Here is a 62555-nt window from a genome sequence, read left to right on the forward strand (position 1 = left end):
ACTCTGCCCTGATCTGAACCAACAGATTAACCAAAAGTTTCTGAAGCACATTTTTTCAACATTATTTATTTAAGACTAAAACCCAGCTCCTGTGAACTCGGAGGGAATTTGCCAGTGAATGTCAACACCTCTGCTGTTTTATTCTTTGGCTTCCTGAGCAGGAACTGCCAATCATACCATATTACACAGTCATTTTATTAGGCATCCAATCATGCTTTCATGAAGTAGAGACAAGTTACCATTTGCCTTTGCTGGCTACAGAATTGGGTGCCTTCAGCAAACCACCACATTCTCTACGTGTTTCTTTTCTTGGAAGACACAATTCTAAACTTCAAACCATTCTGCCTTATGAAGAGAAAAACCCCAAAACATTATACTATCGTGTATGTATAGTATCAAACTCCTATCTGCAAGCCTATTTCCTTACATTTTTCCCCTCTTTCAGGACCTAAGTGTTTTCCTATTGCTTTCTGAATAGCAAAGCCTGTAAAATAGACATTGGAAGATTCAAAGTTACACAGTTTTGCAGAACAAAAACAAAGAGTCAAGGAAACATAAGATAATATATAGGTATAAATCTCATTGGTCATCAGAAAATCAACTTGAGCTTTATAAAAATGTGTAATTATGAATTCAGATTCTTTGTCTAGAGGTGTTTATTTCTGACTGAGGTGTCTTTTTGTGTGATTATTCTTAAAAAGCAGTAAGTCTACATATAACAAAACATATGCCTAACAATATTAGGCAATCTTCTTAAAATATTGGCATGTTAGCATAGGAACTCTTGGCAGAACTGAAAGCAGCAGACAGATATGGCTTAAACTGTCTTCCTCTCTTTGTTTCCTTTTTTCCAGTTCCAGCTACAGCCAAGGCAAAAAGCCACCTCCAAGCTTCTTTTCACATTCAATAGCCCATGGGGAGGGAAAGCAGAAATATGGCAGTACACATGCACTACTTAAGGAACACAAAATGAGAGTAACACAAGAGTCCTCCATCCAGGGAGCTGATTTAAAGCTGATTTTGCCCTGTCAGCATCAGTCGTGGCAGCTCCACCACGTGCACCGTGTGCCATTTGACTGCACATTCCCCCTATTTACACTGTTGACTTGAACAAAGTTGGCTTTCTAAGCACTCTTCAGCTGACCAAACAAAGTCCTGAAATTAATAATAAAAGACATTTTAGAGTAGTACAGTCTAATACAGTCCTTATTCATAGCAGTCCTACAAGGAACATTTACACAAAGCATCCAGGTCATACAAATACTAAGGACCAAAAGAAGCAGGAGCTAAATAACATGATCTGACCACTTCTGACATATTAAACTGCAAATACAACACACAAGCCTTAAAGCTCATTAAACAAAAGAGATTACTTGCAGATTGCAAAAAAAAGCAACATCTGTTACTGGGGTCTATACAAAAAAAATATTACTTTGTTTAACTACAATCAAAACCATTCTGCAGCTCTTAAAATCCACAGTTCAATTTAAATGTATTGTTTGGGGGTTTTTTTTGAAACTCGATATTTTGTAAGGTTTTCTTTATCGCTTAAAAATTCTTTTTTCCAAAATATTTCCCAATAAATCTTAAAATTCTTTTCAACAGGTCTAAGCAACACTGCTTACAAAAGCCTTTTAGTTATATTGTGGTAGTGCTTTGGATTGTGAATCAGTGTTTAGATACTCTACACTGTACTTTGAAAATGTTATCATAATAAAATAAATATTCACAGTAAAGATAAGGGACTTGGGGAGGCATGGATAGCAATAATTATATTGATTATATATTAAAGGATCTATTACTCACTTTATGAATATACAGAAAGTTTAAAATATTTCAAATCTAAAGTCTTTCTTATAAACAAACCACTTTAAATATAAACTCCATAAATTCCATCAAATATACTTTCCTTTATTAAAGTTAATTCTGAGAGCTGAGATTCCTGTGATGACTAAAGTATATCAGATTTTTTCTCTATCATGGAAAAATCATAAACTATTGGCTGGAAAGGGTCTTCAAGGTCTCTAGTCTAATCTCTTACCCAAAGGAGGGTTATTTTTGCAATCAAATCAGACTGCCTATGGCCCTTTTGAAAATCTCCAGACAAATTTTAAAAAATCTTCAAGAATGGAGACTATTAACTTCCCACCACCCACTGGTGGTGTTGCTTATACCACCCAGGACACCATTCAGCATCGCTGCTGTGAGGTCACGCTGCTGACCAGGTTCAACCTGCTGTTCACCAAAGCTGGTCTTGTGACAGTGTCCAGCTTGTACCAGTGCATGGGGGTTTTCTGCCTCAAGTGCAGGCCTTTACACTTGTCGAACTTGTTTCTGCTTCTTCCATGGTTGCAAGGTTCCATGGGTTTGTATATCTCCAGCACATTTAAGTATATTCTAACCCTCCTCTGAGCCATTAGAATAGTAAACAGCAGAACATAGCAGAATAGCCTAGTTCTGTTGAAAGGGAATCACTACAATGATCATCCAGTCCAGCTGCCTGACTGAGGCCAAACAGAAGTGAAAGCATGTTATTAAGGGCATTGTTCAAATGTGTCCTAAACGCTGTGACAAGCTCAGGGCATTGACGACCCCTCCAGGAAGCCGATTCCAGTGTTCGATTGCCCTCTCACTAAAAAATTGCTTCCTAATGTCCAGTTTGACCCGCCCTGGCACAGCCTTGTAGCATTCCCACACATTCCATCACTGGGCCCCAGGGAGAAGAGAGGGACATCTCTCACTCCCCATGCTTGGGAAGCTGTAGAGAATAATGAGGTCACCCCTCAGCCTCCTTTTCTCCAAACTAGAGAAGCCCACAGTCCTTTGTGTCTTCTCACAGAACACATTTCCCAGAACTCTCATCAGCTTTGTTGCCCTCCTTGGGGCACACTCGAGAACTGTCACACCCTTCTTTATGATTTTTGAATCACAGGGCCTAGAACTGCACTCAGCACTCCAGAAGAGGCTGCACCAATGCTGAATACAGTGATAATCATCCCTTTTGCACTGGCAATGCAGTGTTTGATGCTCCTGGGATGCTGTTTGCCTGCCAGGCTGGCAGGGCTCACTGCTGACTCACTGCTGACCAGCACTCCACACCCCTCTCGGCAGGGCTGCTCATCTGCCACTCCTTTTCCAATCTGTACCTGTGTCCAGTCTTGTCTTGTCCCAGGTACAGAACCCACCATTTGTTCTTAAATTTCATGCCCTTGATGATTGCCTAATGCTCTATTTAGATCCCTCTGCAAGGCTTCTCATCACTCAAGAGAGTCAAAAGCACCTCCCAGTTTGTATCATCGACATAATAATGGTGCATTCATCTGCTGCATCCAGATCACCAATAAAAAGATTGAACAGAACTGGTAGAACCTGGAAGGCTTAGCAGGAGACTGTGCTAGTAAAGACTGAAATAAGTAAAGCATTAGGTACGTCAGCATCTATCATGCCCTTCATTAGTAGGTCACCTACCTAATTCACTACCAGATCAGTGATTTCCCTGGTCTTCCTTTTGCTGCTAACATATCTGCAGAAGCCTCTCTTGTTTCACTTCACATCCTCTCTGTGTTTCAATACCAGCCAAACTTCGGTATTGCTAATTTCATCCTTGCATCCCTATACAGTGTTTCTGTTCTTGGTAGTATATCCCATCCTCTGCTTTCCATACTCTCCTTTCTGGTGTTTGAGCTCAGTCAGATGGTCTCTGACCACATTGGCTTCCTGTGGTGCCTGCTGTATGTCTCGAATTTGGGGATGATATCAGTGGCCAATAAAGATTGAGTCAAAGCAGGTTGTGTCTACAGGGATAGACAAATTTCAAACAAATTGTTCCCATTTGGACTTTGGGGACATTCTAATATTTTGGATTAGAATTATTTTTTCCTGATGAAACCACTTTATGTCTCTCATATCTGAATTATACATTAAGGCTGAGACATGCTATCCCTCTCTGTCGGGGCTATAGACTATGAATAAATCCATATGTCACCATTTGTTACTGTAATGAAAGAGCTGACAGCAACACTGGATCTTGAACTTGAATGTCAGGCCTTTTCCTCTACACCATGGTTTTCTTTTGCCTTCACCAATCTTGTTACTGAATGAAGCACGCATACCCACTCTGTTCATCACAGACTCAAAAGTGGAAAATGAGACACAAATCCAGTGAGAATTCTAAAAAGCAGGAGCTTAATGTTGAACCTGAATTCAAAGATGCCTGACTGGAGGGATAGATGGAGAGTATATATGAAAAAGTAATCTAAGCACAGAATTCTGTGTCTCCTGAAGCCTAAAATCATAGGGATTTAGAAGAACTATTTAAAAAGAGCTGAAAAGCTTGAGAGAGGAAATGATTCCAGAATGAATAAGAATTTCAGTAGAGCAAGAGCTGAATCAAGGAAGAAGCCTGGCAGTGCTGTAGGGATTGGAAAGGGTCAGTGACACACAAGCAAAGTGTAAGGAGGATAGAAGGTTTAGAAATCAGGTCAGACTCAAGGACGGCTTCGACATTTCTGGTCTTCTCTACTGCAGAAGATAATTAAGCAAATTATTGCAATAGCTAGAGTGCTCTTACAAAGTTTAAAAAAACAAAACATATTTCATAACTGCCAAACCAGCATCCCTGCAGACTTTTGCTCCTTTTCAATAAAAGTTAATGAAAGAAGGGATGCACTAATGAAGTTCTGGTACTGACACCTGGCCTTAATGCACTTGCTTTTAAAAAACCTGTAACATATCTGGAAATACACATGTAGAGGATTTATTTGTTTGAGGAGATTTTGGAGAGTTAAAAAGGAAAAATAAAACCAAACAAACAAACCAAAGAATGAAAACTGTAAGAGATTGACATTGACAGCTCCTGTACAGATAATATACATGTAAAAAGACACAGAACAAAGGATTATAGCAAATGCAGAATGCTATGTAAACAAAACTCAACGTGCTCAACAGAAATGGCAATGGTAAGTACCATTTTTAAAATGCAAGTACCATTTTTGAAAAAGCAGTGATGTTTCTGGGTGAAAACAGTAAAAAACCTTAGACAAAGGAAAGGTATAGAGGAGAGAACAGCTCAGTTACCTGCTTTTCAGAGTTGTTTGGAAATTAACAATGGCAAAAGCAAGGTGGGCATGATTCAGCAGAATCCCTTTTCCACTTGCTAGAAGTTCAGTTCATCTTCCTTCAAAATGTCATGCAAGACTGTAAAAATGGAGACTTTGCAGCTGGCTTTCATGCAAAGCTGTTGTCCTAATGAGAAAATGTGAAAGGCTGAAGAACAACAAATTTCATAGACCTGTTAATCTAACAGAACCCAGTCCTAGAGAATAAATAAACAAGTCTTAGATCAAAGGCTTCATATATCACCTTCACTGGAAGAATAAGTAGAAATTTATTAGTCTCTTTTTTTTTCTTTTTCTTTTTTTTTTTTTTTTTTTAAAGCCAGCTCACACTAAGTATACAGTTTAATGTCAACTTAAATTACATCTACAGTTTTCTGACAGATTCATTTGCTTTTTGAGGTTTATGTCTAACACACTGACAGCTTCTAATCAATAGGAGACAATTCCCTTCGAGAGTTATTAAAATATACCTTGCATTTAAATGCAATAAAAAGCATGACTGAACATGCCTCTGTTCCTCATAACACATAAATACCACATCTGGGCCATAAAAAACATGCATTATACAAAGGTTGTATGAATGCCAGATACATATTATTACATGGAACTGTTTTATCCATCTAGCCTAATTTCCAGATGTTTTATTACTTGTAGACAAGAGTATTGTCAAAACTGTTGTTGGAAGTCCATTTATTTCAAGAGGGCAAGGGACAGGAATAGCAAGTTAAGCTACAGGAAATGTTTGTGATACAGTTAATGGCAAATCATGTGACTGAATCACCAGTGCTATCATGTTTAAAGAGATACACTTAAAAATTCAATTTCAGACTAAGATTTCACTTGACTGCATTTTAAATATGCACTTACTTATTCTTCCAGAAGTAAATGGCACATAATTGTAGGTAATATTTACAAAAAACAGAGCAAGCAACTAATGAAAATGAAATAGAAACCATTAGTACAGAAATTGCTGGTAACTGTAACCATATCTGAAAACATATCAAGCAGTTAGCTAAAAATTCTGAAGATATTGAAAACTAATATCCTTGAATTCCTCCAATTTGGAATTGGGCTGTGGGATTCTTCTCGGGTTTGGGGTTTTGGGGTTTGGTTGTTTTTTGGGGTTTTTTTTTTCCTGTTGGTTTGGTTTTTGTTTGCTTTTTTTTAATCTCTGAGGAACAGAAATATATTTTCAACTATATTTGAAATTAGAGTGGGAGTTCTCAAAGAACCATATGGCATCTGAAAAGCTTGTTTGGGTCCCTCATAAAAGCCAGGTTTCTAGTGCAATAATAAAAGTATGAGGTAGAGGAGGGGATGAAAAGGCATGTAGGTGAGCACATAAAATAAAGGAAAAGCAGCAGACACCATGTCATAAAAATGGTGTTTCACCAAGACGTCCAAAAAGACAAGACACAGAAGACTTTAAGCACAGCAAAGTAGAAATGAAGACTTGTAAGAATGCTACTAAAAAGAGGTACTAATATAGAGCTTGGACAGTCACCACTAGTTTTCCTTGTAATTAAAGTATATTTTATTAAATACAGGGTTTGGTTTAATGAAATACCAGAGAGAAGGTTATCATGTGAAAACACACATTTTTAGAATAATCAGTGTATCAGTGTGATATTTCTGATTTTACTCTTGAAAACAAACAAAAAAGCAACAATCTTAGAATGACTATAGCAAATATACTTCACAATCCTATTCAAAATGGCATCATAACATGATCTCATAACTTCTGGTTCTAAAAAGTAACACTAACCCCAGGGTCCTTTCCGTCCTGTAATATTTCTTATACTGGCACTGAAAAGCTCAATTCCTCTACGCAATTCATTGTGAGTCCTGTTTCAGATTACATACTACTTCTCATACCATGCTTTCGTTTTTAGTAAGTCCCAAGCAGCAGCACAGCCATTTAAAAACAAAACAACAAAAAACCCCAGACATTTCAGGTGAAATGAAGGGAGTCAGACCTAATAGGGTCTCAAAGAAACCTGGAGGCTACAGTCTAGGGCTGACTTCATAGTTAATGATTAATTTGTTTACCTCTCTTCAAATTTACTAAACACTAATATTTAAAACAGGATTACATTATATCCACTAAAACCATAAAAAGCCACAAGTTTTTTGAAATATGTAACAGCCAGGAGGGTATAATTAATTTCAGTGCTATGAACACCCTGACCCTGTAAATTGTATTTACCTGAAACCCAACAAAGACTACAAAAATGTCCCAAGGTTTTAGATAGGACTCAAAAGATGGGGAAACATTCACCATTCTGTCCATGAAAAATATGACGGTTGATCCACCATCACTGATAATTCCTCAGAAGTTGAGCAAAGATGATGATCAAAAATTTACCCTACTTGTCGAGTTAAGACCTGTCCTGCTGCATCCATCAGTTCTCTTCTCTAAAGACAGCTCCAATGACTGATTGGTTAGCATTTTGGCAGGCCCCTAAACCAATCAGAAAATTTGGGGCTTAGTGTACTGCCAACTACAAGACGAGGACATTTAGAGTTACAGATTGAGTAGCACAGCACAGCAGATTAACCTTAGTAAACACAAAGCTGGCTATTCACTTGCCTTGCTGGAATGTGCCTAGCTGGCTTTTCAGTGTGGTTTCAGACCAAAGCAGGAAGATTTCTTATGTCACACGTCTAAAGGTTTGTCTTTAATGATTGAGATAGCAGTGACAAGACTAAGCAGGTAATTAATAATTTCTCACTGTATGTATTAGCCTAATTGCCATTGCATTTCTCTTAGAAGCTCTTTGTTCTTTCATTGTAAAGAGAAAGCAATCTGGACCAAGAGCATACTTGATTCTGCTCGTACAATGGATTACTCAAGGAGGACAGAGTACACAGAAATATTCTATGTACAAACACCAGAAGAGAGAAACAATGCACTTGTGCAATGCTGGAAGGAAAATAACCTATACATTGCCTGCAGTGTTTCTGAGTTGGAAACATAGGTGAATCATTCCTTTTTGGATCCCACAAAGGCCTAGTTAAATCAATCTTGAGATTCTGTATGATTCCCGCTATTGAAAATAAAAACTACTCAGACTATCTGCACTGCTAAATATCCTGACCCCGCTCAGAATCAAATCTGTCACTTAGAATATGTCTATAATGTATCCAACAGAGTTAAATTAAAATTGACTGATTACAGCAGTATAAACACATTAAAAAAATTCAAAACAAGCAGCTTGTTACACACATTACAAGATTTACACATTTATGCTCAAATTATTTTTTTTCTCCAAAGCTAAGAACACAAAGATAATAAAATGTTCAATAATACTAAGTAAATACTACTAATAGTGTTTATGTTAGGAGGTCTCCAAACACTTTGCAAAGGAAACAATGCTCTCTGAATGTAACAGGCTAGCCAAAACCATGCTAACCCAGTCAGAACACTCACAAGCTAAATCAGAACGGATAAAAATTACATGGCAGATAGAACTGGCCTCATCCTCACCCTTTAGAGTAATGCATTCACCTGTGTTCTACTATTGGTTTTTATTGAAAGCATCTGCAAGCTCTCACTGTAACACTCTATTGTCCAGGAGAAAGACAAGTGTTGTTAAAAATAAAACAGTATCCTCAAAGTTTTCCTCTCTGGAGGTTTTTTAATAAACTGTTACCTATATTATTGTCTAAAACATAGGGTATTCCTTTCGCAGTTCTCATGAAATCCAGGGGAAAAAAAAGGATATACATCTATTTTTGATTTTCTGGTCTAAAAAATGCATCTGCCTTGTATGTACTCTGGGTCTTGTTTGCATACATGCTGTAATCCTAACACATGTTCTTGTTTCATTTTATAAGGACCAGTGAAAGAGTTTGTATGCACTGGCTTCTTTACTGCTCCATAAAGCATGACTCTTTTGTAATCAAAGTTCATGTTAAAAATTAAATGAGCCTAAGGAGGATAATTTATATCTCCATCCTCCATATTCCCCCATCCATGCCATCCTGTATCAAGGAGACATTACTTGACATGGAAAAAAAAAAAAAAAAGCGCTTGGATTACTTTTTTCTTAACAGATTGCATGCAGCGTGCTGCTTTTGGGGATCATAATGCTGTATGAAAATAATAAAAAAATCAGTAAAAGTTGCCAGCAGGGAACAATGCACCAGATCTCGTTTGGCAATATACCAGAACACATCACTGGTCAGCAACGTTATCAGGCCTTTTGGACCTAAAGATCCCAACTCACAGAATCATAGAATGGTTTGGGCTGGAAGGGGCCTCGAAGATCATCTCATTCCACCCAACCTGCCATAGGCAGGGACACCTACCACTAGACCGGGCTGCCCAGAGCTCCATCCAACCTGGCCTTGAACACTTCCAGGTATGGGGTATCCACAACTTGTCCAGGCAACCTGTTCCAGTGTCTCAGCATTTCCTTGTAGTGAAGGATTTATTTCTAATGTCCAATCTAAACCTAGTCTCTGTCCTATCACTATTCACTCTTGCCCTACCACTACATGCTCTTGTAAAAAGTCCCTCTCTGTCTCTTGTGTAGGCCCCCTTTATCTACTGGATGGTGCTCTACGGTCTCCCAGGAGCCTTCTCTTTTCCAAGCTGAACAACCCAAACTCTCTCAGTTTGTCTTCACAGGAGAGATGTTCCTCCCTTCTGATCATCTCCATGGCTCTCATTTGGACTAACTCAACAAGCCCATGCCTTTTTTTATGCTGGAGGCTCCAAGTGGGGTCTGAGCAGAGCAGAGCAGAGGGGCAGAATCCCCTCCCTGGCCCTGCTGCCCACACTGCTCTGGATGCAGCCCAGGACACGTTTGGCTCTCTGGGCTGTGAGTGCCCGTGGCTGGGTCATGTCCAGCTCTCACCCTGCAGCACCCCCAAGTCTTTTGACTCAAACCTATGATCAAGCCATTCTCTATCCCTCCCCCTGATTTGTGGTTGGGATTATGAGATGTAGGACCTTGCATTTGACCTTGTGGAACCTAATGAGATTTACATGTATCCAGCTCTCAAGACTAACAAGGTTCCCCTGGATGGCATTCCTGCCCTGCAAGACATCAAATACATCAACTGCACCACGCAGCTTGGTGTTGCTGGCAGCGTTGCTGAGATTGCACTCAATCCCACTGTCCATGTCACCAACAAATATTTTAAACAGGGACAGTCACAATACTAACCCCTGAGGAATTCCACACTTCACTGGTTTCCACTTGGACGTTGAACCATAGGCTGCAACCCTTTCAGTGATCCACCCATCCAATCCCCATCTCCCCAGTTTAGAGAAAAAGATGTCATGCAGGACAGAGTCCTTTACAACAGAAAGAGCAACACATGCATTCCACAAGCACCTCATCCTTTTACCTTTTACTGTCCCATTTCTTGCTAGGTGATCTTAGTGCCCTTGAGCCAGAGCTATGGGACTTTATCTCAAGAGAAAAACTGGAGCACTCAGGAACACATGCACACTTTTTTGTTCTTCTCTTTTGCTCTCCTACAAAACTTACTTTTCTTCCAGGACAGCATAACTGCAGTCAGAGCTTTCTTCCATGTCCAGATCAGCTTTAGTAAACCCTACCTACCCCAGCACACAACAGTGAAGCTGTAGGGTCCCTCTGTTCAGCTGCAGCCGAGAGAGGCATATCACAGCCATGTGGCATAGAGCAGATGAACCTGGCTTAGGGTATCCAAGGTGAACAGAAGACAGTATCATTAGGTTACTGTCCCTAGAAATTTTTATGTCATATAAATTTTCCACATTATATAGCGCACATTCTTAATTTAAATATCATGTGCGACATAGATCTACTGCAGCTGGCACTAAGCCAAAGCAACATGGCTGAAGGAGTACTAACAAAGGACTTCTGCACAAAATGATTAACAGGAGCACAGATGAGGTTGGCTTCAGCCTCACCTGGCCAAGCCCAAATGCCCTAGGGATGAAAAAGCTGCTCCAGAGAGCTTGCTTCAGTGCTGCACAGAAGAAATTACCAACCAGCCTGTTCTGATGTGCAGGGCACTGAAGTTAATGAGCTTTCTGTTAGTCCAATCCTTAAGTTTCACAAAGTCTCTCTGAAGTTGTACCTGCAGGTATGCCACCCTCTCTGACTAAATCGTACTATCCATAAATTGGATATTTCATCACAATAGATCAATGGGTCTCCACTTGAAAACACTCTGTATGTTATGTTAGTTTTCAGAGTAAAATTAGGAGAAAGACATGAAAAATCTTTCAAGGCCACAACAGTTTAATTCATCCTAAGTTTAACATTTTCAGTGACAGCAAAGAAGGAGGCAGAAACAAAACAAGATCTGCTCAGGTCCTGAGAAATAATAATTTTATTTCTTGCCTCTCTAAATGTAGTTGATTTAGCTGTTTTTTGCCACTGGAAAGTACTTCTAGTGTCCCTAAAGAGGACACAGACTTACCCCTGTACACTGGAGTTCCTATTATCCTCTAATCTGTGATCAGTAAATTTGAATATTAACTACTCAGAATACAAATAGTCATTAAGTAGGCATCTGATTTGCATGGATTTCTTCAGTGACAAAATGCAGTAATATCTATTTTGCCGTATAAGCACAGCATGGAGAAACTCAGCAAAAACCCTTTGCGCATGGAATCCGGGGATGGTTTGTAATCAGCTAACAAGATGTACGGATGAGAATAATTGTTGTTGCTGTCACGCCTGTAGTTACACTCTCGGAGTGAAGTCCCCAGGAAGGAGAGCCACTGATGCAGTGAGAGCACAGCACCACCTGCTGCTGAAGACGTGGCTTCAGAAGGGAGGAAAAGATTTTGTCATCTTTCCCCATAATAGTTAGATATAAATCAATCAATAAAATCTCTCTGTATAGACTTTGTCCTCTTTGATTATTAAAGAAAGCTCCAACTTGCAAGGGTTCTGCACCTCAGACATTGTGTGGACACTCCTAGTGTTTTGTTATAAAAGAAAAAAAAAAAAAATTAAAAAGGGAGTGTATAGTAGAGGGGGACATAGAGTAGGCAATTCAGGCAGTCAGCACTTTCCACGTACCTCAGTCAACAGGGAAAGGAAGAGGGTGATGTGGCCAGGAACTCAGGATAAAAAGGGGGCTGTGTTCCCCAACAATCTTTAGAGATTCCCAGGGGAATGCCCCATGGCCTATCCCTTTATATGAAATTACATAAAGTGAATAAAGTTCACTGGACTTCTCTGTTTCTTTTCTGGACATAAGCCTCTGCTGTTGTGAATTTTTCCACACATTTCTAATCCAGGACAGATCTACTATGTCCTACTTGACAAACAGTGTCTGCAGTGATGACCAAAGCACTTTGAGAAATCAGCAGTTAATGAACAGACACAAATCGTTACTCAAAACAGACTGTACAGAAGGCGTTACTCAGCCTTTTCCTCCCTCTGATATCTCATTGCAATTGCTGCAGACCAAAGAGCCAGTGCTGATGAAACCAAAGACCCCAGAGAAATCTATTTGTGAACAGCATATCTCTATCAGAATAGGAGGCTCCATGAATCTGAAGTCCCCAAGCCCAGTGGCACTACTGCTCCCGACCTGACTTTCACAGAATTCCCAGACAGCTGTGAAACAAAAAAAGCAAATCAACAAAAGACCATGAGGAGTTTTATAGCCACCCAGTACTCTAGAACATTTCTGCATCTGGCATATGTTAGCACTTTCTCCCAACATGTTTTTCACACCTTCTAGGGACTTAGGCACTGAAGCCACAGACCTGACCCTCTACTAGAATCATTCCAATTTCTTTCTATCCAAAACACGTAACAAATACTAAAAGTAGTCAGACAGTAGCACACAATGAGGCTGGCAGCCTAAACCACAATTCCCTTTACAAAAGAATGTGTGTGTATTATATATGCTGTGTCCACAGTTTTCTTTCTAGCTGGCTCACCTACTTACACTAATCATGCATCTGGCATGTGCATCCATTCACAAACTGTCCTTACTATTGTTTGAAACATTGTCAGCCTGTGAGTTTCCTTGAAGTTACATCATTTAAACATCCTGTTTTCATTAGTTCTTATCCCTAATTATGTATGTCAACATCAATACCAACATTCTCAGCGTGTAGCTCACAGACAGCTCATGTATTATGTTCCATTTGTAAATTCTCTTCAGCCAACAAACATACTTAGAGCTGGACAGTTCTAAACCCATCACTCAAGCACTCATTTGTCACACACAGGATTTCTAGGGTTTCCAGCCTTCTTGATGTAATCAGTGCCTGGATGCTCTTGATAGATAAAATACATCCATAAAACGATACCTACACAAAGTGGCCAGGATGAAAAAGAACATGTATTTGGAAAAATGTGGACATACAATAACCATACAGAAGACTGTGTGCAAGCTAGGTTAGGAATTTACAGCACAGCAAGTGACTCCCTGCTAGAAGTCCATTACATTTCCAAATTGCAGAATGTTCACAATCTTTCCCTGTACAAAATCATGGTCAGCAGCTATATGTAGGATGAAATTATCATCCTACTTTATTTAGTCACAACACCCCCCTTGTAGGCAAGACTCTCTTCTGAGGTACCCTATGCCCATAGCTACCCATAGGTACCCATAGGTATGCTAGTGAGTAATCAGCTGCGTGGAAAGATTCTGTCCCATCTGCAAAGGTGCTACTCATAAGGTTCCACTACTCAGTGGAACAGCAGAACTTATTACAACCATGGTAAAAAAGCATTACTTGTGATCTGTCAGTTTCAGGTAACTTAATAACTTAGCTTAGCTTGGCAATGCAGCAAATACAATATCACCTGGTTTTCAAATAATAGGGTAGTCATACTTTTCGCTAACAGCTACGAATTTCTTTCAAAATCTAATGGAAGAACTTTTAACATACTCCAAAAATGTCTTTGTGAGACACTGATGTGCCAGTTCCCAGCCTGGTCTCAACTCACACTCTGGTCTATGGGGTAGTAACATTCCCATATGTTCACCAGACTACAGAGGCCACAAAATATTACTCAGTGGTAGTAAGTCACTGTTTCCTCTATGCTGCTTTGTTATTTCTCAAATAAGAAGTCAACAGTAGAGACTATATGGAACATTTCTTGGCACACCAAGAAGCACTGCTGAGAGATCTCCTATCGCTTTGAAGTGACTGCTGTAGCCACAGAATAACTGCAAAAACTAAGAGCTACACAAATGGAAGACCTTCATCCTGTAAAAGTTACTAGTGTGCAGCCCAATTTCACCATTTTGGTTAGCAAGGTGAACTTTTGAGATTCCTAATGTCCAAAACTGTGTCTTTTTTTTTTTTTTCTTTCCCTTTGAATTCCTATTTAACACGGGAATCTGTGTGAAGGAATCTGTACAATTCTGTTGTAGGAGTCAAGCTCAGCTACATTTATCATGTTTATTTACTGCAGCAATTGTCGTCCCGTTTTCAGAAAGGATTAGTCTGCAACTAAATGACACATAACTTTTATCTTGGGGAATGGAGAAGCCATCTCCAGTAGAAACAGGGGATTCAATTTCCTGATCTGAATAACTCATGATTGCACTTTTCAATTTTTCCACAAAAATGCAAAATAGTACTTTACTATTCATTCAGTGGGTATGTATAACCTATAAAACCATCTAAGTCTTTACAAGCCTAGGTAAGAGTACATTCCCATTGTAACACAGTTCACAGTCTGGGCAAAATGTCAACAATAAAGAAAGATCAAAATCCATTCCTCTCAGAAGCACAACATCAAACTTACAGAACAGGCAAAGGATAAAGTATGGTAAATTCCCATGTTCAAGATTTTGAGTTGATACTGGAGCTCTTTTTTTTTTTTTTTTTTTTTAAGAGTATGAAGCACACTGATGTCTTCTTTGATTGTGCACAATGCTGGAAACAATTAGAGTCCTAGCTCTGCAGTTTCATCGTTCTGCTGTGTTCTGTGGAAATCCCACTGAAATCACTCTTCAATTTTATGTGTCCAGCTGATCCTCTACTGTGAGCTTAGAACCAGTCCTAAGATGGTACATAAAACTGGGTTACATCCTATCACTTCAAACCTAAGTGCCTAAAAATGCCACTGCAGACTTAGATTACACATGTTTGTGGTAACCAAAGACACCACAGCAAGGTTCCCTTAGAAAATAAGGATAGCATGTTTATGTCTGAACGCTCCACCCAGTAACTGTTAAATCTCAGAGACCAAAATGAAGCAAAACTGGCAGATATATAAATATCTAAGATACCAAGTTTCTACAATTTTGTCAAGTATATCAATGAGTAGAAGAAAGCTATATTCATGGACTTACACAAGGAGAGGCTACTTGATTTCTTTACTGATCATCAGAAAATCTACCCAGAGAAGATAAAAAAGCAAAATTAATTTAAATTATTATTTTGTGCACAGAATAAGTATTTGAAAGTGTGATAATAAGATATGATTAGGTGAATATTTATTAGATGACTAATGAATGGGTGCACTTCATTAGTATAAAACAGACTTGCTCTACAGAAGATACACTGAAAACTGAAAGAAAAAATTCTCAGTGTGTCTGAGTGTCGGGGCTTTCCCCAGCATTCAGGTAGTTTTAGAGTCTTTCTTGCCCTCTGCAAAGCTCTGAGCCAAATGGATGAAAGAGACGGAGTCTTTGAGCTCTTATTTTCAAGGCTGCATACTTCGTTTATTGTTTCTTATCTTACAATTTTCTCAGTGTCCAACAGATGTTTGCCGCGGCTTGGACTTCTGACGACTCCTCCCGAGCTGGGTTGTCCTTATCTTTTATACTAATTGCTACATATTTTATATTTACTATTTCTTACCAATGTCTATCACTGTTACTAAAAAGGTCATCTTTACTCGGACCCAATCCTCACTAACTACTTTGTGCCAACGTCACTGCAGAAATGGAGTGAGGGAAGGAGAAATGAAGAAGGAGGCAACGCCCCAAATTCTCCATCTTGTCCCCATTCACTTCAATGCTATAAACCTAAATATACTGTTTTTTCCACCCTGTGATATACTAAACTACAATCTTTCACACTCTTGTGGCCTGCAATGCTTCCTGCAGTGCAAGAAGCCTCTCCCATGGACTGAAATCAAATCCAGTGTCTCTCTGAGCTGTGGGCTGGGGTCTCAGACCCCCCTGCCCAGGTCTCTGACCCTCCAGGGCAACCAAAGGAATGCCCTGGACTCCAACATCTGAGAATTACCTTAGGGGTAGCCAGGGTGGTTCACATTTACCTGTAAGCAGATTTAATTTACTATATTACAGTCCCCCCTGCAACTACTTATCCTTACCGTCTCCTTCCCATGAGAGCTTACTTATCTCTCAGCTTTGATATGTCAAAGAAACCTACAAAACAATACATGATTTCTGAGTATGCCTAAAAAGATGGACAAGGGCAGGCAGCAGGAACAGTTGAATCAACACAGTTGAGGAGACAATCACACCAGTCAAAGGAAAGATATATAAGGTATATATAACAGGCAGCTGGAAACCTCTGTCACAGCTTGAACAGTAGTGTAACAGTTGCCTCTGAGAGTGCCAAAAAAGACAGCACTGCCATTTCCATGGGTTTCCTCTCGTGCAGGGGCAGGTGGGTAGGTAGGCTTGCAGGTGTCGTCCTGTTGTGCCTCTTTGATATCACCTACTAAATAATTCCTTTTACTTACAGCATTACAAGATTAAAGAACACTCTGCTATGGAAAGCATGCATCAAAGACTTTCCACTAAGCCTTTGCACTCCACTTGCATGGTTGGGCACAGCAAATAGCAAAACTAGGATGTTTTGTGATCCATGCCCTTCAGAATGGCTGACCAGCTCCTCAGTTACTCTGCAGCAGCAGAGTGCAGGCGTCAGCTCCCCACACCATTGCTGTGGGTTTAACTGGTGCATCAACCAAAGCAACAACTACGACACTTCAGTGTTTGCATTAACCATTCAATTAGAAGTGGCATGAAGCCTGAATTCCTCCCCATTAAGACTTCCAGTCTTGAAATGCTTGGTTTGCCTTCTTAAAAAACACTTCAGAACAACTTCCTCAAGTTTGCACTGAGATTGGCCACAACACTGGGTTTGTTTGGTTACACTTCATTGCAACTCAGACTCCTGCTCATTCACCATATAGCTTATAACATATTCTGTAGAAAGCTTGTGAAAAAGTAGTTTCTGCTGAGACCAAAATTGTTTTGTAGCAGTACAAGAGATGCAGAGCCTTCCCTTCATAAAAGTGTGGCCTGCATCACACCCTTTCCACACAGAAATTAAGCTGGCCCTGCCACACTCCCTTACCCTGCAGAGCAGTGCCACACGCAGGTGCCGGCTGATAGAAAGCCATGGAATATGCTGAGCTGTAAGAGACCCATCAGGATCACTGAAGCCCATCCCCTAGCTCTGAACAGGATAGTCCCAAGAATCACACCACGTGCCTGAAAGCATTGCTCGAATGCCTCTTGAACTCTGTCAAGCTTGGGTGCTATGACCACTTGCCTGGGGAGCCTGTCCCAGTGCTCACCACCCTCTGTGTGAAGAACCTTTTCCTGATAATAACATTAACTTCTCCTAACTCAGCTGCGTACTGTTACCTCAAGTCCTGTCAGTAGTCACCCGAGAGAGGAGATCGGGACCTGCCCCTCGCGAGGGTGCTGGAAACCACAACGAGGCCTCCCCTCAGTCTCCTCCAGGCTGAACAGACCAAGTGACCTCAAGCCGCTCCTCATGCGGCTTCCTGCCCAGCGCCTCCACCACGCTATTGGCCCTTCTTTGCACGCTAATAGTTAATGGTTCTTTATGTGAGAAAACCCCTCAGAGGAGCGTGAAACAACAAATCGCAAATCGCTCCTCAAGCCCCACGCCCTGCCGCACTCCCTCAGAGCGGCCGCCGGGCGGGCGGAGCCGCGGGCGGGCACTGAGGCTCCCGAGCCCGCCCTGACCGACTCCGTCGCTCCGGAGGCGGAGCCGGGCTGCCGTGCGAGTGGAACGGGCGGGCTGAGGAAGCGGTCCCACTATGAGCAGAGCCATGGGGCTAGCCGGGGTGCTGCTGGGGCTCGTCGTGGTGCCCGCCGTGCTGGTGAGCACCAGCCTCCGCCACGGCGCCCCGGGGACCGGGGCCGAGCCGGAGCCGTCCGGCTGGGAGCTGGCGGCGGACGCCGTCCCCGAGGACTCGCTGTGGCCCCTGCCGCAGTCTGTCCGCACGTACCCTCGCCAGCTGCAGCTAGCGCCCAGCCGCTTCCAGCTGGTGCATGGCGCCGGCTCCTCGGCGGGGCCGGGCTGCGGGCTGCTGCAGGACGCCTTCCGCAGGTGAGCGGCGGCGGGGCCGGGGTGCTGCAGCGGCCGGGCCGGGGACGGGAGCAGCCGCCTCAGGGCCCCGCCGGCGCCTCTGCTTCCCCGGCAGGTACTACGAGTACATGTTCGGGCATTCCCGGCGGCGGACGTGGGGCCGCAGGCCGCTGGCTGCCCGAGCGGAGCCCGAGCTGTTCCAGCTGCAGGTGGTGATCGAGGCGGGGGACCCTGGCTGTGACAGGCACCCGCACCTCGCCTCCAATGAGGCCTGTGAGTACCCGCTCGGCCGCTTCTCCTTCCCCGGCTTAGGCGGCACCGTTAAGCGCTTGTTTTCCTATCACGTGTCCGGTGTTTGGGGTAGTTGTTTTTTAAAAGGAACTGGAAAGCGAGGGCTCTCGGAAGGGCGCCAAAAACGTTTCACAGCAGTGGCGACCAGAAGGTAATTCTTGCTCTCGATGCTGAGGGAAATCTCAGCCCACAGTGAATCATGAAGCTCGTCACGTCGCCTATGGTTTTTGCAGTTCAGCTGTCATACAGCTGGCTTACCTGCTACTATTCTTTCTAGCAGCTAGCACCAGGAGTCAGAGGTACCAGAGTGTGCAATAGCCAGTTATCTCTGGTGAGATCTGTGCACAGTCAGGAGATGATCCCTTTCAGTACAGGGTATTTATTGAATGAAGGCTGTCGCTGCTTACACGTCTCGTAAGAAATGATTGCATTTGAATTGGAGCTACTTGCGCTGAGATATGTACACGGTATTTCCTGTTTTTCCAGGAAAACCAGAAAGTGCTCGTTGAACTTGTTACTCATCTTGCAGTGCCATAAATCTACTTCCTTTCTATCTGTAGATACAAGAAAGGATTTGAAAACATATTTGTATTGGTTTTGGTGGTTTTTTTTTTTTTTTTTTTTTTTTCCTGTGCTTCTTTAGTTCTGTGACTGAAGTCCAGAGTGGAGAAGTACTCTAAGTAAAGTAGTAATCACCAGAGAATTTCCTTACCAGAAATAAGACTGAGCAATAATACTGCTTTTTTTCTGGGCAGGCTAACACAAAAATCAACATACTCCGTTAATCTAGTCCTGTTTTGAGATAGTATTATGTTGTTTGGTATCCAGGATACAGATCCTTAGAAAAAAGATCCTTTTAGTCTCAAGTCATACATCTGCAGCCAGATCAATTCCACCTGACTTGTGACAGAATGTACTGATAATAAATTTACTCAATCCTTTTGGGACATACTGCCAAAGGGTTCAGTTTTTATGTGCAAGCTTATAATACATTTCAATGCAAATGAAGTACAGCAACAAAAATGCTAATGCTCTTACCATTGTTTTGCCAGTCAGGTTATTGTGCTGCTTTTTTATTATTATTATTTGAACTTGAACTGGTCTGTGAACTTTAGATTTTAACCAAGGCTGGTTCTTATGTTGTGGAATCTGTTAGGCCGTGTGATTTTTAGGTTACATTCTTTAGAAAAGGCAGGTTTTTCCTTCTGCTTTAAGGAATAAGTTTTCTGTTACATGTTTTCTTCATGTAATAAGCTGAGCTTTCCTGACTTCAGCAAGTTCTAGTTTTCTAGGTTTTAACGGGCCATCTTTTTAAGGGCACAGATTCCAAAAAGTGCTGTTGTTGGTGACTTGCTGGTTTGGGTAGTCTGGCTTATTAATAAGGATAGTATGGACCAGTCAGTGGCTACAATCCTATAGCAGGAGTATTGGATATGTTATCAAGGTCTGGGTTGTCTGCCCTCCTGCCTGCTGAGTTCTTACCTGTTTGTGTAAAATGTTTCAAGTGGCTTATTATAAAATATTCCAAATTCCTTTAAGTTATGATACCTGCACAGGAAAAAAAAAAACAAAAAAACCACAACAAACCAAACCAAAAGAAAACAAAAAACCTGGTGTGTTGGAAATAAATCCTTGACAATTTATCAAATTTGCCCTACAGTTTACCTGTGGAGATTGCAGTAGTCTTCTAAATTCTTTCTTACCCCAAACTTCCAGTATGTGTGATCAGTGCTTAGGTTAACATGGAAGCTTGAGGTACTTTCTTCATTCTTCACTGAATGTCTTTTCTCTAGTAGTTTAGACAAATGTTTGAACTTTGTAAATTGTAGCCAACCATTCTTTCACACTGACACAGATCAAATAAGTCATTGTACAGTAATTCAACCCTTTTTTTCTCTGCTGTTTCAGACGTGCAATTATTGCTTTGATGTTTGAATAATAATATTATCTATAGATTTATAGATGTACTATATTTTATGCATACATATGTATGGGATTTTAAACAATGCTTAAAATATGTTTGTTTCTTCTCTAAAATTTATTGGACCACCTATAATTCAAAACCAAGTTGTTTTCGCTTTCCTCTCCGCTCCCCCCCCCCACTGGTACTTTGTACTGTACTTCAGTACTCAAGGAAGGATTGTTATGGATTCCTTCAGGTACCATTCTTCATTTTACTTATTGTACCTCATCTCAGGTGCCCCCACACTGGTGCTCAGGTCAAGAGGGTGACCTGGCACCCTGTTGGGGACATCAGGGACAGCATCAGCCAGGCAAGGGAGGGGATTGTCCTGCTCTGCTCTGCACTGGGGCAGCCTCACCTCCAGTGCTGGGGCACTGCCGGGTGCCACAATATGAGAGATATAAAATTACCAGGGAGTGTTCAAAGGAGGGCCAGAAGGATGGTGAAGGGTCTGGAAGGGAAGCTGTGTAAGGAGAGGCTGAGGACACTTGGTTTGTTCAGCCTGGAGCAGAGGAGGCTGAGGGGAGAACTCACTCTGCTCTTCAGCATCCTCCTGGGGGAAGCAGAGTTCTGATCTCTTCACTCTCGTGACCAGTGACAGGACTTGAGGTAACAGCACGAAGCTGAGCCTGGGAAGGTTTAGGCTGGATATCAGGAAAAGGGTTCTTCACCTAGGCTGTGGTTGGGCACTGGAACAGGTTCCCCAAGGAAGTGGTCACAGCAGCAGCCTGACAGATTGCAAGAGGCATTTGAACAATGCTTTCAGGCACATGGTGTGATTCTTGGGGGGGTGTCCTATGCAGGGCCAGAGCTTGGACCCAATGATCCTGATGGATCCTTTCCAAGCATATATGATTCTGTATTTTGATTAGTAACTTTTTTTTCTTCATAATAAGACCTTAGTAGTAAACACCTGATAATACGGTATGACAAGTTATATCTCAAAAAAATAAGTAACCATAAACTATATTAAAAAAGGTAAAAGGAGAAGTAAACTTGTCATGATTAAGTTTGGCTTAGCTGTCCAACCCTCATCACGTATGTCTTAAATGCAAAAATATAGTCTGTTATATTTTAAGTCAATTGGGTTAAACTTGGCTGGAATTTGGGCTCATGTACAATATTTTAACATTGCCATTACTAAGCAGGTTTCTTCTTTTACCTTCCTGATTAGCTGTTGACTCTCTGAACAGTAGTTTTCTTTATATAGGAAAACACAGATGAAAAATAATTGCATGCTATCACCATTAAAAGCAGGATTGGTTGGAATTTAATACACAAAGGGAGATGTGGAACTCAAAGAATCTTTTTAATGCATTTTGGTATTGTCCTGTCTATATTCTTTCTTGATGAGTAAGCTTTTTTTTTTTTCTTTTCTTTAGACTATTTAACTGTAACTGGGCCTGTGGCTGTACTGAAAGCTTCTGAGGTATGGGGTGCTTTAAGAGGTAAGCTGACACTTCTCACCTTGAACTATTTGTTTAGGGCTTATACAAACTTCATGGCAGACCATGAAGAACCAGCTGACCACTGAGCCTTGCCCTCATTCAGTGCTTCATTGTAAGTTTAGTCAGTGTGTATCAGTTAGACCCTTGGTCCAGATGCTCAGCATCTCAGATCCAGTGGCACACAGTGAGTGCATTCTTGCTGTGCCTGAAGTAAGCCAGGCCGAGCAAAAAGCTTTCCAAACTATAGTGTGAGCAGATTACTTTCTGGCTGCACCTATAAAGTGGGCAGGCTGAAGACATCAGAAAGAATAATAATCCTGACATTTCAGTCTGCTGTTCTTACTGGAGTGTTAAGTTCATATATTAGCTACCTATAAATCAACAGATTTTTTGTGCTGAATTAGAAATTTCACCAGAAATTATAGGAATATATCTACAGGACCAGAAGTTCCCACTTTAGTCCCAGTAACTTTCCTACTATTTGGAGATTAATCTGCTACAGCTGAGCAGTAACACAAGTATTCGCTATCTGTGTGTAATTTTAATGGTTCTCTCCAAAATTTTTTAAATGGTGGTGCTTGAGCAATTAAGGGAACTGTGCTAAAGAAAAAGGAGCTCAGCTACAAAACATTCTTTCTAGCTACATGAATGCCTGTAAACAGTTTTGGCGCTGTTTGTAACTAAAATTTTAAGGGCAAGTACTGGGTTGTAATTGAGATCCCTTTCTTGGATATTTTTCCAGGTTTGGAAACCTTCAGCCAGTTGGTTCATGAGGATGACTATGGAAGCGTAAGTATGGCTATTAACTAAACCCTCTGTCCTGGTAACTGGGTGCTTTTCTAGAAACAGTAGATCTCCCAGTTTCATTCAAAAAAGGATTTGGTTTGTTACATATTTCCAAGAACCATTTTCTGAAAAAGTATTTCCTGTTTGAAATTATGAATATGAAAATAAAATAAGTTTCTAATTTTTAAATTTTGTTCTCCTAGTTTCTTGTCAATGAATCCGAAATCAATGACTTCCCAAGATTTCCTCATAGAGGAGTCTTATTAGATACTTCAAGGCATTATTTACCATTGAAATCTATTCTTACAAACCTGGTAAGTAGGCAGTTTTGTATCATTAATAGTGAAAGCTTTTTGTTGTTGTGTTTTGGCCTCTGAAGTCGGTAGCAAGAGGAGCTGGTGTGAAAGAAGACCCCATCTCCTCTGTCTGACTTTAAAGGGACAGTGAACTTTGATAAGCCAAAGCCCTGGACATAGACTGGAGAGGAACCAAGTGGGCAGACAGAACGATTATTGAATCTGTAAAGGGGATTGGTATTTGTGGTACCTCAGATTCTCTTTATTTTCTGATGACTAAACCAACTTATGTATTATTTCTTGGAGGCGTGTTTGGAGACATCTGACTGTCATCTAGAAATACAAGGGATACCTTGCAAATTCTAGCTTCAGTGCCAGTGATTTCAGGAAAACTTGCATCTTTTGGGGCAGACTTTGGTAGTCCTTCTTTAGGCTGCTAAGTGCAAGCCAGTAATTAAGTATTACAGAGCAAGGGAGGAAGTTCAAAATGTTCTGGGAGCTACTGAAAAATGAGCCTAGACTATCCAATAAAACCGAACAAAACTTCCTCCAGAAAGGTTAAAAATGGGCTCCAGCCCTGATGGAAAGGTGATATATAAGCTTAGCAGCCAAAGCTGGGGTTTTTACTGTTTTGAACTCCCTTTTTTTTTTGTTTAAGTCCTTGTAGGAGGGATTAGTTAGTTAGTTGAGGAACAGGCAGTTTCCTGTTTCATCTCTGTCTTCTCCAAGATTAAATAATATTCAGAATTTCCTCTCCATATTTCAGAACTTTGAAAAACAGGTTTAAAAGGGCAGAAAGAGTGCAGATAAAAACCTCTTTAATTTCTGAGGTCATCCTTGAACTATGTTCAGAACTTGTCCTTTTGGTATTTACCACTTGTTTCCACATTCAAGTTCACTGTGTGTTCAGCAAGTAAGGCTGGTATAGTGTTACATTTGCAACAGAGGATGTTTCAAAGTCTCAGATATTTGTGTCAATATTTTTTTTCTTGTCTAAAAGAGATGTCTAAAGAGACTTGCGTTTCTAACTATTTTGTGTTTCTGTAACTGCTGCTATTCTGCTTTCTTTCCTTAAATTGCATGTCTAATACATTATCAGAGCTACATTTCATGCTGTTTGCTGGTTTAAGAACAAGCATGCTTTTCCTCCCACCTCTGTGCCTGCTTGAATCCAGACTAATGAAAAGCATCAGTAATCTCTTCTCTGAGGTGTGGTGATTAGGTACTTAGGGCAGCAGTTCAAGTACATTTCTTATTTTTGTTCAACTGCTGCGCTATATTTCCAGGAAGGGCATTGTCCTTGAGGAAGGAGTAGGTGAACTGAAGGTCCAGAGATGTAATTTTCTATGGAGAGGGATGGTATTTTTTAGAAATGCGTGAAGACATGGCAATTAAAACTTCTGCAGTGCCATGAAACAGAGCAGATAAATTTGGGGAATGGACAAGATATGAATCTTCCATTATATTTGGTGGGAGTTCCTGAAGAGATTTTATCACCTGTTTAAATACACCTAGGTGGAAAGAGAATGGGAGGAGTGGGTGGTGAAATCAATTGTATTGTGGCAAGGGATTGGGAGCAGCTGTGTTGCAGTCAGTCATGGACAATGTAAACACTTACTGGCCTGCTCACAGCACCTTCTAGTGACTAACAAGCCAGCATAACTCGAGGTACGTGTGTAACTGTCCAACTGGAGTTATAATTCTGAAATAAGTGTGTTAACGTTGATCTTGATTATCTTCAAGATCAGAAAAAGGGAAGTACTGACGCTGTTATGAATGAAAACATAAAAGAAACACTTTTTTGCAGGGAAGATGCATAGTTTATTTTGCATGCAATTGAAATGGATTTTGCAGAAGCCACTAGCAAGAAGGGATGTACTGTGTAGTAAGAAGCTCTCATGCTGTTTTCGAGTCCAAGGTGTTTAGCTGTAAAAGTATACGCTGAAATAGCTGATAGTGCATAGAGAATCACCCACAGAGTGGGTCGAATCACATCTGTGTTGGAAGGGACCCAGGACGATCATCAGGTCTGACTCCTAAGTGAATGGCCCATATGGGGGTCACACATACCCTGGTGTTAGTAGCACCATGCTGTGAGCACCTGAGCGAATCTCAGGGTATGTGTTCTGAAGTGGAAGAAATTCGAAAGTGTTCATAACAGTTCACACTAGACAGGCTGGTAGAATAGGGGTCAGATCAGAGCTTTTTGACAGCAGTGGTGAAAATAGATCTCAGAGGAGTGGAGCAGAATGTGCTTCTAGGATTTAGTGAACCATAGAATGCTTTCTTGGTTTAGTGGGGGTTTAGTTGGTTTTTTTGGGGTGGTTTTGTTGAGATTTTTTTCTTTTTTATTGTTTCTCCAGGCATCCGAGATATGCTTGGACAAGACCACTTTTCTTTGCATAGATTTTCTATGAGAATGAAGTGTTTAACTAGACTCTATTGCATTATTTGTTACAGGATGCCATGGCTTTTAATAAGTTCAATGTTCTCCACTGGCATATAGTAGATGATCAGTCCTTCCCTTACCAGAGCATTTATTTCCCTGAATTAAGTGATAAGGTGAGTGAACATCATTGGAGCAGGGTGGAAGGGCAGAAATCTGACACATAATTAATGAAAATTAAAAGTGGAGTTTACCAGTGCTTGAGTACATCTGCTTTGGCTGGTTGTAAAACAGTTCCATGGGACCAGTAACCAGCAAGTCCACATTTAGGATCCTGCCTGAGTTTCTGTGTGGACCATTTTTGAGTGTTCTTTTGGATACATGGTAAATTACCACCTTTACTCCTCTGTGCAGAGTTTCTGAATGATCCTCAGTGCTTGCAGGCCTTCAAACACTAATGGTATGCAGATAAGTAGCAGTGAACACTGCTTGGATTTCTGTTGATGGGTTTCTTTAACTGGTTGAGTTCTGCCATTCAAAAAAATGTAAGAGATTTTCCTGCCAGCCCTTGGCACCACTGTAATAGTACTTTCACCCTGTCTGATACCTAGTTAGCTTTACAAAGCACACCATGTCTGTAAGAGATCCAAAAGCACAAGGCTGTTTCCTGAAACAAATCCAGTGGACTGTGCCTCTTTATTTCTAGAGGCATAGTAGGCTTTGTTACACAAGTGAGAGCCATTGTGAGGTTCTTGCTCAGTCATGGTACAATAGAGCCAAATCAAACATAGTTAAGTAGTTAAGAATAATTAAGTATACTAAGCCGAAGTACAAGATATGTGTTTCTGTTTTAAAATACTTGCTAAAATCTGTCTTTCATGAAAATTATGTTGGCAGTGCTTGAGCAGATGCTATAAAGAATTGTGTAATTCAAAAATTGTAGATGTTGCATAGTGCAGTCACATTGTTTTGTCTAGTAAAGTCAAACCCTAGTAGAGTTCAGTCATATATCCCACTGACAGCTAGTGAGGGAGACGGTCTTTGTCTCAACAAGCTTCTCTTTGAAAGGCTTCTTTGTCTGCTGTTTCCTTTATTGAGTAACTCAGCTGTGGAAACCATTTTCAGATAAACAGAAGCTTAAGATGCTATAAATCATGAAGAGTCATGATGTATTCTTATGTAGTTTGACTCGTTGGCAAGCATCTGTTTCACCAGACTATAGTAATCTGTGTCATTGTCGCATTTGTTGGCTGTGTGGGAGTGGAATTACACTCTAATTTACAGAAGAAGCATGTCCTGATGTCACTGTATGAAAATTGAGAAGCAGAGATGTTGAAAGTTCTTTCTGACTTGGCAGAATTTTTCCATTAATCTTGTATGTTATGTAGCAACGGCCCTGTGTTTCAGAGCTAATGGGCAAAAATAACTTGCCTTTGTGCAGAAGAATTGAAAACCATATCTTTAAAAATTCAGAAGGAAAAGAAACCAGCTTTTATGTGTTCTTCATCAGTTGTGAGCTCAGGAGGAAAGGAAGGTCTCCTCAAGGAGATCTGTCTCAGTGTTGTTTGTTGTTTTGGTGGGTTTTTTTTCCTCTCCACAAGTTAAGTGAAAAGTTCTGTCTGTGCAGTTAATAAACCACAGCCAACTTGTAGAGCTGCTCTCCAGTCTAAGCTAAAATACTTCCATCCAAATTTTGTGATCTACTGGCATAGTGTGTTGTCTCCAAATGTGAATACTTTGCAGGGGGCATACTCCTCTAATCTCATCTATACTCCTGCTGACGTCCGTCTGGTGATTGAGTATGCCCGGTTAAGAGGCATCAGAGTTATCCCGGAGTTTGATACGCCAGGACACACGCAGTCTTGGGGAAAAGGTATGCCCAAGAAAGTATTAATTGTTAAGAGATTGTGGGAAGTAATAGCAAGCAAATTCGTTTTTTAAGGAGTAACCAATAAAGTGCTTTGGGAGGCCCTTGATAAGAGGTAAGGAAGAGGCACTAAGTAATGTCATGACCTTTAGAGGTTACAGGAAAGTAAAATGAATTAACAAAGTTGACATATTCCATGCACGATGTATGTGCAAGGATACAGATATATTCTGCTTTAGGCTTCATTCTGTCTTGGACCTCACACCGACTTAGATGTTAAAAAAGCAGAGTAATAAAAAGAGAAAAGAAGCCTCTGAAGCACACTCATTATGTTTGGCTTTCTTCTGACTGGCTTCCTTCTAATATTCATTAAAGCTTTTTTTATTGTTGTTCAAGTAGTTATCCAAATGCTGTTTTCCTGTATTGTGATATATTACATATAGCATATATTAGTGTGTGCTAAATCACAGATCTGAAAGTCAGAGTCCTGACTGCCAGGTAGAGGGTTCTTCAGCCTTTTACAAGTTGTCTTACTTCATCCCACCTCTATTTGATTATACTTAAAATAGGTGAGCACTTAGGTCATGAATATTCACCTTTTTTAATATGGCTAACTGCTGCTTCTTCCTAGCAAAGTTAGCATAGCAACATGAAACTGAATGTCATCTATTAATTGTTTTTATTAGGTCAAAAAGATCTTCTCACTCCTTGTTACAATGGAGGACAGCCAACTGGGTCCTTTGGACCTGTAAATCCTGTTTGGAATACAACTTATGACTTCATGACTATGTTCTTTAAAGAGATCAGCAGTGTATTTCCAGATGAATTCATTCATTTGGGAGGAGATGAAGTGGACTTCAGTTGTTGGTATGGTGACAATTCAAGGAACAAATATCTAGTGCCTCCTAAACCTGTCCATCTCCATCAGTTATGGAACTCAGTTGCATAAGACAGTTTTCACTACATAAGCAAAAGATCTCCACTCCTCTTAACTATTTACAGGCAGGTCATTTGTGATCCTCAAAAAGCAGCTGATGTGCAGAATTTTGCTTTGACTCATAGTTTCATAAATATTCAGGTATTCTAAAGGATTTCTTTATGAAAATTACCGTGGCAGGACAGAGAACCAGTATGTTAGGAAGGTACTAGATAAGAAAATGAACATTTAAATGTTTTTTGTAAAAGTAGATGTTTACATTGAGTTCTGCCCACTAGAAAAACTGGTAACAGTAAGAATTACCAAACAGATTCATGTGTTTGTATTAGAAGTATGGCAAGTATTAAAGTTTTCTTAATTCGGTTGTGGATGTTGAATATTTTGGAGTCTCTCTGCTGGTGAGACTGACTAATAATAAAAAATTTGGAGTATTTTGATGAGTTTTCAAATTTATCTAGTTAGAATTTCTATATTCTCTTTTAAGATCAAATCCAAACACTCAGGACATGATTTAATTTTTATAGAGAAGGAAAACTGCTGGCAAATGCTTTAACACAAAAACCTTTGTTTTTTGTGGTAGAAACACAAAATTGCTGAGTTCTCAAACTGCTGATAACCCTGGCACAAAGTGGCTGAGATGCCAGGAATCCCAAAGCTCTTAGGAGTTTGAGGCAACCTGCCAGAGGCTTCAGAACAGGGACTCCAGCAGATTTAACAGAGAATTAGGTCTATTAGCTTTATTTCAAATCAGGATGAAACTCTTTCCAATTATCTGTCATGTTAACCTGCTGCTTCTGTTCTGCAATGTGTTCCAGGCTGTGGTATGCTTAAAGGCATCAGTTAGTGTGCTGTGCATAGGTAGAAATGATTGGGAAATCTGGTTTAAAACATAACAAAAATAATATCTTTTTAAACTTTTTTTCTTGTTATTATTTAAGGAAGTCTAACCCTGAAGTGAAAGAGTTCATGAAGAAGCAAGGTTTTGGCATTGACTATGCTAAACTGGAATCTTACTATATTCAGAAGTATGTTGTTCTTTTAATTCTTGCTCAGTTTTTCACAGCCATTATTTGAGGGTGGCTTTGAGGTGCAGATATGGAAGCTAAGTCATCTACATTATTTTGAAAAGTTGCAGCATATTTGGGACTATCCACTTTATTTTAAGATACCAGGTCTGAAGTTCATAGCTTTAAAATGTGGGACACAGCAGGGATACATAGGTTTTACATGCACTGTGAATGTATTGGGTATCTTAAACTAGGTATCTGCAGTAATGTTAGCACACATGGTGACATTTCTTTCCCTCCTTATAACACTGATTTAGTCACCCTCTATGAGTTCCTTGTAGTTCTGAACATCTCTTTGTGTTAATGCATGTGCACACTGTTCTGCATGGTAGAACATGCTTTGCAAGATAGAACCCTGAGGGCCAAAACTAGAACAACCTGCTTTTTCTTGGTCCCCTATGCAGTGGTGATTTGCCTTGGGGTAGAAAATGTTGCTCTGCTTTAAGTGCTTGTACTTATCTTATTGAAGTTCACCAGCTTGATCTTATTTTTAAATTCTAGCATTTTGGACATTGTTTCCTCCTACAACAAAGGACAAATGGTCTGGCAAGAAGTGTTTGATCACAAAGCACAGGTAAGATGGGAAAATTAGTAAGCTACTCTTGCATAACAGCACACATAACGTACTGTGTGAGGCTTCCAAAGCAGACCATTTAGTAGATCTGGCTTAGTCTCTTAAGAGGTAAAGCAAGTCTGCTGACATTAGCAAGTCTCTCCAGCTGCGGGTAATTTCAATCCCTTGAAATTATCATTTGTTGAATACGTAATAAGTTAAACAGGAACACCAGCATTGAACTGCTTTTTAAAGATGGACACAGTTAATACAATATGCTTTAAAACATCAGAGTAAAGGATAGAGAAGTTTCTATGAATTTTCTTTTTTTTCTCACATAACTGTGCATCTGGTCTAGTAACACCAGCTTTTTAGAGCTGGTCAGATATGTGGTGTGTGTAGGAATCCTCTTAGAGCATTAACTGTCTGTAGTATAACCTCGGCTTCACTCTAATTGAGTGTTTAAAACCAGCAAAGAATTAATCAGCTTTAGACTTGGGGGGGAGGGAAGGGATGACAAAAGGTAGTTTCCAAAATGTTCCTCTTCAAAACAAAACAGAGAGTTTTGAAATTCGTGATCCTTTTCCTTGATAACAGCAATTAGGATTGCCATTAATATTTTTGGTTTAAGTTGGTTAGTTTGCTTGTTTTGTCTTTTCCTCTTTTAGCTGAAACCAGACACCGTAGTTCAAGTGTGGATAGCAAGTAACTACGCTCGTGAACTGAGCAGTGTCACTGGAGCTGGGCTGACTGCTGTCCTGTCAGCACCCTGGTACTTAGACTACATTAGTTATGGGCAAGACTGGAAGAAATACTACAGTGTCGAACCACTTAACTTCGTTGGTTTGTTACTTTTTTTATACGCATGTTCTGTGCATGAAACTCCTTAGTTTATGGTACAGTGTAAATGGAAAGAAATATGGCTGCTTAGAGTGACTGTTCCATCACTGTGATGATACTATCATCAAAGGAATTACGGTCAGATAGAACTCTGGAAAACTCTTAAAAAAAAAAAAAAGGAACTTTTAAATTTAAAAAAAAAAGGGAAAGTTGTTACCTTTCTCAAGCAGCTGATACTGGTGCTTGCGAAAGAATGCTGGACTAGGTGGGCAGATGCATTAGGAACAGAGTTGTGCAAAATGGCTCTTCATAGACAGACAATGAATTTATATTACCAAGCTTCTTGAGTATTAAACTAGTTTGTATCTAAAGTTGATACAAACATCTTACACTTTTCATGAGGCTTTCATTTTGTGTAAGGGAGCTCTCAGACATCATTAAGGAGAATACCTAGGTAATTTTTTCAAGGAATGTTCTGCTTATGATAGAATGAACAGTTGCCATCAGGATTTAAATCTCTGAGGAATCTCTTCAAAGCATAAAAGGTAAAATCCTTTCTGACAGAGCAGAGAAATGGCTTCTCTGGACAAAGAGCTTGGTGGTTCTCACATTCAGTAACAAGACTACAAAAATGTAAGTTAATGCTCAGGATAGGTATTTTATATGAAAACAACTGAACATCAGTCCTATCTAATTGTTGATATATGCCCGTCTTCTGGACAGAGAGAAATACTGACTTTCTGCTTTGAATTCAGGATCTGAAAAACAGAAGAAACTTGTAATAGGTGGAGAAGCCTGCCTGTGGGGGGAATTCGTAGATGCAACTAACCTAACACCAAGATTATGGTATGGACTGCTTTATCGTTAGATTTTAAAAAGCCAGCTACAAGAAACATTAATTAATCTCACAGGACTGTATGCTAGTGGTAACAGTGCTCTGTGCTGAACCTAAGCAGCTTTAAAAATTAATGCTTCTTGGTATTAAAGTATTATATTAGACCTGGTATTAAAAAAAAAAAAAAAAAAAAAAATCCATTCTTGGTTATAGACCGTACCTACTCTAAAACTTAGTATACCTTTACAGGCCTCGAGCAAGTGCTGTTGCAGAAAGACTCTGGAGCAGCAGCAATGTGACCAACTTGGAGGATGCCTACAAAAGGCTGACTAATCATCGCTGCCGCATGCTCCGGTAAGATTGAGTAGCTACAGTGTATCTTGGTTCTCGAGCTTTATAACCAATGGAATAAAGGTACAGGCCTGAACTGCTGAAGAGAGCTAGCAGGGTAACCTGACTGTAAATACCATCCCATTTGGTTTTGTATCCACAGAAGAGGAAGACAGATACATTAAGACAGGACTTCTGGATGGTTTTGCAATTAAAATTTTCAGAACTCACTTTTTTTCAGTGAAAAACTAGGACTTACCTGTGTTTCTCTTGCTTGTAAAAGAAAAACAAACACCATGACTGACTGACTTCACACAAAAATTAAATTAAAGGGTGTGTGGAGGAGTACATTGACAGAAGGAAAAGCAGACTTCTAAAAAAACGAGTGGTGTTATTTATTTATTGTGAATAATAATTAAAGACCTGCAGCAGGTAATCAGCTGGAGCTGTTTGCATGACGGCTGAGCTTGGGCAAGCTGTTCTTTCAGATAATGCCTTACTTTAGGGGCTGAAAGGGGTGGATAAGCAGTCCATGACAAATTCTGATTCATTTATGAGCAGCAGTCATAACATGTTCTTCTCCCGATTCTTTCCTAAAAAGCACCTAGACAAATTACTGGTTATTTATTGCTACTGTTTTTGTATATTCACAGTTGCAGATATGAGTGATTTCTAGGCTTTAAGTCCAAGTTTTCCTTAAGTTTTCCTTCACTTTTGAAGTATACAGTCAGAGAGCTGAATAGTTGAACTGCAGCAAGCATGAAACATATTTTGTTTTTCTAAAGTAGTTTATGACAACTCATTGAAAATCTCAACTGTGTGGTAGTAGTTCAAGGTAGATAAAAATCAATTTTTTAAAGAACAGGATACAACAGCTGTTATAGTCAGCACTTGAAACTCAAGCACATATTCATGAAGATGTCTTAGCATGATTATCTGTTGGAATCACTTCAGTTTAGAGTATATAGTACATGTTTAGCTTACTGTCACTCTTCAGTCAAGACGGACTGAAGCACTTGAAATGCCCCCCAAAATAATGAAAATTATAGAATTAGAGCTGCATATGAAGGAAGCATTGACTTTGGGAGAGGGGAGAGTGTGTAAGTGTCAGTTGATTAATATTTGCCTTTCTCACAACTTCTTTTCAGTAAAAGCAATAGATTTTGTGGAACAGCTAAAGAACTAGCCCATGAATTTAAACTTTTCAACATGTCTGCTAATAGCTTGGTGCCTCTGATTGAAACAGAGATTCAATCAAAAGTACAATCAAAACTAGAATAGGGCCCTTTATCACTCCCTAAATAGGCCATCAGTTGTTTCTTGGGAGTAGTTTTGTTTATGTAGTTGTTAAAATAGATTGCCAGTATCTCTCTTCCTGCCTACACAAGCAGCCAGTTGTTTGATTACAGTCATACCCATTCCACTTTATTTTAACAGCCGTGGCATAGCGGCCGAGCCGGTGTTTGTTGGATACTGTGCCCATGAAACGAGATGGCCCTAACTCCTGCAAAGAGTACTTGTCAACAGCCTGAAGTGCCTCTGGGGTATGAGTATGTACGTGTGGTTTCATATCTGAATCAAGACTTTACATTTTCATTTTTAAAATAAAATTATTTGAAAGCCTTGTTGGAGTAAAAATGATCGTTTTTTAACCTTTCAAAAATGCAGATTCTTCACTGTGAAATCATGAAACTCGATACCGTAGAGTTACTAATTCCTTACACTCTAAGGTTAAAGAAAAATAAAGCTAAGACATTACTTAAATTAGGAGCAAACTATCTTTTTTATTTCAAAGTATCACTTGCCACTTTTCTAGGTAACCAGATAATTGCAACCCATAGCAAATCAGAACCATTACAGCTTAATTCACTAATTTCTAAAGGTAAACAAACAAACAAATTCTTTTTCAACATGCTGCAGGGTGGTAGGTAGGAATTACTGTCCTGGGAAAAACTGATTTTCTTGACATGTTTTTGCACAGATCTTACTTGATTTGCAGAAGTATCTATTTCACTTTCTTGCAAAACACCGGTAGAAGTTACACCCAGTCCTGAATTCCGGTTGATAACTGGTTTCTACCAGTAGAAGTAATACCTGCAAGTTGTACAGTCTAAAGTGCTCATAACCATATCCTTTATACAGCTGAAAACAAATCGAGATACAGACTATCACTTCTCATTACAGATGTCCACAAGCAACAACTTGTGGTTGCATCTCTGCTTTGCAATCATGAGGTTATGCCAGCAGAGCAGAGTCTCTTGAACCTTCCTCCCTGGACAGTTAAAAGCAGTCTGTTCATACAGCTGCTAACTCATTTTTCCCCATCACCAGTTGATCTGAGATGAACTCACTGGCAGTACATATGAAAATATTTAACAGGGGGATAGAAAATACTGTTCCTAGAGAGTAAAGATCACACCAACCCCATCCTCCTCTGAAGAAGTGCACTTTGCTCCTGACTGCTCAGGGCTTGATAACTGGCAAGCTCCAATGTGAAGGTTGCTGAGCCTGACGTTAGAGAACGCAAAACTGTTGAGTACCCCTGGACAAAATGGAGAACACACATCACTCAGGTTAGCAGAAGGGGAAGGTAAGTTAGCATGGAAAACTGCTTAGACCACAGAGAGAGAAAAAAAGAGTGCCAGAAGAATACTGCACTGTACTAGTAAGTTAACTTTACAATATTACTGTATTAGAATTGCAATACATGCATGAGTCAATAATATTTTTTTTTATAAACTGTTCCCCATAAAACTGGTTTTAGTATTTGCTACTACTCTAACTTACAGCTGAATACATGCTGGTTTAGCAATCTGAATTGGGCATAAAAAAGCTATTCAATTTGTGGGCACTTCCCTCCGACCTTCAATAATTAAAATACAACTTAAAAAATTCATTCTAAATTTACTTAACCATAACAAAGGGAAAAGTAAACTGAAGCCAAACATTTTAAAGCATATTAAAAAGATCAGTTTTACCATTGGTAAGGTAATCACGTACCATCATTTCTGCCAGTGGAACAGCAGCGACCACAACTCTGTTATCCTGACGAGACTGAATTTCCTGAATATTACCTCTCCGCTGTGCGAGATCAGCAAGTGCTGCACTGAGGTGATCTTCACTCACTGTGATTTCTAGGTTCATCAGTGGCTCCAGTATTTGTACACCAGCTTTTTTCAAAGCCTACATGGAAAGGAAGGACGTTATGTTAATGTACTCTTATGAGCTTTTTAAAATAAAATTGACATAAGTACTTCTATCACTAAAGCTGACTCTTAACTCTCTACTTGCAAAAGTTATAAATTCCCCAGCAAGGGCATTACAAGGGCATGCGAAGAGGAACAACGGCCAGGTATTGATACACATATATTTTCCCAGCAGTAGATCATGCTCCTGTGTTTACAGCAGCTTACAGTTTCACCGTACCTTTTGCATGCAGCGGGAGACACAGGCTGATACCATTGTGTGCGAGGTGTCTGGGTGCACTGTCAGTGATTGCACTGTCACATCTATATCTTGAACTGGGAATCCAAGCAGAGGTCCTGCGCAGGGCCACAGAGAAGAGAGAAAAGGGAAAAAAGAAACCAAACCACCAAAGCTAATTTGTCTTTCAGAATACTAAGATGCATGCAAAAATTTTTCAAAATTAATTTGAAGTCTTTCATTTTCCTCTTCGCTCTTTCCTTCCCTGTCCTCCCTCCAAGGGGTGTGGCTATTGGTCATGTTCCTCATTTTGAGGTTTTGTCATTACCTAAATTTGCCAAAAGAGACTGAAGAATGCAGACTCATACTTCCTTACTGTCTTTATCAAAAGCACAAATAATATTCAGAACTGGAAGCTCCTGAATATACTCATCCAGACAACCATTACCAAAAAGGCATTTTTAAATACATTCTGTTGTCTAAAACTGGTCTCTTCAACAAGACATCATTTGAAAAAGTAGGGAACCTTTTGTTTAACCAGAAGCCAGAATATTTTATTTTCCTTTTGAACACAATATAATCACAGCAATGCCTGATACTAACACATACCCAAAACTCTAGGGGTAACTCAGTTCCATAAAAGGATAAACTAGTGTCCTAGGCACTAGTTTACCTCCCTCCAACCCAGGACTCTTCACCAGACCAAACTGTATTAGTAAGATCTGAGGCCTGAACCACATCTAAAAAAAAAAAATCACTTTTTTTTTAAGAGAGAACATGACGAGGTATTTTTATTTTTTAAAAGCACTTAATGGCATCAATTTTAGGCTGGAGACAGCACAGTTCTGAAGTTTCTTCACGAAACGTAAAGAAAGCACGTTTAAGGGATTCCACAGCCAAAGATGGGAGATCCTTTTGAATTCCACAAAACAACTTTGAAAAATTACTTCATGCTGGTTCTTAAAGAGAAATTCTCCTTTGTTAATTCACTACCTATTGATTTTATTGTAAGGCAGTTTTCTGCCCACAAGTTACTTAAGACTTCCTATTTTTAATCAAAATCAAGGACACTTTTAGTCCTTTAGAAAATGCAGACTTTGCAATTAGGTAAAGCTTTTTACTAAAAACTCAGGGATTTAGCATATTTGAAAATCAAAAAAATGCATCAGTAACAGAAGTGTAATACATGCTGGCCTATGAAACCATTTCTGTTATATCACTATGGTTTACATTATGTCATCGAGTAAATACCTCATCTCTTATACCACATTAAAAAATGAACCAAAAGAACTCCATTAAAAAATGAACCAAAAGAACTCCATGCTCACTGCTGAGTGACTGAAAAGACATCAACCTTAAAAGCAAACCAAAGGCATGCTGACTTCCATTCCTGGCAGAGAAAAAAAGGTGTTTGGCAATTTTTGTACTTGAAGACATTTTGTAATTTTCCTTTGTACCTTACATATAGGTTAGTTGTACGTATATGTACTGCCTGCTAGTTTTCAAGCTACCAAGCAGTTTTTCCTTCTAGAAAGTTGTCTCTTACAAAAATATTAGACCAGTGTAGCTGACATAACTTTACCTTGAATGCATGAATTTGTGATTCCGTTTTCTATAGCTCCTTGGAGTTCTTTGGGCAGTACTTCACTGACATTCTCAGCATAGCTGATGATGGGCTTTGTTGTTGCTCCTTCTCCTGACCTGGGCCTCACCTCTACCTCTGCAGTTACACAGTGTCGTTTATCACCTACTGTTTTGTCCAATACATCTGCAGGGGGAGAAAAAGAATAATACATAAAATTCATCTGAAAGTTGCTCATATATCATTTAAATCAAGCTACAAAAGCAGAAACAGGATGTTCCTTCCATCCACTCGTTTCACCTGTAGCTTGGGCAGCATTTAAGATGGTTTCTCGGTATGCTATTTGAAGAGGTCCCAAATAAGTCTCAATTCCATATTCACGTTTGATTCTGTCATGAATGATTTCTATGTGTAGTTCTCCCATGCCACAGAGGATAGTCTGGTGAGAAGATAATTAAGAGAGAAGGGGAAAAACATGCAAAATGCAGGTTTTAATACAAATTCTTCAAACAAGGACTTGCATGCTTCAAACTGTCTCTTACAGTTGCTTCTAATTCTAATGGCCATAATATTTTGAGTTCTGAGGACTCTAGAGAAACACACTGCTTTAAGTAATCTGACAACCAGATTTAAATGAGAGGGTTATTACCAGTACTCTGCTCACCATAAAAAAGATTATCTTACCTAACCTTAAAGACTATGTAATTCAAACCTTTCTAAATACAGACCTGTCAAAAACATGCAGAGCACGGCATGACTTCCTCTGTTCAGTAAAGCACAAGTGCCCAAGACTCCATTTTAATTTCATACACAGAACCATGTATCATAGGAACATTCAGAGAGTCTTTTATATTAAAGAGAGTCTCAATATGCAAATGAACTAACTAAAGTGTGGCCTTGATCTTCTAAAATATTGTAAGATAAGCAATAGAAGATTCATCTTACTTGTCCTGTGTCAGGATCTGGCTTCACTTTTAAACTTGGATCCTCACGCTGAAGGCAGCTCAATGCATTATCCAAGTCTGTACAGAAATATCAAAGATTATATCTGAAGCGAATTCAGTAATTTGAAGATCAGAATAAATGCCTAAATATCACTTTCCTCAAAACAATCAAAAGGATCCTAGAGGAGCAGAGATTTTGGCAAACAAAGTCAGGTCAAATTACAATTAACCAGCAACTTCTGATTTTATCCCAAATGTGCTACAGAGTGCTTGAATTTAATTGCTATACATTCTATTTCACAGTGGTATTTTGTGCTTCTGTGAAGACAGAGTGGAACCTACATATTATTCATGAAGTCTGTAAATAACTGATTACAAAAACATCAACTGTTACATAATTTACTTAAGTATTTCAAGATGAGTTTGACATGAAAGGGTTGAAATGAAAATGTACATAGTCTTTTATACTGGATTAGGGTTTTTTTTCCTGATTCCCCATTACCTAGCTGCTGAGGAAACCAGCAGAATGATGAACCAAGAGCTAAAACTGCATTCATCATACCTTACAGTGTTTGGTGGAAAAAAGCAACAAAAGCAAACAAACAAATGCAAACAAAAATATCCAGACACCACAAAATCAGTAACACCTTATAACCCAGTGGCTCAGCCTGCAGACATGTTGTTCCAAATCTGTTTTACACCTTACTCCATTCTGTCACAGTACATTGGTACTTATCCCTCCTGCTCTTCACCCCCAAACAAGCTCAGCTGTGTTAGAACAAAGATACAGAATCTAAAGGGTATTTCCAAAAAGAGTCAAATTTTCAAGCTGTCTGGAACAAGTAGTGTTGGGAAAGACAGGAAGATTACAGGACTGCAAGGATGCAAAGATGAATCCTAACTAGATAGGAAGTCTTGGCATACAAAGACTTTATAGAGTAAAACTGGGAGTGCCAACTGAAAAAAACCCCCACATTTCAAGGTTATTTGTACTCAGGACACTATGCACAGCTCACCACTGTAACTGCAGCAAAACTCAGAATGAGTGCCTCCATCCCTCTATTTCTAAATGAAGAAACACTAATTTTCTAGACAGAAAAATTAGAAAAGTAGTAGTACCACTACTGCTTGACACTAATAGCAAAGGATATGGACAACCATGATCTGAAGCGTACCATCAGTATAAAAATCACCACAAAGAACCGTACTAGAACTCAACGGCTGTTGAGTTTGTGCAACTCCCTCATCCAGCTAGGTGGCTGCACTGTACCTGGTTGTCTGGCCATGGAGGGCGGTTCAATGGTACAGAAGAAGACAGGCTCAGGGATCTCAACACCTGCCAGCAGCAGACTGTCTACACCACCCACAGACCTCTTCTTTTCCCCAGCATCCCTTCCAGCTCGGCGTGCTGCAGCGACGGCCGAAGCCTTTGATGACACTATGGTATCTCCAGTGGCACTCTACAGATCAACACAGGAAGTGATGTGAAAAAAAAACAAACACCAAAACCCACAAACTCAAAATGTATGCCAAAGCTGGTTAAATTTTAGAAAATCTGGGCAAATGAGATTTAATGGAGGCTACTCAGACAGTAACAAATTATTAAACTAATAGAAGCAAGCATGAAAGACATTTATTTGAATTTGAAACTGTTGCTATTGGGTAACTGATTCAGAACATAATTCTTCTTCCCCACCCCACAGGAAGTCTCTTTCTGACATTACACTGTATTTTAAGAGTTACAGTATTAATACAAGCTCAAACCCTAACAAAATACACCTTCAGCTCTCAGTACTTTCCGATCAGCACTGCAGTTTCCAGGTCAATTACTGATATTTGTACATTGTGGTATTTAATTTTAGGAGGAAGTACATATAAAAGTACTTCAAATAAAGCAAGTTTACATATGTCACAGCGAACTCTATCACATCTGAGATACAGTATCATAGGAGTAGAAAGCACACTAGTGAAACAAGCTCCTTTAGAATATCAGTATTTTTCATTACCTGTTTTAACCCAACAGTCAGGGCAATGTTGCCAGGCATTAGTGATGGTATTTCAATTTGCTGATCAGCAAAAGGCAGGAGCAGCCGGCTCATTCTTTCTCTGAAAATTAAACTCTCTGTTACTCAGAACTTTGACAGACGTTCCAATGCTACACTGAACCACACCTCTACCTTACTCACGTGCAACTTTTGTTAATATTATATACAGCTGACTGAGGTTTCAATGAACCTGAGTAAACTCGAACAAAAACTAGTGGTCCACGACATTTATCATGAAGAACTTTGAAGGCCAGGGCACACAGGTCATCCTTGTACCACTGTCTGCAAAACAAAAAGCACAACAAAAAGCATACTTGTAGGATGTACTCACTCATACTCATATTTACCTAAATTTTCACTCATTTAAGAAGTGATATGTTGCTTACTGCAATGTTAATGGAGGCAGACTTTCAAAAAACATAATTTGTACTGAAAAATAATAATCTAAGCAGTTCCAGCTCCAACAGGATATGTAGCATCTTACATCATCTTAGGTGCATCCTACATTGCAGCTTATGTGATTCAGACAATACTAAACAGGATTCCTAGATTTTTGTAAAATGAGAATGACTTCAGATTAAAAAATGACTTAAGACTACAAAGTGCAAGTTTGACAACTGGAGATAAATGCATCCAATTCCAGTAGAACTGACCACAGCAGGTTCAGTACTCAAGTACTGAACACATCTCTACTATTACTTAACACCTAAAGAGGGTAAATATTTTTAAAGAAGGTGAATGCTTCGTTAATTTCATTTTCTCTTTTTGTGCTTTCCTACTTATTCTTCCTTCTTTTTCTTCTGAATTTCCTTTTCTGCCTGTACTTACAGAAACTCGTGTGAGCGCTCATTAGGTGCAGGCAAGTACAGAGTAATAGCATCCAGTAATGGCTGCACCCCTTTGTTCTTCAGTGCACTGCCACAGAGGACAGGGACGGCCTTCTGAGCTAGCGTGATTCTGCGGATAGCGGACTGCAACTGCAAAACCAGAATTATTTTCTGTTAATGCATGATCTACAGCTTAGCCTTAAACTGCACTCCAGCTTTCAGATACTGCTAACCGATACCCAAAAAGCTAAAACGTATGTCTGTAAAGACAACATCACTCATACAAAATCCTTTCACTGCTTTTAACAAGCTCCAAACCATAAACCCAAACACTTAGATGCTAAAGCAGAAGACACTGGTTTTACGATTTCTAAACATTTCACACAGATCTGCTGCTGTTCTTGTTGTAACAGTCCTTTTAATTCAGTATGTTGTAACTCACTGCTTTCAACATGCAGGGTCTAAAGATCCAACCATTTCAGAGTAGCTGAGATGCTGGTTTTGGTAGTGAGAATCAACAGCTCCGTCACAAACTGCATTGAGTCTACCTGAAAGTTCCATTCACCTTTCAGTAAACTCTTTTGCAGCAGTCTTTTTCAAAAAAACCCCCCACCTTCCTGAATAAATGAACCCAACTCCTGAAATTATGCATGACGTACCTAAGAATCATAGCGTGTCTTTATAAAATTCCTAATTCCAAATATATTCTGTTCTAAATTCATACGTATCACACGACTGTTAATAACAACTTCATAAGATTATATAATCTCTTTTTTATTGAAAAATCTGCAAAATCATAATTTGCACATGTCAAAGGAAGAATAACCCCAACCTTGCAATAAGAGCTTGTAAACACTTGTAATTGTAAAAAATACCTTGTCAGCTGGTATTAAGTCAAAATTTTCATTATTTTCTCCTAGAACCAGTTCAGCAAATTCATCATCCAGATCTGCAACCTTCAACAGAATAGTTCTTTATTATTTCGCATACAGCAGTTTCACAGAAAAGTTACATATCCTACTTAGGGTATATATAAACAGAGCAGGAACAAAGCCTTTAAAGAGATCAGTGATTAAAAACTCAAATCATAAAAAATTATGGAAATGAAGGTTTCAAGAAAGGATGGGGGAAAAAAACCCACTTATAAAGCTGCTGTCAAGCAAAATATCAGTGGGAGAGAGAATGCTTGTACTTCTCCCTGAAATGGAAAAAACCTCCAGCCATACACTGAAAGCCGTGAAGGGTTTAACTGATGTACTCCAATGCTGCAAACAGAGGGAAGCCTGAAGTAAGCAGCAAGCAACCTTTGCAAGCCAACAGATACTGAGCTGGAAAAAACAAGACAAGCATCAGGGCATTTTGGCCTTCTTCACGTCAAGGGTTTATAGGTCCAAGAGCGTGTCTCTCTTTTCAAATTTTACCAGGTAGCTTGACATGTAACTTAACTCCTTAAACATCTTGCATACATCCCTGCACCGTCACAGACTCAGGACACCCAAGCACAGGAAAGCACTCTGCACCCTCTGTTGGCTACACCACCAATTGGCCAAAATCTGAAATAAACCCTTGATAAGCAACTAGAAGTCTTATCAAGTTAACAGTTAAAATGTGGGAGATAAAGGAAATAGTTAATTTAATTAAGTGAAAGTAAAGTGTGCAAAAGGGCCAGTATTCAAAATGCTACATTTTACAGGGTTTCCGATAAGGAATATTAGCAGCACAGAAAGCATTTTGAAAAAATATTTTACAAACACAAGGTTATCTTAATTATCACACTACTGGTCCACCCCTTCCTCCTTCAGGAAGGGCCCAGAAATGAAGGGGGAAAAACTAACACTGTTCTTACAAACCTTTCTATTTGACAATATATTTCTTAAGATAAAAGGCTGGGTATTAACACTGTCATTTAAAACCTACTAAGTTTGAAAGCCAGACTGTGTATATGTTGTACTGAACTCAGAGCACTGTAAGACAAATCTCTCCAATTTCAGGGGAAACAGAAAGCTAGCATCATCTGTTTATGCACTTGCACAATGTTATTCAAAGTAGTGTGGAAGGCAGCCCTTTCAACAAAAAGGATCAATTTATGATTGGATTGAGCTGCTTCTAACACAGCATTTAGTGCCAGTTTGACCAGGCTGCAACATCCCATCCAGCTTCTAGCTGTCACTTCAGAAGGGTATGGATACCCTGCAGATTTCAAGTCACATCTGTCAGGTTTCCTGTGACTGTACCAAATATATTTTGGTATCTAAGACAGTACAAACACTGTCTGCTTTTAGCTTCCCCAGCATAAAAGAGACTGACAAAATTCCATTAGAAAACCACTAATGGGGCTGGAGCACAGCTGGAGGCCCAAAGAGATGGGTTTGTCTGGCTTGGAGACGCTAAAGCAGGATGCAAATATTGTCTCTTGCTGTTTGAAATAGTGGTAGTGGCCCTGCTTCAGGGGAAACAGAACCAGATTCTCCTCAGAGGTACACAAGGAAAGCACCAGCATGCCTGTCCCAGCTTGCAACACGGTAAAATGCCATTGGAAATAAAGAAACTGTGATCAAGCACTGAGACAAGATGCCTACAGAGAATCACTGTCCTTTGACTTGAAAACTCAACAAGCCTACACAAGTCGACCTAAAGCTGAAGTCAGCCCTACTTTAAACAGATCATTTAACCAGACACCTCCAGAGGTCCCTCCAGCCTATTTTTCCTACTGCTCTGAGTAATGGTTTTAAATATATTACATATTTACTTTAGAACTTTACTTGTTCTATTAAGGCATTTCTTGCATCCTGGACTTCTTGGAACAGGTTTGGGTCATCAGTCTCCAACAGCAGCTTTCGCTCAAAATTTTTTCCATCATCCAAATCAGAAGCAGGTTTCCACATTATTTTCTCCTTAGTCACAACATCAACCAGTCCTCTGAAGGTCTTGGCTTCTCCAATGGGCAACTGCAAACAGAACGGAGACTTCAGACAGCTGCAAAAAATTAACAAAGGAGTTCCATTCCAATGAAAAGGAAACAAGCATTTAATTTCTAAGCTTACCTGTAATAGTAAAGGTTTTGTCTTCAACTTCTGTTTGATGCTCTCAACAGCGTATGTAAAACTACAAAAGAACAGATACTAAGTTACACAAAACTTTATGACATCAGTAAAATAGGCTCACCATTCCCTATTTACTGCAAAAATTACTCCTATAATTACACAAAAACATGTGTTTGCATAACCAAAGGAGTACATAGCCAGTATTGACATTAACTGGGTTGCTCTTGATGCCTTAAGTTTTAGCTTTCATGTGTTTCAGATTCTGTGCTGCTCAGGGGTGCAGTTCTGAGCCTCATATTAAGTGCTGGTAAGCTCTCTTCACAGAGTAGGTAGACAAAACAAATCCTTTTCCTGCTGAAGACCAAGGACAACAGCAGGTCCAACTTTCAGGCACAACAGCAAAAACAATGGTGGGCCGAAGAAGGAGAACTAGAAAGGATGGGACTTTACAACCTGGAGCTGTAATTGGACAATTAAACCCCAATATGCAAATGGACCAAAACGTATAAAAATGTTAGACCTCGTGACCAGTCACCCATTTTGTGACCATTCTTTGTCCACCTTGGGTGTAGCCCTGGCCAGGCTCTTGTTCTGCCCAAGGTGTACCCTAAAGGCCTTTCAGAAAGTATCTACTTTAGTTCTGTCCATTCTCTGTTTCAGGTCAGTCTCCCCAAGGCATCAGTCTATGCTTAACTGGAAAACACTAGACATTCTCTTATACGCTTTTTAGCAATTATTAAAACAACTGCCTGAATACCTTGCCCTGGTTTTGTCCATCTTGTTTAAAAAGCAAATTCGTGGTATCTGGTATTTGTCTGCTTGTCTCCAGACTGTCAGAGTTTGTGCCTAGAACAAAAGACAAAATGGAAATATTAGTGTCAACAATATGGTCCCCAACACCACTGAAGGTCTGAGCTCAGAGCAGAAGGGAACTGTGCTGTGCATTGTGACAAGCCCATATTTAACATCACAGATGAACTCCACAAGCAGCTTTGTCTTACTTTGTCTCTCAACTGTTGTCATTCCCTTTCCTGCACTAAGGGCATGCAGGCATAGTGGCAAGGGAATGCAAAGAGAAACTCAGCATTATGGGGGGCATATATCAGGGAAACTCCGTAATGTGGCGACTTCATGCTTTATTACCAAATTACTTAGGCACACACAGGCAAGCATTTCTGTGGCTACACATAACACTAAAAACTACTGTGTTTTTAAGAGTAATTTGTGCACTGCTGAGCCATTAATCATGTGTATTTTTATTTGAAAATTAAAGCAGGTATACAGAAAAATCAGTTCCAATTCAGTAAGTCTCTTACCACTACATGGAATAATGTACAAATTTGCTACAGTTTTAGAAAAAAACAAGCAGATCTAATTGTTTTGCTGTTGGGGTGGAGGCTATTACTCAGTTCAGGTTCATATTTAATGGCATCTAAATTTTTCCAGTAGCAAGTCAAATAATGTGACTTTGAGTGATTAAGAGTGCTTTCATTCCTCAGTCTGGAAAGAGGTTATGTCCCATGCAAGAGGAATTTCACATAACTTCTCTATAGGACTGAACTACTGAAACATCTCATGCTGTAAAAACTCCAGTTCTAGATTGCTTCCACCTTTTCTGTACTCTGTTAAAAAGGCCATTGGGGAGGGGAAAACCTGCCTGAAAACTACCTGTTTTCTACATGAAACCTGAAAATGAGAAATTGACCAATATTAATTTCAATCCACTCGTGGTGTTAGTCAGAAGCATTCACCTCAAACAACATTTGTAAAAGACAGCAATGAAAGAACAAAAACATCCCAGACTTATAATGGTAATCACATTTATTTGCTGCTTGTTGCCATGAAAATTCCTGTGCACTACAGGATTTAAAATTAAATGCTCAGCTTCCTGAAGCTGAATTTTGATAAAGGCATTGAGAGAAATAATACAGAGAAAAATCTCTGTATATTACTTCAGCTCAATTCAAATAATTAGATATGGTGGGGAAATAACTGGAGAGTGACTGGAGGTAAAATCAGAGAAAGCTGGGAAGGTACATTCACCCTCTAACAAAATTGGTAGCTGTGGAAATTAAAGGGTAAAATGGAGTTGCTGCTCCTCAGACAGGATGTGGTCAGCAGGCCCTACTTCCCACACACAGTACATGCTGAAGGGGACTAAATGGAGGCTGGAGCAGAGTGGAGACACCATGTCCAGGCTCTGCTGAAATCCTTGCAAGAGGGGGAACTCGGTGGTATCTTGTAGCAGATAAGCCACATAGCAGCTGTCGACCAAGGGAGAAAAAACAAGATTCCTTGCTGTTGAACCAGGAACCGTGGCCAGATCACAGCCATACACCTCCATCTTAACGGTGACCTCAAATGTAACACTGATGTTACCCACATACAAGGTACAGCCACCCCCCACTGAACACGATGCATGAGCACAGTCGCTCAAGCTCCACCTAAACACAGAAGCTGTGTAAAAGTAAATTAAAAATGGGGAGAAGTCAGATACGTCTGGGAACTTCTGGGATCAGACAACAGGCTGAACTTGTCTTCAATCCCACAGCGACATCTGTTGGATAAGAACTGAACTCTTTCCATGCTGAACGACGACATCAAGCTAACTTTGGTTAGGTATTACAGCTGGTTAGCATACTGCTTTGAGGACATTCCTGCTGTCACCAGAAGTCTTCAAACCTTAACCTGCTGCAGTTTTCAGTTGCATTAATGAGGAGTGTTATTGCATACACTGTTGGGTCCTTGTGGAGTGCTAACAGTTGCTGGCAGCAGGTAACACACTGCGCTGTGGAAGCCCAGGGTGTCTCTTATGCTGTTGGCATGTGTCCATGGACCTCTCCTGAGGCCACCAGAACAATTAAGGACCCCTCAGGAGGGCATCCTGTTTGCACATGACCCTGAACACGGTGGTTGAACCACACTCTGATCCCGTGGACTGTTCAGTTGAAGAGTCCGTGGGTTCTCATAATAAGACACTGACAGACTGAATCAGGCACAAGGGTCTCATCTTTCCTGGGGAACCGACAGACTAATCAAACACAAACAGGTTGAGAAAATTTCTCCCCTTTCCCATGACTGCACACACACACACACACACAAAAAAATGCAACAGTTGGTTTTACCTCAACACCAGCTGAAGCATCGAATACTGCTACTGCTCCATCCAGGACTCTCAAACAACGCTCAACCTCCACTGTGAAGTCCACATGGCCTAAAAAACAATCTTCCTTTTATATAATCACAATTCAAACAGGCAACATCAACAGGTCACTACATATTTAAACAATTTCCCTTTCTTCCAAGTAATGTCAAAACAACTTTTTCTTTACTTGCAGGGAAATACACCTATCAGTCTTTAAAATAAACAGTATTATTAAAAAGCAATCCAAGAACTGAGAACAATTTTAATGTGGAAACATCTAAGATCACTTTATATAAGCTAGATCTGGAATCAGCGAACAACAATTATCCAAAGCTTAACAGAGCTTAGCATAGGCATTTTTACTAACCAATTAAATTTTGCACTATATTTAAGACAAAGACACTTTGTGACACTCCACCTCACCCTCTCTCCCTTAATAATGTGAGTACAGCTAAAGAGCAGTACCTGGGGTGTCAATCAGATTGATTCTGTAGTCCTTCCAGTCAAAGGTAACAGCAGCAGACTGGATGGTAATGCCACGTTCCCGCTCTTGTGCCATAAAATCTGTCACCGTGTCTCCATCATCAACATCTGCAAACAGAATGCAGAACTGGGTAGGTAATCAATTCAAAATCTGAAATTGTCTTTGAATACAGATGTCAAGAGAGAGTTGGAAATAGTCCCTTTTACATAAATATATATATATATATATATGTATGTATGTACATAAATATATGTATAAGCTATGAAACTTAGCCTTTTTAAAAACATTATAATGCCAAGTAATTTACCCAGCCTCCCTTTCCCAGGAATAAATGCCCTGCAAATAAAAGACAAGCACAAGTGAAAGACAAGCACTTCCAACAACCTTTTTGTTGCTCCTAATCCTTAGTAATGTCATGAGCATCTTGAAAACTAAACAAAGTCCACAATCATGAACACACTACAGCTTTAAAAAACCTGGCTGCACTCACTGTGTGGAATCTGACTGACATTTTGAAATTTGGCAATCAAAAGGTAATTAGGTTGAAAGTACAAACAAACAAACCACCAAGTAAGAGGTTGGGCTTTGCTTACTTTCCAATAACAAGAGAAGCAGTTCTCATTTTTAAATTAGCAGGATCCCGAGTCCCACTGCTTCACACGCCTAACATCTATCAGTCATATACAGTAGAGAACAGGGTATAAAATTTAAAAGGTCAAAAAGAAACACAAACAGAGGCTGCTGTGACCATTTCAATCTTGAAGAATTCTATTAAACTTGGTGTAGCAAGGAATTCTTCCTGTGCCATGGCTTTCAAAAGAAATGGGTACTTTTTCTTACTCTGGTTTCTTCACAGTTCAAGAGAGAACTCAACAAACTGCTTTACCAGAATGGCCAATAAGCAACCAGTAAAATAAGGAGATTCTCTAATTAAATGTTAAACAAAGCTAATGTGCTGAAAGTAAAAGCAAAATATCAATGATAACTATGATGACTGAAACCAAAACCGCCTTAGTACACAAAGGAACATGCATTAAAATCCAATTAAACTGCAACACAGCTTTGGAACAACAGCCTCCTACATGAGGTATTCCACCAACAACTATACTGCAGGTAATTGTACACCATTAAATTTCTTAAACCTACTGAAATACAAAAAGCATTTCTAACCTCCAAGTGTTCTTATATATCCAGAATAATACAGCATCCTCTCTGTTGTCGTAGTTTTGCCTGCATCAATGTGGGCCATAATGCCAATGTTTCGGATTCTGCATAAAGTGAAAAACACCGTGTTTAGTGCAGTAATTTCTTTTAATCCTGTGATAATTCTTATTTGCATAAATAGTTAATATTCCTCGAGAACAGCACACCAGATTAATAGCATCATTCCTCTGCTGCGTATCTGGTACAGTGCGCATTCTAACACTGAAGAATGTTGGTACTGACATTCTTCAGTGGTGGTATCTTCAAATCAGTAGTACTGAAGAGTGTTGCAAGAAGTTTCCAAGCTCCAGTTCACAGCAGGCCCCTTCCTGAGCTCATGCTCATCCATCTGGCCCTCCCCTCTCTTGCCCATCCCAATCCCTGATACCCAGTGCCCTAAACAACCTGCTGCATACATACCCTTTATGCCCCAACTACAGCACACCCAGCTTCCCATGAAGCTGTCCTTGATCTGGTTCAATCTAGGATCTGAGGTACTCTTCCTTCCTAAAGTACCTCACCAGCAGCTTCCAGAGCTGCTTTGCTTGCCCTGCACAGCACAGGCCTGCCATGAGCCCCCAAGTTCAGCATTGGTGCTGGCTTGATCTCACATCAGGTACACCCCAGCCTCAGCAGCGTTCCAAGGGATCTTCAGCCCTAAAGCACTTCTGTGGCAGCTCAGCCCCTAATTGCCTTGACCTCCTTTAAGGTGGCAGTGATCCCATGGACACAAAGCACACAGCCCTGCCCACCATGGTAATCCAGCTCCCAAGACCTCCTTCCCCCTTCCCCAGCTCCCAGCAAGACCATGGATTTGGAGCTTCCCTGACAGCCTGAAGTACTAACTTTATATTAAACATGCACACGAGACAAGCATGGCAACAACCTACAGTTCTTTACCACATCAACTGCTCTGACTGAAGTTACATCCCAACAATAAACTAGCTTGATGTACCTGGATATATGAGGATTAATGACAGAATGCAGAGACTTAACATCTCCTGGAAACAAACAAAATGAAACAACTTTTCAGACGCAACCCAATGTAGAAATATATTTAAGAGAGCTTTTAAAAATCTTATTTAAAAAAAAGATTCATAGCCACAAGTCACGACTATCTGTAATCTCTACCACCTCAAATTTTTAGACATGTACTTTCACCTCAAAAAAAAGATAAATGCTTCAAAAAACAGCTGTCATTTAGAAACAAGAGAAAAAAGCCAACACAGGAAAGTATCATCATCTAATTCCGCAGAAGCATACCTCAGCTCAAGACAATGTAACGCTGACATTCATCTGAACTGGTGATTAAATTACAAAAGCGAAAAGTTATTTCTCCTTTAAGCCTCAAAGCACTACAGCATAGTTCTCAGGGATAAAAGCAAGCTGACCCGTGTTGAAAAAATACGGGACTGGGAAGATTTAAATGCTATTTTCTTGCAAGACATATTCTTTCTCACACAGTTCACCTGGAAAGTAAGTTTTCACAGTAATTTTTTACGAAACCAACCCGAATTCAGTTATTCAAGCTCTTGTGTTTCAGGAACACACATAGTACTCTAGTTCATCTTTGATAGGCCACGCAGGATTCAACAATATTTAAGCTAACATTCCTTCACCACCTGCAGATCAACTGTCTCATCAGAGACGCAGCATCTTACAGGAGCCCTTAATGAGGGGTTCCAGCACACACTTCTTATAACATGGATCTTAGCTTATTATTGTTTTCTAAAGGCCTGTGAATTCTGTGAATCTACCGAGAAAAGAGCAGCAATACAACTCTTCAGTCCTTGAGCCGCTTAAGTGCTGTATTTACGTCTCATGCGCTAAATTCCATAAAGAATGGCCAAAAGAATACAATAAAACAGAAAAAATACAGGTATAGGAAGCATTTTTTATTCTTATTCACTTTTAAATTAATCCTTGCTATAAAGAAAACAACATAAACTCGTACCTGGTGGAGAACTGTAGTTTCTCACACTGCAGTTTCGCTGTGTCACACTCACAACTCTCATTTTTGTACTTCTGAAATACATGTACTTGAAAAAAAAAAAAAAAGAATGTTTATTGTTACAACTAGCTACTTCTGTACTTTCTACAACTAGCTACATTTTTGGCAGTTGTAGAAATATAAACTGGGAAAACAAATCCACAGAAACAGATATTGTTTTCAGGAATTTATGTATGGTCAAAACACCAGCTATTTAAAAACAGATGCCTGAAAATGAGGTTTGAACCAAATTTGATCCCAATAACATTTGGGATATTCAGTAAAAATTTATGGCAGGATCAAAATCTTTTTCAATAGCAAAAAAAATTTAAATACATCTAATTATTTGTGTAAATAATTTAACAATGACAAGGGTTAAGCAGTCAAAAAAATGACACAAAAATTACAAATTCAATTCCCAATTCTGAAGTCCCACTCCAACATGAAAGTAGGCATTGTCCAGAAGCCAGCTGTTAAAGACAAAAAAACCCAAACAAAAACCAACACCCCAATTAAAAAAGTTTACTCAGAATAACCCCAGTGTTTCCCTTGCTCACAGAGAAAGTCTAGCTTACCTTATTGCAAAAACTTGATGACTTCAACGCATTCACTGAAAATTTCCCCATAATTCTCAACATTTTGGCTCCCATCTCTAAAGCTGTTCCCTGGCAAGGTAAGTAAACATCGTAAAAAATATTTATGACAGGAGACAGGCTAACTGTGTTCCTTTGACATAACTCAATCACAAAACTTCATTATTTTTGATGGGAAATCAGGTTAATGTTTTTCAGATTATTGCTTTGCAAGTAAAAACAGTGTCAGATCTGTAATAATAATGTTATTAAGGGTTAACAGCATTTATGCAGCCTAAATGCATGCCCACAAACATTAATATATATAAACAATAATATTTCTCAGGGAAATATTAAAGCAGAATAATGAGAATCAGAGTTCACACTCACTCTCAGATAACCTCCACAGCACCGATTACTGGTGAGCAAAATGCAAATAGCTTTTCTAGTCTTGAAGAAAGGATGGCAGAGCAAAGTACCTATTTAAGTCAGAAACAACAGAAAATATTAAAATACTACGACCTTTTAAGAACAGCCAAGAAACACCGCAACAAAAAGCCAAAGTGCAGCAGCGCCAAGATCACTCCTAGACAGCTGCTGGTTATTTGAGGGGACGTCACTGCCCAGCTCCCTTGACTCTTAATGCTTCGTTTCACAACCAAGAGTAAGCGGCTCCGCGCACACACTCACCTCCACTCCCTCATCCTGTGAACGTCCCCTGAAGGTGCCGGCGCACTTTGCTGACCGGGGCAGCAGGAAAGGAGCGGGACCTTCCCGCTGCCAGCGGCGAGTCGGCAAGCCGAGCCCAGCCGAGTACCGCCAAGGACCGATACCCGCTGGCTCTCCGCAAAGCGACACCGCCTTCCTCGCCGCGTTACGAACCTCCGGGGCGTTTCTGCCGGCTCCGGTTCACGCTCTGCCCGGCGGAGCTCCCACACGGCCCGGCCCGGGACCGCGCGGGCCGCGCTCGTCAGCACAGCCGCCGGAAGGCACGCCGCTTCTCCCTTCCGCCGCTACCTCACCTCCCTCCCGCGTTCCGCTCTCCCGCCGCAACCTGACAGACCAGGCAGTAAAAAGCGCCTCTTGGGCCTCACCCCATCCGTTTCTCCCCCTCTCCCTGGCCTCGCCAAGCCCGGCGCGAAGCCCTCGAGGGGCGCGGAACGCCGTGTCTCCGCCGGGAGGAACCAAAGCGGCGCGGGAGAGAGTTTCCAGCCGGGGCCGGTTCTCGTGAGGCCCGCCCTTTCCGCCGCGGAGGAGGCCGCGGGCTGCCGACATGGTGGGGAGCGGGGACACGGGACGCGGGGCTGGGGCGGCGGGATAGGGAGCGGGGACACGGGACGCGGGGCCGGGGCGGCGGGATAGGGAGCGGGGACACGGGACGCGGGGCCGGGGCGGCGGGATAGGGAGCGGGGACACGGTACACGGGGCCAGGGAGCGGGGACACGGGGCCGGGGCGGCGGGATGCGGACGGCGGAGCAGTGGAGGGACGGGTAGGCCCCGCAGTGAGGGTTCCGCCCGTGCCCGCTGACCGTGCTGCCTTCTGCGCCCACAGCCGCAGAACGAGCACATCGAGCTCCACCGCAAGCGCTATGGCTACCGGCTGGACTACCACGAGAAGCGGAGGAAGAAGGAGGGCCGGGAGGCGCACGAGAGGTCCCGCAAAGCCAAGAAGATGATCGGGCTGAAGGCGAAGCTGTACCATAAGCAGCGGCACGCCGAGAAAATACAGATGAAAAAGACGTGAGTGTCGGCCTCCTCTCTGTTACCGTCCAGTTGTCCGAGCGCTTAAAGGATTGAGATGTCGATACTGTTACAAAGAGCTCATCATTGCTTGGGTCGCATGTTATGGTTTTAAATATCGGTCAGGCTGCTAAAGGAAGGGGGCTTTGCCGCAGCAAACATATTTTAGAGTCCCTCTCTTTTAAAAGAATGTTAACAATTCCCCTGCTAGAGGTACTCCCCGAGAAAAGTGTTGACGAGCAGTAGCCCTGGCTAATGTAATCGTGACAATAAAAAGTGAATGCATTTCCGTGGAGCTTTTATATCAGCTCCTGTGTTAGTGTAGCAAGAGGCAGCACACGTTTTTTGCTGATCAATAGAAAATACACAAGAGCACGTGCAGTATTTAAGCAGAAGGCAAAGCCTGTCTTTGAGGATAAACAGCAGTGTCAAGCATAGACAAATAAAAATATTTTTCTGTAAATTTTATCAGTTATCCAGAACTTGAAATCAAAGCTGTTAATGATGCCTGAAACCCAGGCAGGAAAACAGTCCTCCATAGTGCAAGGCCTATAGAGCTCTTATTCTTTATTTGACACCAGGAGCTGGGGGGATAGCTCCACCACAAACTCACTTGTCCATTCTTTGCACAGTACAAGCTTTTATACTTTATTTTTTACTTAATGTGCTTACTTAATGTACCATACTTTCCTAACCTTCATATTGCAACGTATTTTCTAATTGCATGATGATTATATAAGCCCTTGCAGCACGTGCCTGGGAGGTGCTCCTCAGCCCTCCTGGTGGTTGTTTTGATGAAGGCTCAGAAGTCTTCCTTGGGCTTGAACTTTTCACCCCAGCTTCCTGCACGTGCTGTGTAAGATTGTCTGCTCAAATAGCCAGTGGTTAGCTTTTTGCAGTTAGGTTGTTCTGCTAAATTTGCGGATTTCGAAAACATGCTACATTCACGTGTCCTGTTACAAAGCAACTTCTTTCTGCTCAGATCCAGCTTCTTGCATAGCTCAAGCATTATTTTGCTGCCTGGGCATCATTAACAGTCTCACTAATTGCTGATGAACTTCATACCTGTCCACCATGTTGTTTTTTCTGGTTTCAAAGTGTAGGTAGCTGTTTTCCTCTGCTACTTTTAAAGATAATTGGTTAATTAACCCATTATTTGTTGTTGGTCTTTTCTTCCCCCTAGTAAAGGACCTCAAAATTAACAAAACTTGGCCCCTTTTACAAACACTGTTCCTCACACATGTAAGCATTGCCATCAAATCTCAGAAGAGGAGTAGAATGTTATATTTTTTTGTCAGCAGAGAGGAAGGCTACCATCTCTCAAAGTGCTTGGCTATTTGCTTTGGGTCACTCAGAAACTCTTTAAAGAGGTGCATGTCTTTCTTGTGTTCCTGTCCTGGTAGAAAGGGACAGGATTAAGTGAAGTTAGTAGTTTACCCTGAAAATTATTAGTATTACTCCTTAAATACAAATACATAGTACTTCACAAATATCTCTTAAATAGAAATTTGAGCAGGCACAGGCTAAGTTAAAATGACATATCTAGAAAAAAGTCTTTTTTTTCTTCTGCTGTTAATAGTGGCTTTCTTTCTTTGCAGCATTAAAATGCATGAGAAGAGAAACACAAAGCAGAAGAGTGATGACAAAACACCCAAAGGAGCTGTACCAGCATACCTGCTGGACAGAGAGGGCCAGTCCCGGGCCAAGGTCCTCTCTAACATGATCAAACAAAAAAGAAAAGAAAAAGCTGTAAGTAAATGTATCAAAGTTCAGATGCCTAAAATTACGTGTAACAATGACCTCTTTGTATTGCTGATGCTCAGGTTACCCAACAGCCTTCAAGCAAAGAGTAATTAAAACATGAAACCTTGAGTAACTGAACAGTTTAGGACAGTGTTAGCATATGCAGTATCTTGATTTTTGAAACTTCTAAGTGCTGATTAAAATAAGTGGATAGGAGTTGCATAACAACTATGGTCTACCCCTGTGTTTTACAGAAATTAGATTTCATGCTTTGGTTTTTCCCCTTTCATTTAACTATGTGACACGTAAGAATTATTGACCTTTTTTGTTTGTTTGTTTTACCCTCCTTCCAGGGGAAGTGGGAGGTTCCTGTGCCAAAGGTTCGTGCACAGGGAGAAACAGAAGTTTTGAAGGTGATTCGTACAGGAAAGAGAAAGAAGAAGGCATGGAAGAGGATGGTCACAAAAGTTTGTTTTGTTGGAGATGGCTTTACTAGGAAACCCCCTAAGTATGAGCGATTCATTCGACCAATGGTAATGTTTTAAAGCTTTAAAAAATATTTAAGTGACAATTCTTTGATATATTGCTTTGATGTTCTGTGGTAAAGAAGCTTTCTTGTATGATAATGCACTTGATCATTACTCACGTAGAACATGAGTAATAATATTCTTGTTAGTTTCCTTGCAAAAATATAAACCTCTAAGAGCGTGGTGGGGGAATATTTTATTTTTTATATAAAAATTTAAATCTCTACAGTCCCAGTCTATGTTGAGATGCCTGCTTTTATTCCTGTAACTCAGATGATGCCATGAGGTTAAAACTACAAGCTCTCAAGCTCTACAAGCTCTCAGCAAGGGAAAACCTTTATCAAAGGTTCTTTATGTAGCTTTTAGAGATGGAGGTGTCTTTTTCAAGCTGCTATGATTCTCTGAACTGAAGAAGCCCACTCTGTTCTAGGACTTTGGAATTCCCTCCTTTTGGCTTAAGTAAGCTTGAAGCACAGTTGTGATTGTATGCAAGGGAAAAGCTGTGCCTCCAGCCTGACCTTTACTTACACAGCTGCAGGAGCAGTGCCTGGGCTCTCAGCCTGGCAGCACACAGGCAGCAAAGCTGGATTCAGTGGGACTGTGTTGTTTTCATATAAATACCCATTCCTGTTCCCTTACAGGAATCAACAATCACTGTGCAGGCTGCCTGTTGAATTGCAGTCACTACTAGTTTGATGGTCTCACCCAGCCTTGGAAAGATTTTTTTTGACACAGAAAGATGTATGGTACATAATTGTAAATTATGAAGTGCAGGTCACTAGATTAAAAAGTGCTACAGGAGATGGGTATTTCATATTTTGCCATACTTTCTTCATGGAACAGAAATTGTCCAAGGTAACTACTATTATTGTTGGGCTACTACTAAAAATTGACATCCTGAAAACATACATGGAAATCTTTATCTTGTCATTAATCAGGTTTTAAAATAAGTCTGGCAATCTACGATAGGCAGATGACATTCTGTACTCTAGGTTGTTTTATTCTTCCAGTCTCTCTAAACATATGAAGATGAGGACGTAATTTTTAAAGTGTTTAACTAAATCAGTTGTGAGAGCTTAAAGCAAATATTAACTCGTTCTCTTTGTGCAACAGGGCTTACGTTTCAAGAAGGCACATGTGACACACCCTGAACTTAAAGCTACTTTTTGCCTGCCTATCCTTGGTGTGAAAAAGAATCCATCATCTCCTTTGTATACACAACTGGGAGTAATTACTAAGGGTACTGTCATTGAGGTGAACGTGAGCGAGCTTGGCCTCGTGACACAAGGGGGCAAAGTTATCTGGGGTAAGTAAGTTTTAACAAGTTATACTACAGAATTACTTTTTAAAGCTCTTAGTCTTCATTGCATCATGTATTGTTAAGACCTCATCCTCTAGTCATAATTGATCCACTGTTAAAAGTTAGGTTTGGGCTGCAGTAGAAGGAGCTAATAGGAACTGTAAAAATACAAGCTGTAAGTGTTCATCTTTGGCTTTCCATTCACACTTCCAAAATCAAATTAGATGAGGTTCAGAGCAAAGACTCAACTTGCTTGCCTGTCTATCATATTGAGCAATGCCACAAGTTGTAACCATGTGAACTATGAGCAGTTGAATTACATTTGCAGCGGAAGCTTTGTGTGGAAGCCTCATCAACAGATTCTGCACCTGGGATGGGGCAGCCATGGTTGTGTGTATGGAATGGGGAACAATAGGCTGGAAAGCAGTGCCACAGAAAGGGACCTGGGGGCAAGTGGCAAGTGGAACATGAGCCAGCAGTGCCCTGGCAGCCAGGAGGGACACCCATATCCTGGGGACAGCATCAGCCAGGCAAGGGAGGGGATTGTCCTGCTCTGCTCTGCACTGGGGCAGCCTCACCTCCAGTGCTGGGGCACTGCCGGGTGCCACAATATGAGAGATATAAAATTACCAGGGAGTGTTCAAAGGAGGGCCAGAAGGATGGTGAAGGGTCTGGAAGGGAAGCTGTACGAGGAGAGGCTGAGGACACTTGGTTTGTTCAGCCTGGAGCAGAGGAGGCTGAGGGGAGAACTCACTCTGCTCTTCAGCATCCTCCTGGGGGAAGCAGAGTTCTGATCTCTTCACTCTCGTGACCAGTGACAGGACTTGAGGTAACAGCACGAAGCTGAGCCTGGGAAGGTTCAGGCTGGATATCAGGAAAAGGGTTCTTCACCTAGGCTGTGGTTGGGCACTGGAACAGGTCCCCCAAGGAAGTGGTCACAGCAGCAGCCTGACAGATTGCAAGAGGCATTTGAACAATGCTTACAGGCACATGGGGTGAATCCTGGGGGGGTGTCCTATGCAGGGCCAGAGCTTGGACCCAGTGATCCTGATGGATCCCTTCCAACTCAACATATTCTGTGAATCTGTGATTATTCATAGGATCAGACTGACTTCATTAGAAATTAATTTTAGAGCTCTGAGAGGATTAAAAAAAAAAAAAATTCTTAGGTTTCCTATTGTCCAAGTGAACCACTCTGTTTAAATTCATTTCTAAAAGAGAGCTTGAATATAATGTTTTGAGAACCTAAGCTGACAGCTGAGTAGAAGGTAGATTTGGATTTCAAAATGCATTTGAGTCCCTGTACTTTAGAGACTTGTTGATTGAATTTGCAAACCTAGGAAGATCTAATCTATATGAACTACTTCTAGGTTTTGTAGACATGTCATTTCCTTTTCTCTCTAGGGAAATATGCCCAAGTAACTAACAATCCGGAAAATGATGGCTGTATTAATGCAATTCTACTTGTTTAAATTGGATACCAAGTGCTGGATGTTAGCACCTACCAAATAAATGGACTTTGCCCAAATTCAGAAAATCTGTGGAACCGTCAGCCATTCCAGAACAGTGATCCCACAAGCTGATGAGGAACTTCAGCCAGAAACAACTGCTCACATTTTTATATTTATGTTTGCCCAGCTGAACGTTGTCCAAATAAAGAGATTTAATTTTTATGCTTTGCTCATGTGGTGTGTATTTGATCTAAACCTTTTTGGTGTTTTTACATTACCAGTTTCCTTGCTTTCGTATGTTGTACCTAATTCAGGTCACATTCCCATAGGGAAAATTTCCCATATGGGAAATACATCACTGTCTCACACAATGTCCTGCTGTAATAACTAAAGGTACAGAAGAGCATGCTAATTTTTATTCACCTTCTGGGAGAGCAGAAGAGCTGGGAAGCTGTAGCTGGAGTGTTTCTGCAGGCTGACATTAGAAATTGAGCACCAGATCTGATACTTGCCCCTGCCGAATCATGGGCTTTGGAAAACGTGAGCAGCAATGGAGGTGTTTCAGAAATCATAAAAAATCACTGGCAAGGGCACCAGAAAGAAACAGATTTAATATTAAGCAGCAGCACAACAAAGTTCATTGGCAATTTTACTCTGCCTCTATGAGACAGTTAAGGCACACTAAGGAAAAAGCAACACAGCAAACCAAAAAAAACAAAATCCAGTAAATCAAAACAGAAATTATGGATGTGTGTTTAGCTGTGTGTAACAAAAGGATAGACAGGGCAAGGATAAAAAGGAAAACAGCCTAAAATCCCAACAGCACTCAAACTTAACCATGCTTAACTTATACCTTAAACTTGACTCATAACTTGTTACTCAACCTGGACAATTTGACAGAGGCATTACACTTAACAGGACTTAGCCTAACTTATAACTTCACAACTTAGCAAAAGAAAACACACAACAACATTTAACTTAGCTTATGTCTTTTCCTCACAGGCCTAATTTAGTTAGATATCTAAAACTTAAACATCTGATAAAGCAGTGTTTCTCCCAGATTTGCTGTAGCATATGCGCAGATGCATGCACACAAAGAATCAGTGCTAGGTACCTGTGAAGCATTCCCCTCAAAGGCAGTGAAATGCTCACCCTGGATGCTTTCACATCTCAGTGGGCAGAGGGTTGAGCCTCAGAGAGCACGAGTGAAGGTATCCTTGTTCAGCAATCCTGTGAATACAGCAAACACGAGTTAGATGGCTCTGAGAGGCCCCACTCAGAGGTTGCTGGTTGCAGCCTGCTGCAGCTCAGGGGAGCTCAGGGGGTGCTATTTTTGACCTCTATTTATGGGGCCCCAGAGAGGGGGCTTTAGTCATGACAATGTTTCATCCTGGCCACAGTTTGGGTCAGCATTTCTTTGAAGGTGTTAGAACAAGGATGCTACAGCAGTCAGGCAAGAGAAACAGTTCCCAGCAAGAGAAACAGTTCCCAAGGCTGTTTATTATGGAAACAAGAGCTTGTTACCTGCTCTGAGAGTGGACTGTGTTTCTGCTGAGCCCAAGAGGAGCTGAGCCCTGGAGCTGTTCCGTCACAGCTGAGACCCAACAAGCATTTGTCAGATGACAGCGCTGCCCGGAGAGGGAGCAGGGGATGCACCATGACAGAGCTGAGTGAAAGATAACCAGGAGGAGCTACTCTCCACCTGCCCCCTCACCTCACGCCTTCCTCCTCTTTGTTTCTCCGACTGCATTAATGGAATGAATAAATGTGTAGCATCTCAGTTTCAAGCAAGAGAACAGTTTCAGAAGTTTAAACGCATTGAATTTTAAAGGGCATAAAGATGTGAACTTTGAAAATGGTCTGACAGTCCTGATACTACAACTATTGGTAGCAATTTTAGTGCCTTTAAGAAATACTGAAGAGAAACTAAAGGTCACAAGCCTTAGCTGCTCAACATATATTTAGCTTACATTCTTGAAATAAAAGAATCAAAGGCTACTTCTAAACTGGAAGCTTTCAGCAGTGCTGTATATAACTGAATTGGTGATCTTCCAGTCATGGATTTAGTGGTAAACAGAAGTATTTTATCACTATAAATAAATAACCACACTCACCACTTTATATTCTTAAATAGTACCCTTAATTAGTACTTTGCTTATAGCCAAGGAGCTTTTAGCACAAATTACAAGTCAAACCCTAATAAATTTCCTCCAGTTATGCAGGCAGTATTCACCCACAGCAAAGTCGTGTATATCCAGGTGTGGATATTCCACCACCTCTCTGAGCAATCTGATCCAGCATTTGACCACTTCTAGTTTAAACTGGTTTTCATTTAAATAGCATTTCCTACATTCCAGTTTTTGCCCAGCTGGTCACCACTTTATATCCTACAATGATGCATGGCTTCTGCTTCCTCCACAGACTGCTCTATGATCTCAGTAGGTTTTTGCACTCATTAAGGATTCGTACACAGTTAAACTCCCCTTGAGCTTACTAGAAACACTCCATAAACAGGAACTTCTGATGCCTAACCAAGGAGGAGAACAAGAGATAATTGGCCATCCCCAATAGCCTTCAAACATTACTTCCCTGAACCATAGCCTGTGGAACAGTATTATTACCACTGGACTCTTGAAGAATTCCAGTAATTACTTACAGCCAGGCTGAAGATTAACTGACATCTAAAGTCTATCATCTTGCAATCCTACAGACAGTGCTCCTAAGTGAGGCCTGTTTAACCCTCCTGGGCCACAACAGGCACCTTTGGATGCAATACTTTCCACAGCTCACTAGCTTGAGAGCTTGTGATATTCGGAGAAGCAGTGCCAAAAGTTGATGATGGGACCTGGGCTGATAGCTCCCCACACTGCTTAAGGCTCAACCCTCACTCCCTCAGAAATGCAAAGGCATTCAATATGAGTATTAAACTGAACTCATGGGGAACTTCAGTAGGTATCCTTGTACATGCACACACACACACACATATGCACATACCTGTGAGTTGATTTAAACACCCTGTAACAAGTACAAGCGTGGCTATCTCAGATCTATAATTGTTTTGTTGAGTAAATCTTATTGAATCTCTTCATAAATGTTATTAAATCTTCCAAAATCTACCACTCAGTCAATGACTGAGTGCTGCCAAGTCCTCTACAGATAAACCACTGATGAAATCCAGAACTAAGACTGGACTCAATCATACTCTATCGGGAGTTTGGAAAGCTGTGGTGTTCCATCTGTGGGGAGAAGAAAGCATCCAAGACTCATAGGTGCTTGTGTTTGAACAGAATGACAAAAGTCAGAGGATCCTCAAAATTCCATACTTAGGATGGAAGTTGGTATATTAGTCCCTGATCTAGACACACCAGTGGGGTTTGGATAAAGGATAGGGTGAAAAGGAAAAGAAATGAGGGAGGAGGAAAAAAGGAAAAGGAAGAGGAAGATGAAAAGGAAGAGTAAAAGGAAGAGGAAGATGAATGGGAAGAGGAAGGGGAAAAACATACTGTTGTGTTTTGTTTCCAAAAGCCAGAACAAGGATGTTTGGTCCTGGAAAAGTGCTGCCCTACCTTTGTATGTCTCCGTCTCAATCCATCTCCTGCTCTTGCAGTGTGTAATTACCAACAAACCTTATCTTCTATGCTTCTGCAAAATTAAGGGGGTCCACTTTGAACGTCAAGACTCTGCAGGAGGTACCCCTTGCCCTTTTGTGTTCTCCATCTCTGTAAATAATTTTAGATTAATCCTAATTCAATTGGCCTTTGTATGCTTCATCTCTCTAGTAAGTTAAAGAGCAAATCTTTCCACCAAACTTTCTAAAGTCATGCTTTTGTGAATTTATATTAAATCCGCTTTTGCTAATATCTTTGACAGATCATGATTTGTTAAGCAACCTAAACCACCCATGACATACACTCCCCTTCCAAGAGACATGTGTACACAAGGCTGAGAGCTTGAACCACTCATGGAAGAAAACCACCATTTCTGAACCACTCCTGAGCTTTCTCTTCTCCAGGAAGAGCAATTGCATCTCCAGCTCTTCTACCACAGATGCTTCTCCACTCATATTTCGGATCTGGAGCTCTGGCAGGAATTCAACTAGCTGCTTTTGTGCAATCTTTATAACTTGTCTTATATGATCTACAGAGACAGTAACTGTAACCATCGCCTGTTATAACTATTTCATTAGTTTAACACATTGCTTTAGTCTAGACTTAGTAACTTACACGGTTTATTTTGTATTAGGGACAAGTCATTTCAACGTAAGAGAGGGTCACAAACCAGTAAGTTATTTGCTTGGAGAGACAGCATTTTGTCAGAATAGATAAATCTCCATTTATTCAACTAAAGCAAAGTTCTTGTTGTTTAATCTTTGCTGGACATTAACAACATGAATACTTCAATTTCCTACATCTGTCTTGAAAACCTTTACTACATTTAATGCTATAAATACATAACTTGTTGGCTGAATAACACAATTGCACTTATGGCATTTTGATGTACCACACTGTAGGGGAGTGTGTTACAGCATTTCTAGTTGGCTTGTGTATAGCAATCTAAATTAATAACTCCT

General features: G+C 40.5%; 3 protein-coding genes across 5 annotated transcripts; 2 read left to right on the forward strand and 1 right to left on the reverse strand.

Moving 5' to 3' along the window:
- The first annotated feature begins 18062 nt into the window (after positions 1-18062).
- On the forward strand, positions 18063-33586 carry HEXB (hexosaminidase subunit beta). 2 transcript variants are annotated; one of them, XM_040091284.2, is made up of 14 exons: positions 18063-18387; positions 18482-18639; positions 22003-22068; positions 22811-22857; positions 23058-23168; positions 25611-25712; positions 27280-27409; positions 28090-28270; positions 29279-29365; positions 29909-29981; positions 30629-30803; positions 31556-31646; positions 31885-31989; positions 33403-33586. In XM_040091284.2, exons 1-14 carry the CDS (start codon positions 18095-18097, stop codon positions 33464-33466), a joined length of 1683 nt encoding a protein of 560 aa, XP_039947218.1. In that variant the 5' UTR covers positions 18063-18094; the 3' UTR covers positions 33467-33586. The 2 variants fall into 2 exon arrangements, with proteins under 2 accessions (XP_039947218.1, XP_039947219.1); XM_040091285.2 differs by lacking the exon at positions 18482-18639 and having other exon boundaries at positions 18239-18387.
- A 138-nt stretch (positions 33587-33724) lies between these two features.
- Positions 33725-52207, reverse strand: GFM2 (GTP dependent ribosome recycling factor mitochondrial 2). 2 transcript variants are annotated; one of them, XM_040091282.2, is made up of 22 exons: positions 51915-52207; positions 51615-51703; positions 51228-51317; positions 50617-50701; positions 49618-49663; positions 48630-48727; positions 47441-47566; positions 46956-47044; positions 44588-44676; positions 43831-43891; positions 43549-43734; positions 41662-41742; positions 40788-40936; positions 40101-40241; positions 39921-40020; positions 39185-39374; positions 37916-37992; positions 37271-37409; positions 36971-37156; positions 35392-35507; positions 34966-35148; positions 33725-34507 (listed from the first exon to the last, which is right to left on the reverse strand). In XM_040091282.2, exons 3-22 carry the CDS (start codon positions 51300-51302, stop codon positions 34379-34381), a joined length of 2346 nt encoding a protein of 781 aa, XP_039947216.1. In that variant the 5' UTR covers positions 51303-51317; positions 51615-51703; positions 51915-52207; the 3' UTR covers positions 33725-34378. The 2 variants fall into 2 exon arrangements, with proteins under 2 accessions (XP_039947216.1, XP_039947217.1); XM_040091283.2 differs by lacking the exon at positions 51615-51703.
- Positions 52208-52260: 53 nt separating this feature from the next.
- On the forward strand, positions 52261-58207 carry NSA2 (NSA2 ribosome biogenesis factor). Its single transcript, XM_040091286.2, has 6 exons — positions 52261-52500; positions 52777-52964; positions 54563-54713; positions 55061-55240; positions 56348-56540; positions 57939-58207. Exons 1-6 carry the CDS (start codon positions 52498-52500, stop codon positions 58004-58006), a joined length of 783 nt encoding a protein of 260 aa, XP_039947220.1. The 5' UTR covers positions 52261-52497; the 3' UTR covers positions 58007-58207.
- The last annotated feature ends 4348 nt before the right edge of the window (positions 58208-62555 follow it).

This window comes from Hirundo rustica, chromosome Z, assembly GCF_015227805.2.
Source record: "Hirundo rustica isolate bHirRus1 chromosome Z, bHirRus1.pri.v3, whole genome shotgun sequence".
Lineage (NCBI taxonomy): Eukaryota > Metazoa > Chordata > Aves > Passeriformes > Hirundinidae > Hirundo > Hirundo rustica.

Coding starts and splice junctions, on each gene's coding strand:
- HEXB (XM_040091284.2), top strand. CDS start 18,095: ATGAGCAGAGCCATGGGGCTAGCCGGGGTGCTGCTGGGGCTCGTCGTG. Junction 22,069..22,810: donor GGTATGGGGTGCTTTAAGAG/GTAAGCTGACAC, acceptor ATATTTTTCCAG/GTTTGGAAACCTTCAGCCAG. Junction 30,804..31,555: donor CGAACCACTTAACTTCGTTG/GTTTGTTACTTT, acceptor CTTTGAATTCAG/GATCTGAAAAACAGAAGAAA.
- NSA2 (XM_040091286.2), top strand. Junction 55,241..56,347: donor AGCGATTCATTCGACCAATG/GTAATGTTTTAA, acceptor TTTGTGCAACAG/GGCTTACGTTTCAAGAAGGC. Junction 56,541..57,938: donor AGGGGGCAAAGTTATCTGGG/GTAAGTAAGTTT, acceptor TTTTCTCTCTAG/GGAAATATGCCCAAGTAACT.
- GFM2 (XM_040091283.2), bottom strand. CDS start 51,302: ATGGGAGCCAAAATGTTGAGAATTATGGGGAAATTTTCAGTGAATGCG. Junction 47,567..48,629: donor ATATATAAGAACACTTGGAG/GTTAGAAATGCT, acceptor TTCTGTTTGCAG/ATGTTGATGATGGAGACACG. Junction 35,508..36,970: donor CACAAATTCATGCATTCAAG/GTAAAGTTATGT, acceptor GGCCCTGCGCAG/GACCTCTGCTTGGATTCCCA.